At 44.1% G+C, this 54,463-nt stretch overlaps 1 protein-coding gene across 1 annotated transcript; it reads left to right on the top strand.

Annotated features, from left to right (window-relative positions):
- Nucleotides 1-16,236: 16,236 nt before the first annotated feature.
- setbp1 (SET binding protein 1) lies at nucleotides 16,237-39,354 on the top strand. Its single transcript, XM_070904939.1, has 6 exons — nucleotides 16,237-16,671; nucleotides 30,636-31,039; nucleotides 31,459-33,396; nucleotides 33,535-33,742; nucleotides 33,835-34,900; nucleotides 38,849-39,354. The coding sequence occupies exons 1-6, from the start codon at nucleotides 16,237-16,239 to the stop codon at nucleotides 39,352-39,354; spliced, it is 4,557 nt and encodes a 1,518-aa protein (XP_070761040.1).
- The last annotated feature ends 15,109 nt before the right edge of the window (nucleotides 39,355-54,463 follow it).

The raw sequence follows: 54,463 nt of genomic DNA, 5'->3' as shown, positions 1-54,463 counted from the left end.
TCTTCTGTCAGTTAGGAAGGTTTTGTGATCCATGCACCGCTGAACACATCTCTACATCCCATCTCCATACACAGTAGATACCCTCACATCCCACAGGATTAGGCATGGCTCCTCTCCTTTGACCTGCCCTGCCTCACACACACACACACACACACACACTCTCTCCACTGACTTTCATTTTCATGTTAAGTTTGACAAGAGAAGTGTGAAGGATCAGCAGGCCTAATACACCCCTCATTCTCACCCCAGATGCATGCACATTCATATCCTGACAGGTCACAGATGTGACTGACAGGACTGTATGTGCCCATGAAACCATGCAGAGAAGAGAAGAGAAGAGAAGAGAAGAGAAGCGAAGAGAAGAGAAGAGAAGAGAGGAGACAAGCAGCAGTCTACTTTACTGGCATTGTATCATCAACCTTTAGGGACACACAGGCGGGCTTAATGCGGAACATAACTGTCCAGTGGTGGACATAACTCAGACCCACTTACATCACTTGCTCTAAAACAAATGTGACATATTGATGTCCTCCTCTAATTCTGATATGATTTGAGGGCATTCTTGTGCTCATTCCCCTCAGTCTCTCTCTGAGGCGGTGGATGAGGAGAGCGGCAGCTGAGTTATGGATACATAAATGATTCTGGTGGCGTTTATACAGTTTGTCACAGTAAATCTCATGATAGCATGGGTAACATTATGCACAATAACTCACTCTGGTTATATGTCACATTAGCAGATGGTGATGCTGTTGAGCTTGTGCGTGTGTATGTACCTCTGTTTGACGGGCAGGAGGAGAGTGAAACCGCAGGGCTGTTTATCAAACTCATAGGAAGTGGGTGTTGTTGAGCGAGGACGTGTCGCACCACCACATCCTGCTGCTGGGAAGCAGCATCAGACGGGGCAGTGTTCTCACGATGTACAGTAAACAACAAATGCAGGCCAGGTGTCTTTTTTGTGTGCCTAAGTATGTCTATGCATGTGGTATGTGGCCACTTCATTCTTCCTCTGAGACACTGTATATATACAGCTATGATAATCTGGCCAGTTGTCTTTAAAAAAGAGAGTGAAGACGAGGCCATTCAGAAGTTTCCCTGAAGATGTTTTTTTTTTTCAAAATTTTTATGGTTAATTTCCTCTTTGCATCAACCTGCCTAACACACATTCTGTTACACACGCTAACAACTGGCAATCAGATTTGTTTTAGGCCACCACCACCACCTGCATGCCATGCATATCACACCCAAATGCAGAAAACAAGATCTAAAAGTCTCATGAAAGTGCGAAATCATAAGAGGAAGGGTCATTTCTGAGAGAAAATAACACTGTCAAAATCTTCAGTTTGCCTGAATCATATCAAAAATAATGTCCCTGAATTTTGGCTATTGTACATTAGACCTCTTTCTGTTTTAGTTGGTCAACTCCACTTGATATTTCAGTCATTTATTGCTCCATTTGACATTTTAGTCATATCATATGCACTCTATTAGGTCAATACACTGGAAAAATGAGGTTTAAAAGGAACTTTGATATACTAACTGAATGTGTAAGAGAAGAATGATTCAGCGCAATCGCAGTCAGTGCTGTATCATACACCTGCTGTAGGTTTTTGTCTTTGTTTTACTCACAGAGTCTCAGGGGAAGTGGCAGCGCTCTGTCATCTAGGGAGTTTTCCTCTTTGTCTCTGACTCTCTCACATGGGCCCACACACACACACACACACACATACGCACACACAAATGCAGCTGTATCTGACCACATGCACAGTAATAACACAACAGGATGTTGTAGGGTGGATGTTTGAGGTGTGAAGGTTCACACAAGCCGTGACAAACAATATCTGTTTCTGAGAACTAATTATCTATTATTCATGTGTCTAATAGATGCTGCCACTCTTAATCTGTTTGTCTCTTTCCTTAGTATATTATAGCACGTAAACCAGGATTTGAACGCAAATTTCTAACAGTTACCGCGAGACATCAACCACTCACAGTCCACAACATGATTCACTTTGCTCATTTCACGTTTATTCTTTGCAGATGTCTGTGGTGAAAAGACAATAAGAAAGCAGAAGGACAAACAGAAGGACAATCATTATCTTCCTTGCTGCCGTTTGTTTACAACCAACGCAGAGATTCATCAAATTGGGGCTGTCAGTCCTCGGCTGCATTGTTAGATGCCAGAACTGTCAGTTTGAATAAATATTAGGGCAGACATTTTTTTTTCACCACTGTCTTCCTCCAGCATCTGAGGCATCAGCATACAACGGGGCTTGTGAAGGACTTCAAGATGAGCCCACTTGATAGCTCAGCTCATACAGAGACAACATTATGATAATGTCCCTATAAGTAGCAGGGGGATGGGCGCAGTGTCATCTCTTCACATAGACAGAGCCAGCAGGGAGTCCACAGTCAACTGCATTTAGGGTTGTCCTCGTTGTTGTCTTGGCTCCCATCTGTGTTGTTGTTTTGTTCTGGTCTGCATCTCCTCTCAGACATCGTTATCGCTCTCATTAGAAGAATCTCTATCTCAGCCCCAAGTGGAGAACAAGGTCTTGCAATAACGCTTTCTCTCCCTTTGTTTGTGTGTGTGTGTGTGTGTCTAGCATTGTATATGCAAGTATGGCTGCGTGTGTAAATGGCAGGTGGCCACTTTAGTCCTTCAGAATCACTGTACACTGTGTGTTGAGCAGCTCAGTTTTAATAAATCGCTCTATGTAACCGATATGTTAAGGTTTTGTCATTGTCCACGGCAGGGAAATAAAAAATAATTTGGAGATTACAAGTAGAGGATGTGAGAAAAGTGTCCCAGGATGGATTCAAGCCCACGATGCCACAGGTGCACTGGATGTGTCTTGTGCAACTAAGAGCAGCAGGGTGTTCAAGACAGTCATCTTTGGAAGGTAAATGAGGGAGAAGAGAAGGCCATTACCTGACGAACTTACATTGACCCCCCCCCCCCCCCCCCCCGAACACAAACACTACTTATACGTTATATTAACGTACATCACCCCAGTCCCCCCTGCGTTACATTAACGCACCCCCTACTGGACACTTTACCTGGACACTTTACTTTATTCTGGTCACTGCACTGTTGTTATTTATCTTATCTTATTATATTATCTTATTTTTCTTATTTTAGCTTTTATATTCTACTTGTTTGTTATCAAAACAATAGCACCTTCAGACCACAGCAAATTCCTTGTAATGTATGTTACTTGGCAATAAACAGTTTCTGATTCTGATTCTGATTCTGATTCTGATTCTGGTTTGTCTGAGTGTATTGGGAGCAGGAGATAGCCCCAGTGGTGTGTTATCCAAGAAGTCATTTACTTCATTAACCCAGCCAGATCACTGAGGCCTCAGTAATCAACCATGTCACACGTCCCATTAACTTCTCACTCTATCAGCATGGCCCTCGTTCCTTCTGACACGCACGCATGTGCACAGGTGCACTTTTGTTACTCACATCTGTATCTGCAACACACAAGTGCACATTATCACACACACACAATTGCATGTTCCTTGCATGCTTTCACTGTCTTACTCACAGCAAAGACCTCTTCTCCTGCACACTCCCTCTCCCTCTCTCTCTGCTAACCCCATTACCTCTGTCAGTCCCAGGGGTCTCTCAGCTCTGATGAACCCTCCACTGCCCTGTGAGATTAGTGGACTCCCTGAGAAAAGCCCTTCATTGATTGAACGTGAGTCTCTCCTGCTTGCAATGTCAGCTCAAGGTTGGCACATTGGCTCTCACTGCTCTCTTTCCCAGTGCAGTCAAGTGCTGTAGCTTTGTTATGAATATCAGTGTGCTATTATTATACTAGCTCTGCTGACTCTGCTTGTGTTATTCATAAAGACAACAAACCAATTATTGACATTCACCTTCAGAGTCGCTCTTTTCTTCCTCTCTCAGTCTTTCTCTCCAGTGACCCCACTTAAAACATTTGCCAAAGCATTTATTAATTGTTAAATCATTTTCTCTCCTTCTTCACCTCTTCATCTCAATCTCTCATTCTCCTTTCTCCCCATCGATGAAACCACAGAGGAACTGTTGCCACATAAAAGCTTTAGCATTTGGTAAAGTGGTTTGAATGAGATTCACTTTTATGTATTGCAAATCAGGCACGGGGAAGCATTTACTTTGTGTCCCACTTGAGGGAATGAAAATCTTCCAGACAAAAAGGCAGGGAGAGATGAAGGAATGGGGGCAGCTCTCAGTCTGTAATAGAGAGTCAGATAAATGGCTGGATCGGGAAGACAGATTGATCTTTTTGTGTTGAACTTGATGAACATGAATGATGCACCAGATTTCCTGTAGCGGTGAATAGAGATGAAAGGATTATCTAGATATTTAGATCATTCAGGCAGGAACATTGCCCTGCACTGCTGTCTCTTTCCTCCCCATCATAATTCAATATTTACAGTTTAAGCTGGAAAACTGCTCCCTCTTGGCTGCCTGTATCTGGTATCCATGGCAACAGATTCGAGAACAGAGTGCCGTCTGTATGTGTCCGTGTGTGTGTGTGTGTGTGTGTGCGTGTGAGTGTGCATGTGTCTGTGTGTAATGTTTACTGATACACTGCAATTGATTGGTTGTTGGGGAGCAGCTGTTGACCCCTCTCTCTCAGGGGTCTCTTTGTATTCTTGCACACATCCCAAATCAATAGACACATACACACACACACACACACACACACACACACACACACACACACACACACACACAATTTTACAATTTTGTTATTCTATATTTGTGAGATTAAAATTTATTTTAGAGTCAAATTATATTTCTCTATTTCTAAGTCAACCCCGAAATAAAATGTGGCCTTAATTTAAACCCTTAAATTTGAGTCTAATTTAAATTTAAATTTAATCTAAATCCAGTTGTAACTCTAGTCTCTTCTTGAACCTCAATGAAATAATCCAGAATTAACATAAAAGCAAGGTCAGTTTTTTCTCAATTTACTATCATTGTCCTGACTGATGACTGATATCATTGTCTTCCAGTGACTAACATTTGGCCCTCATAAAGATAGAAGTTAAATTCACACAAACACACACATGCAGTAATACAATACTGGCCCCATGCCCATAGGTGGAGAAATGAGCAAATGGGTAATAAAAAGTTTCTGTGACAATGTTATGAAAACACTCCCAATAAATAGAGACTCTAAACACAATATACACACACTTATACCGGCGTGCACAAACACGCACACACACACACACACACATGTTTGAGAATCTAGTCAATGTGTCATGGATGTTCTTGGATAGCAGAGGAAGTAAAAACCAACAACACCCAAACCACGGACGGCATTGCGGATTTTAAAGTACAAGTTTGAGACTGTGCTGAGTGCTTACATGCTACTGAGCACATAATCACAAATACCGCCCCAGCTAATGAAATACCTCCCAGTGGGTGCTCTACACATGCACACACACATCCACACGCGCGCCAGTGATGAGTAACAGCTAGTAACTATGGGGCACCACAAGAGAAAGGTCATCTGACATCATTTGCATTGCTTGTTCATGTTAAAGGATGTTTTCGGTACAAGGAAGGTCAAGGTTTGCATGGAGACACGATATAAACATAACTTCTGACAATGATAAATGAATGGAACAACTGTGGCTTGTTCAAGGTTGGGTTATGTGGGTTTTCCACCGTGCTGTAATTTGACATATTAAGGGGAAAGCACCTGCACACACGCAAGCATATCCACTCTTTAATCTACCTTTATTCATCCACTCAACTCCACTCACACACCCACCTTGTCTTCCTTGGAAGCTAATGTGTCCGCAGAGTGTGTTGTGGCAACTTTTGTCTCATTGAACACACATGTTAAATTGGACTTAATTATACTGTTCCTGTTAAATAACATCATCTCAAGTCATCCCAGTAGTTTTGGTCTATGGGCAAACCATTTCCTATTAAGACAAAGGTGATAACGTTTATTTATAGGTTAGCCCACGGGTTTGCAAAATGTTTCATGTCACAACTCCCCCGAGGATGTGCAAAAGCAACAACATTTGATAAGATTGATGTATTTAGTTATGACTCAGCAGAGGTTTACATGGCTGTCTATTGTAGATGACAAGAGTGAAACCGCTGATCACGTTCTTTCTTTATTTTAAATCCATTATCTTTGAATTGGAGGAAAGCTGATCTTGCTGGCTGATTGTTTCTAAACTATTGTATATAAGAATAATCTGGAATATCATCGGCTGTGTTAGGATTTTTAATCTACTCTGTATCTGTTCAATTCATTGTTGTGTTATATTAATATTTTAGCAATCTTACTATTTTATCTAATTCATTGGAAGTCTGTGTTAAATGTTTGCAAGCTCTATGTTGTATGTAGTTCTGCTATCTGGGTCAGGACACTCCTGGATACAGAAATTTGTCAAGTCAAGTTAAATTTATTTATAAAGCACATTTAAAAACAACCCACGTTGACCAAAGTGCTGTACAGACCAGAGCAGGTAGCAAAAATCACAAGTAAAAGAAACACAGACGTAAACATCAATGCACACACACACAGCTCATAGGCACAAATAAAGAACTCATAAGAAAAGGCAAAGGACTGCAACAGCACAGCCAGGAGCCCCAAGTCAGCCGACCTGAGGGACCCGGAGGTTGAATAAGGGGTTAGGTGGTCTGCAATATAGGAGGGGGGCAGCCCATTTAGGGCTTTATAGACAAAAAGGAGAACCCTGAAATCAACTCTAAACCGTACTGGCAGCCAGTGGAGAGGGGCCAGAATAGGGGTAATATGGTCGCTCTTCCAAGTACCTGTCAGGAGCCTGGCTGCGGCTTTCTGGACCAGTTCCAGACGGGACAGGGACGAACCAATATAATCCCAGTATACAGGGAGTTGCAGTAATCCAAGCGGGAAGATATAAAGGCACGGAAGACTTTCTCAAGATCATTGAATGAGAGAAGTGGCTTGATTTTGGAAATAGAAAGAAGCTGGAAAAAATGGCTTTTACAACTGCATCGACCTGCTTGTCAAACTAAAAGGCAGAATCAAATATCACACCAAAGGTTTTGACATGGGGTTGCCAAGACTGTTGTTAATCACTATGATGGAAATAGGACAACTTCAGACTTTAGGAAGTTTTATGCCTTCCAACACTGCCATATTTATGGCAGTTCATGAGACTGATTAGATTGGACCGGTCATTTGGTTTCAGGGGGAGATAAAGCTGAGTGTGATTGTCAACCCAGTGAAAGGAAATGTTGTATTTCTGAGTGCTTTGGCTGAGGGGAAGCATGTACATAGAGACCAGAATGGGACCTAGGATGTAACCTAGTGGGACCCCACAGGAGAGACTAGCTGGGGGAGAAGAGAAAATGCCTATGTTGACAGAGAAGCTTCTATTTTTGAGGTAGAGGTAGAGAGATATTAACCAGTTCAAGGCAGTGGCATCAACACCAGCCCTGTACTGGAGACGGTCTATTAAAATGTCATGATCAACTGTATCGAACGCTGAGCTGAGGTAAAGAAGAATGAGGATTGCACAGTAGCTGGAGTCGATAGAGAGGAGCAGGTCATTGTACACTTTCAACAAGGCAGACTCTGTGGTATGGTAAGCCTTAAAACCTGATTGAAATCTTTAGAAGATGTTATTTTGCTGCAGGTTGGGCAGCAATTTACTGAGAACCTTTTCAAGAACCTTGGAATGGAAGTTTAGAAATTGGTCTGTAATTACAAGGCAATGTGGGGTCTAAGATGTTTTTTTTCAGGAGGGGCTGGACCACTGTGTGCTTGAAGCAGGTTGGAAAGGTGCCAGTGGCCAGAGAGCTGTTGATAATAGAGAGTATGCTGGGACCAGCTATGTCAAAGACATCCATCAGGAGGGCAGTGGGGACAATGTCAAGGGGGCATGTTGCTGGTTTCATGGTGGTAACAATCTTTGTAAGGGAAGGCGTGATGGGTAGGAAACAGTCCAATTCAGATGAACAGACCAGTGAGACAGCTAGGTCACAGGTCTCCTAAACTTGGCCAATGACATTCTGAATAAGACCTTGGGATTATGAGTGGTGTTGGAAATTAGGTCAGAAATGTATTTTGCTCTCACAGCCTTAACTACTTCCTGATATTTGTGAAGATTGTTTGTCAATATTTTAAAGGAAATTTGAAGCTTATCACCCACTGATTTTCAGCACTCCCTCCTTAGGGCTCTGGTGGTGTCATTAAGCCAAGGCAAACTTTTAGGCTTAGGCTTTTTCAATTTAAGGGGAGCAACAGAATTCATAATAGAAGAGCAGGTGATGTTAAATAAGGAAGTAAGTTCCTCAGTGCTGAGATGGAGAGGAGAAGCCTCAATAGCTGTAATCGGAGTTAACTGAGGCCCTTGCCTTGTTAAATCAGAATCAGAATCAGAAATACTTTATTGATCCCTGGGGGGAAATTATACAGTACCGGTGCTCCCATTCAAGAGTAGAAAGTAGCATAAATTTAGAAATAAATATTACAAAAATAAGATATAAAAAATAAGAAATAGAAAATAAAAATATACACATTTACAATATTTAAGTGAAAAATTTAAGTAAAAGAATATACAATAACAATGTATATGTCTGTATATATATGTATTGCACTGGTATATATAGAGAATAAATAATGAGGTAGTAGTTGCTGACAAAGGTGAAATAGGTCCAGAATCAAATACAACTGTAAAAACACCTGCCTTAAAGTTTACCAAGAAGGACCATGAATGTTCAATTGGAGTCTTGTACTTTGTGGTATTGGACTATTATCTTGTTAATTTGGCAGTAAAGTGGCTTAGATACTGACCTGGCTGAAGCCTCTGAGTAGACAAGCCCAACATCTGTTGAACTGTCCTTAACAAAGTCTAATATAATGTCTTTAAGGCAATCACATATTTCATTTTCGTTACTTCAGGCCTTTTTTAAAACCAAGATTCAATAATTATGATACTTTTATCCAATAAATATTTAGGTTAAACTATTTCAGTGTCACATTCTACAAAAGTTCTATCTTAACCTGTTGAAAAGAAGAGCAAAACAGAACTCTGTCCTTACAGCACTGACTCAGTCAAAACAACTAGCCTTTTGCCAGATGTTGCTTTCCCCCTTTGCATTACAGTCCCACGGGAGAAGGCCATGGGAATTAGGGGAAGGTTGCAGAAGGAGACACGCTCAGCGCTTGTGCTGCCAGGTGGAGGCGGTGTCGCTCCTCCTCTCCTCTCTCCTCTGCTCTGCCAGAGCTTTCAGTCTGCTGGGTGAGATCATTACCAGACACCAGGCTCCGGGACCTGACATTCACCGATCGGAAAAGCAGGGAGAGAGACAGAGAGAGAAACCCCTGATCCGATGCAAACGGCGAGGGAGAGCGACCTAAACCACCGTCTCCTGCCTCGGCTCCCCAGTCTCCCGTACTGACGGCTGAAAGCGCGGTCTTGCCGCTGACATTTTCCCGCTGGATTTGGGCTTGTAGTCGGATGCGGGCTTGTTTTGACTGCAGTAATAGTCCTGCTCCCCCCTCCTCCCCTACCAACCGAGTAGCGGATTTGCGAGGGATCTCAGCGCTGTGCAGCTCCCCGAGTGACCAGCGATCCTGCAAGGCATCGGAGACGCACTCAGCAGCGCCGCGGCTCTCCACCGCACGAGTCAATCCGCAAGAGCCTCTGAAGATCTTATTTCTGTGAGGAATTGGACAGAAGCGCCAAGTTTCCGATTGGATTTTTTTCCCTGCGCGGCTACCTTGCTTCTGTCATCAGATCGGCTGCAAATCCTATTTTCGCTTTTTTCTTCTTTCCAAAGCACCGTTGACGCCATTTTCCTCGGGGCTTTCTGTCAAAAATATATACATATATTCTGGCACCGCTTGACAGCTCCCCAGGAGGCTGTCATCCCATCCGTCGCTTGTGTAAAATGTGTCTAAATGGATTGTAAATGATCTTGATAAAATATTTACACGTTAGAGCCGAGTGTGTGACAACATTAGACATGGGTAAGTAGCCCCGGTTGACTGGCCACATTCCACACCTGAATACACCTCTGCTGCAAATGTTAATGTTTTTATTAATGTTATTAACCGCTGTGTGTGACTGCTTTTTACATGCCACATTAACCTATGTAGTCTTTTATATCAAGTCTGGGACGTTTTTATTCTTTAATTGACATAAAATATGTGAAATTGCTTGTAGTCACATGCCAACAAATTCGACAAAACACACGCACGCGTGCACATACTCACACCACCACGCACACATTTTCGCACGTACACACAGACCACCGCAAACAATACTGTGACACTCAGTCTCCATCCATTCTTACTGTGTAATTCCTTGGTAATTAGGTAGCAATAAGATAAACCAGCTAATTAGGTCATTGGGATGAAGTGTCCACTACACATTGATCAAGGACCAGCTCAACCACTGCAGTTCACGCTCTTAGTTGAAATTTGTTTCTATTGGGGTGGACCTCCTGCATCTTCATTGACATTGATAGTCCATCACATAGCATCACAGTCTGTGACATGCAGCAAGCAGATGCTTGTTAGTCCTTAAGTCTGTTATGAGTTATGTCACATTTAACTGTATCTTATGGAAGGAGTTTTGGTTGGATGTGGTTTTTCTACTTGTTCTGGTTGAGTTACAGAGGACAAATGTCACATGAATGATGCCAAGTGCTGTGGACGTTGGAAGTTGAAGCACACTCAGTATGCGAGGAGTGTGTTTAATTTCTCACTTTGCCTTCATTCTGGTTTATTTTTCATTTGTAGCATACAATACACACATGCTGCTGAAGCATCAGTACAGAGATGCCAGCATACATACAAATGTGGCTTCCACATTGCATGTAGTGCAATCTCCACTCTGGTTGCATTTATCAATAGCTGATCAGTTTCACATGAGTGTCAGCAACAGTGTGGCCAAAAGTGATGGCCATTCTTTGGCCGTGGTGGAAGGTAAGGGCTGAAAATGAATGGCAGTACGCCACTGTTATCAGCAGCTCCCAGAAACCTCAGTGACAGCCACAGCACCAGAAGATAAATAGACAAGCCTGAATGAGTCAGGGAAAGTGTGGAAAATGGTCAGGTCTCTAGGATACATGGGAATGAAGTTGTGGAAATGAGCACTAGATCAAAAAGGAGAACAAGGGCATGAGAAGAGAAGCAATTGTAAGAGAAGTGCGTGACTTGGTAGAAATAAATGGAGTTGAGGGATGGGTAATAGAGGTGATTCAGACTCGGATGGAACCATCGATCTTGTCTTGGTAACAGGTTTGTTGAAACTCCCCCAAACCTGCATTTTTGTGGCGTAAAAATATGAAGCAGGCTATTAAAACCTCTATTAAGTAATGAGATGCCCATGCCACCTTTAAATTAAAGCATGAGAAATCGATTAGGTGTATTCCCTTCTGAGCTGGATACCTCGGGTCGAAATAGGATCACAGAGAGGGGGAGGAGGGAATGTGAACGGGATCCAAGGACAAATCTAACTGTTGGCAGGCTCTCTTAACAGAATATCAGCACTGGAGCACCTTTTGGCAGAGCACACAGAAAGAGGGAGGGAGGGAGAGGTAGGAGGTGGAGGGTAAGGGAAGAGGTAGCAGAGAGAAGTGGGGAGAGAACAGAGGTGGGGGGGGTGAGGTGAGGGGAAGGAGGAAGACAGTTGGGGAGAAGGGGAGGTGTTTTTGCTGACAGCCATTTTGTGGCTTCTGCTGCAGTTAAAATGGTTTAACATTCATCTGCTTCTGCGGGGTAGTTAGGTGAGGATGGTTTTAGTGCTACCTGGCATATGGCTCATCCAGAGGAGTGTGTGCATGTGGAACTGCACACAGCGGCTGCAAGGCCATCATTTTCTATTATGGCTGTCCCACACATGGCACTTAAAGATTGTCCTTCTAGCTGCCCTATAGCTGAACACATGCTTGTGCCACCCGCGCTGAACTGGGGAGAGAACTAGTTTTATTCTGTATTTCATATCCAAATAGAAGTTCATAATGTTACAGAATACGCTCTTTGGTGTGGACAGGGTAAAAAGATGGCTTCCTTCACCTTGCTCTGCTCTGAGGCAGAGGACTAATAGACTTCCAGTTTGAAAACCCATGCTCGTGCCCGCTGGATTTGGAAGTACTAGAAGGCTGGGGCCATTGCTTTTGATTTGTCTCCAACCAATGATTGGATCCTTCTAGAAACATTGGTTTACGTGATTGCCCCTTCACTAGAGGGCTGGAATAAAAGAGAAAAAGAGATAAATGAAAAATGAAAATGGCAGACAGACAGTGTTCATCATCCCTCTGAGATACTCATCTACAGCCAGGGATGGCCGAGCCTCTACTACACTCTCACATCAAAGAATAGGAGAAAAAAAAAAGACTCTTCACCTTGTGCAATCACACGGGCGTTTGGTGTGCTTGTGGATGTGTGAGCCTGTGTGTGTGTGTTCGCATCTGTCTGCATGTGTGTATGAGCTATTTGTGAGTCCACCTCAGGCACTGGGCTGCTGGGTATGCAGCCTTAAAAGGTTGTGTTTCGGCTGCCATCTCTCTCTCCCTCTCTCTGTGTTTCTCACTCACACTCAGACTTTGTCTACCTCTGTTTTGTCTGTGTGTCTGTATCATTCACCATCTCTTTTCTGTCCATCTGTATTCCATTATCGATGCTTTATCATAGTTGTTTTCAAAGGATAGGCCGAAATGTTGGAGGAGTGTCTCATTCACAGCCTTTCTCATCCAGCACAGGGAATGACCTTATGCTATTTGAGAGGGAAGCTGGTTAGCGCTGGTAGTTTTGAGAACATAATAAAGCTATTTATGCAGTGAGCCTGGCCTCTCACAATCACCCTGCTGTCTGAGGCTAGTTGAGGTGTGTATGTATGTGTGTGTGTCAGTGTGTGTAAGAGAGAGAGAGAGGAGGCAGTGAGGCTCAGGCTAGGCGAGGGAGGCCCGAGGAGGGGTCAGTCTTACATAAACTCTCAGCCTGTCTGCCAGTAACAGAGAACTAACACAGCTTAGGGCACCGAACAGGGAGGGAGGAGGAATAGTCATGACCCAGCTAAGTAGTTTACACAGTAATGGTCCAGAATGAAGATTGTACTAATGTATGACACCATTTTGTTGTCATGCTGGCGTATAGTTGTGAGGGGGTACTGAGTCTTGAGAGCACCACCCAAAGTGGTTTCTTTTTCATGTGTGTATGTGTGTGTGATGTTGTGGTTGGCAGCTGTCTCTTTTTCCTGTCATTGTCCTCAGTCACATGACAGACAGGGTGGCTTTCACACATGCCACGAGGGCGAGTCACCAGGCTGACATTAGGGACTGGGAGGACCAAACATGGTCATGTGGGCATTGTACGATCAGGTTGGGACTGAGTCTGGACTCACTTTCATTTGGTTATTCATGTAAAACTTAGAACTTTGAATAATTTGAATACTTTAAAGTTGTTTAGGGGCCACAGTGGTGGTTTTGCAGGTGTTAGCCCATTAAATGCAAATCACCAATACTGTACATACGGATGACCATTTTCCAAAGCATACCAAAAGATTTTGCACACATTTCCAGGCAGCCAGTGGTTTCCATTGATCATAATGAGATATCATCATATTGCAGAGACTGTTCTGAGATAGGTAATCCATCAAGCTGAACATTTAGCCTCCTTTATTTATGTGTCAGTGTTACTGATTGATGTAACCCTTGTCGTTGTGTGGTTATGCAGTGAGCTGGGTCTGTTATGAGGACGCTTTTTAGTGGAAAAGTCAAATTAAGGAGGCTCTGACTGCCAAAAAGACGTCAAACTCAAAAGACAAACAATAACAGTGTAAAAGAATAATGGGAATTTGGTAGTTTCTTGCATTAAATAGGCCAGTGTTGGGATAACTTTAAAATCTCACCTTTGGAAGATTTCCTGAAGGCAACTGCAAGGAATCATTTTCAGAAATGTATCACCATGTGAAAATAATGTGACTGCGACATAAAAGCATAGCCCACTAACCCTAAAGCAGACTAAAGACTCCAGTAAGTTTTGCAAGTTCCTTTTCATACTGCACTTAATGAATGGAAATCAATGACTTCCAGGAAGGTAGGAAATCAATGTGAAAACTTATTAGTGTGCTTTGGAAAAATGGTTGGCAGTATAAAGTCAGCCGTGTAGAGTATAAGCGATTTGGAGTTCATAAGCTTAAACATGCAAAACCACTGTTATGATCCTGTAAGTCATTTTCATAGTTAACCACCATGGGGCTACCAGAACCTACATCAATAACCCTTATGAGTCAGCTTTGAAAGACTGTGGTTTCAGATTGGCAAACTTTACGGCCAAAGAGGGGGTTCGTAGAAACAGGACTTTTCATTTTTATTTAATCTTGCAAATGCAGAAGAAAAATGTCTAACCATTAACTTTCACCTCAGGGTGGGACACTGCGTGTGCTGTCTTACACTGACAAGTTTGTTGGAATACCACTGTGGATTATGATTATTCAATCATACTGTAAGGCCCTGTGGTGTAATGGTTAGCACTGTCGCCTCACAGCAAAAAGGTTCTGGGTGCAAGGGGTTTCTCAAGGTGCTCCGGTTTCCTCCCACACTCCAAAGACATGCAGGTTTGGTTAAATGGTGACTCTAAACTACCCGTAGGTGTGTAGTGTGAGTTGTTGTCTATATCTATGTGTCCTGTGATTGACTGGCAACCTGTCCAGGGTGTACCCAGCACAGTGTATCCAACCCCCCGCATCCCTCTAAAGGGATAAGTGGGAATAGCTGTAAGCATGTGCTGTGAGGCATTATGATGGGGATCAGCTGTTAGTACAGTAGCGTGGGCTGGTACAGGAGTGCACAGAGAAAACACACATATACACATACAGATAGTGTAAAATGCCTACAGTAACCATGTAATTCTATATTATCCTCCTCAAATACCATACACAGGTTTATATGCTGTAAACTTTTTGTCCTCTCAGGTCATTGTAAATCTGCAACAAGTAGTAAGCTCTTACTTGAGTCATGTCCGCAGGTAGTGGTCTGGTCTGGGTTCACATCAGTGTAAATGGTGTCAGTTTAAGCTCAGTGTGTGAGGCAGCATTCCCCACTTCCAGCTCAGTCATGCCTCATGTCATATTGACTGATGGGATTCCCTGGAGCTGTAGTGAGAAGTGTAGTCCAGTGTTTGTTTTGGTTGCTTTCTGTTTATATGCCTATGTGTAAGTAAGCTTGTGTAAGTGCATGTGTGTGTGTATGTGTATTGATGTAAGTATGTAATATGTAACTGTGCCTGCATATGCAATGATCCAAAAAGGAGAACCTGAATTCTCTGACAAATGGCTACCACAACCTTTTCTCTAGAGAGCAGAAATAGCAGCAGGGGTGAAGAAGTGTACTCAGTGACAGCAACACTGTCATTTGTATGTGTATTTATGTGCATAAGTGTATGGAGTTTTTCATGCATGTGTGTATCAATGCCACTGCAAGCGTGTGTAAAACAGTTCAGACGCTGGTTTTTCCAGACCAGCTCGTAAACCACATCTGGGGAAAGAATTTAGATTCCTTCCCTCCGTCTTTCTCTGCTGCCTTCCCTTTTCCCCATGTGTGATTCCCTCCCTCTTTCCCTGCTCTGGTGAAGAGAAAAAAAAAAACAGAAGTCAGCTTCTTTCATTTTTTCTGTCTTGTGTCCTCAGGCTAACTTCAGCCTGGTTTTAGAGCAGAGAAGAGGAATGTCTTATTTTGCACTGATCACTCTAGTGTCTGCATGGCTCTGCTTCAGATCTGTCGTGGGGATAGAATGAGGGATGAAGGGAGGGAGAGAAGATTAGCAGAGTGAGTAAAGAGGAGAGTAGGGAGAGAGGAATGCAAGTGGTAGTGGGTGTCAAAAATTAGTTTGTTTATGCGAGGTACAAAATGCAAATGAGAGCGTGGCAGCATGCCTCCACAGCTCTGTGATGAGCTTGTGTGTTTGTCTTCATACATAACAGGCAGCTAATGATGTTGATGACAGCTGACAGGCCTGTGCTGAGAGGTAGCACTGGAATGGAAGCTATGGGGATGACAGGACTCTGTTTTAGTTGCCCTTCTTTTCCTAATCATATCATTCACCTGCTCTCTCCGCAGACTGTCCCTGGCTTCGATGTGTTCCTGTGGGACAACCAACCCAACCCCAGTAGCTGATTGACAACAATCAACCAGCCCGACAGACCACTGTTCTCTATCTTCCTATTGGCTGGCTGCCACAGCTTCCCCCATCCTGACTGGCTGTGGCGGGAGCGTGGATGGATCCAAGGGATCTGGTTGGCTCGGCCCGACCCAAAGAGGCGGAGTTACAGGGAGGCAGGGTGGGGCCAAATGAAGAGCACCAGCAAGGAGCAGTGGGCAATGGTTTGGCGCGTGGTGATGATGTGATTAACGGTGCCATCAGCGAAGGGGAGGGGCTAGAGGAGCAGGGGGAGGGGCTTCTGGAGGAGCAGGAGTTCTCCATCAAGGAAGCAAGTTTCCAGGAAGGAAGTCTAAAGCTGAAGATCCAGACCACTAAGCGCACCAAGAAGCCCCCCAAGAACCTAGAGAACTACATTTGCCCACCGGAGATCAGGATGACCATCAGACCTCCAGTTGGAGAAGGCAAAGGGGGGCGACAGGGACGAACAGGAGGCGTGGCAGGAGCAGGGCGGGGCCAGAAAGATGAAGAACGAGGACCCCCCAGAAAAAGGGTAAGTCACCATCCCTTGAAATGCTGCCGCATATGTGTGCTTTTAGTAGGTGTACAGTATGTCATGTACAGGATGTTTGAGTTTTCCCAGAGTGAAAAACTCCCGTGGCTTCTTTCTATCTCAACATCTCTGAATGGACCGCTCCTTCTCTCATATGCTCCACCTCTTTCTGTACCTCTCTCTCTCAGTAGCTCGTTTCCCTGCTTGGTTACACAGGGTCAAAGTTTGCTGCGTAATTGAAACCAGTCACGGCTAGCTGAGATCACACAGTGGCACACACACTTAGAAGCACACAACACACACACTCACATAGAAGCTGAGAATAGGGCTGACATAAGCAAGTGACAGCTGGTGTCTGCTCTCTCCATTTGTGGTCATATATACAGAGACCTTTCCTGTCTCCTCTCCTCTCCTGTCCTCTCCTCTCCTTTAATGAAATCAGCTCTTGTGGGTCACGCCCCTTAAACCCCCTCCTCCATCACACCCTTTACACACTACACTGGTGTTTGGTGTGTGTGACACTGTGTATGTACAGGTCCTTTGGGGAATCTAGTGTTTGCAGTGTGTGTTGACCTACACAGTGGTGTGTGTGTCCAAACCTGACAGCCATCTCGATGTCACGGAGCTCGACAGGCCCAGCTGGAGCGAAGGCGTCATGTTGTCAACATGAGGCTGGGCCGTGTTTAGTTGTTCTGTTGTGCTTCAGTCTTCTGGTTTTAGCTTAAATTCAAGGGGCTCATGAGGTCATAGTGCTGTATGATTGTTACTCTTACCGATAACCTAGTTTTGCATGGTCAGATATATTTCCACTCTATGTCTGTGTTGGGTCAATGTTGAAGAGGGGTCGAATGCAACCTAAAAAAAAATCTAATTTCAAAAACCAATCAGCATCATCACAGATCTGTTAGTGACTGGGAAATCTTTGCTCGGCTTATCATATAAAAGCACCATTTTTATACAGAAAATTAATTTTCTCAAAGAGATGGGGTCTCTAAAGTCAGGTAATGACAGGAAATACAGCCAATTAGAGCCTGTATGCATCTCATCCTCTCAGTTAGGCTACCTTCAGTCTCATGAAGCCAGCCTGTATACAGATGTATTGTACATACCTTACAGTTTCTTGACTTGGGGGTTGGAATCCACAAAAGGGGATGAAAGATAAATCTTAAGGGGTCACAAGATGAATAATGACAGAGGAAAGCAGAAAATTTCTGCTACTGAAAGTTTTACATTTTTTTCTAATGAACTACTGGATCATTTTTATTCTCCAGGACTCAAATAAGACAAGGGAAAACAACTGGTGATAAGGGGTTGCAAGTAGACATCACTACTCTACATCTTTGTATGCTGGGTTTTTTCAAACAACTGGAACATTGGTTGAAATCACCAACCCAATCTGACACCTTTTGCTCAAAGTCTGAGTAGTGATTCAAATACAAAATTACAACCACATTGGAAAGAAAACTTGTGGGTGTTGCTTTGTCATTGGTAGATTTCGACGTCATCCACAGGCACAATTTCAGCTAGTTGTCTGAAGGATGTGTATTCTCACCACAAAGTAGACTATGAGTATGCCTGACATGCTGTCACCTTTCTGAAAATAAAGTATGAAAAGGCATTTTTACCACTAAAAATGTTCAGTGTTTATAACCATGAGTAAGCTGAGTGAGCTGAACCCTGCACTCTGATGTTTGGGCCTCCATTCCTAATCCAGCAACGTCGGTCCCCATTTGGAAGCCCGCTGCTACAGTATGATTGACAGAGGTTGTCATAGTGACAGGGGTAGCAAGCTGGTCTCTATTGAGATTTGAGGTTTGGGGAGGGGAGGGGAGGGGAGGGGAGAGGAGTGGAGAGGAGGATGTGTTGGTGTTGATTCAGATCAGTTTCAACCCATCATCCCCTATGCTCTGTCCCTCAATCACACCCCCTCCCCATCCCCCTTCCCTCTACTGCCTGCCTCCCCCCTACATCCTTTCCCTCCATCCACCCATCACCTGCCACCCCAAGGGTGTAATACAGGCAGGCTCACTGGAGAGGAACGGGTTAAAGAGAGAGGCTGGGCTGCTTTCTGTCTCTCTGTCTCTCTGTCTCCCTCTCGTGCTTGTGTGTGTGTGTGTGTGTGTGTGTGTGTGTGTGTGTTGAGGTTAAATACTCTCTTTGTGGTGTGTGTGAGGCTGTGTGTCAGAAGGGGAGGGGAGGCAAGAGGGGGGAGCAGATGGACAGCCTCTTTGCTCTCTGCTGCATTGTGTCCACATCTACTCTTTCCCTCTTTCTCTCTTTCTCTTTTATCTGTCCCTCTTTCTCCGCTTTTCCATCTTTTCTTCCCTCATGTCTTCCTCTTTTCACTCACTCTTTTTCACCACTCTTTTCTTCCTCTTCCTCCCTCTTTCTCCCTCTGTTGTCTTGTAGCAGATGGCAGCGTGGGGCAGCAGCAGCAGCAGCAGCAACAGAGCAGAAGCCAGAGTGCGAGCAGGAGATGGGGAGAAGAGAAGGGGGTTGTGGAAAGAGGAGGAGGAGAAAGGAGGTGGGGGTTAGGCATATGGAGAGCCTGGTTAAGGGGCCCCCTCAGAGGGAGTGTGTATGTGCGTGTGGTAGTGTGATGAATAGAGGAGGGGGAGATGCAGGATACAATAGATGCCCATTAAGACAGAGATTTGACTCTAATAGACAGAGAAGGGGAGAGACAGACAGATAAGTAGGCAAACATGTAGAATGGTGCAAAGAAAGACGTGGAAAAGGTGGTTTTTTAGCCGTTCTTTCTTTTGTAGCGGCGTAAGAATCTGTTGTCAAAACTTCTCTTTTCTTCTCTTCTCTTCTCCAACTTCAAATGAGATTAAACTTTCAGTTATTCATGTGGGGAAACTGGCATGTTCCCGCATGAAGTAGTGTATGTAATGTAAATGTTCGCAACTGACTAATTCAACAGCAGAGGCCAGGCAGAATCAGTCACGTGATACATACAGCAGTGATGACACAAAATGACAATGATTCATAAGTGTCCAAAATCTCAATTTACTGCTCACTATAGAGTAAACTACTGAGTGTCTATTATGTAGGGAGTAGTGTGATTTCAGACACAGCCATACTGAAGAGAAGAGAAGGGATGAGGAAAAGATGTAATTTCTTCTTAAGCGATTCTGACCCTCCTATCATCTTCATAGCGGGCATCTGTAACCAGGGGGGTCAATGAGCAGGCGCCTTGTGTCAGGGGACAGACCCACGCACACACATAAACGGGATATGATGGGCTCCCCTTCTCTGTCTCCAGCTGACATCACACACATGCTGAACGTCCCCTCACACACAGCTCTTTGTCTGGGCACGCTGTGTGTGTTTGGAAGATGAATGTGTGTGTTCTAACGGATTGGGTCCTGGGTCAACCACTGCATCACTCCTCCAGACACACATGCACACACACACAGACACACAGTTATCGCTCCAATGCCTACACATTGGGGAGCATACGCAAGCTAAAATGCATCCACTCTCTTTCTCTCTCTCTCACTCACACACACAAATCATGTTGAGCAGTGATTGCAGTTAGAGAGAGTGTTTTCCTGGTTATCTGTCCAGTTCTCTGGACGTGCCAAATGTGGCTCTTAATCCATTTCACTATCTGTGGGGAGAGATAAGCCAGAGCTTTTCCAGGAGTCCAGGCCAGGCTGTGTGTTGTTGTTGTTGTATGTGTATGTGTGTGTGTACATTTGTGTGTATTAGTGGGTGCATGCGAAACCCTGACGCTAGACACACACTTATCTTGTCTTGACAGCCCCTCTGCTTGGTGGTCCCCCTGGCTGTGTGTATGTGTGTGTGTTGCTGCTTGGTGGTCTCCCAGTAGTGTTTGGGATTATTATGTGTTAGTCAAGTGCATTCACAAGGAAATTAATGCTGCCACAGTTGCCACGCCAAGTGTGTGCGCATGCTATGCGTGCACATGCGTGTGTGAAATGGTTAGCCTTTTGATGTGAGCTTTTTTATCCCTGGCTGAGATGGCGGTTGGTGACCTGGGGGACTTGATGAGCTCATAAAATAGGAGTGTGTATGTGTGTGTATGTGTGTGAAGCATAGCAGAGCGCAATCCTTGACTGATTTACGAATGCGTACGAACATGAAATGATCACCTCTAATAGGGCCTGACCAAACTGCCGTATTGGACTTTTTTTGGTGTCTGTCATTGTGGTGAAAATAACCAGGCTTTTATTTTGGTGTGTGTGTGCATGAGTCCGCAGTGTGTAGTCTTTGAGAGTAAGAGCTGGGAATGCTTTAAGGGGCGTTTCCCTGTGGTTGATGGGGGATGGGACATGTGTGTGTGTTTGTGTGTGTGTGTGTGTGTGTGTGTGTGTGTGTGTGTGTGTGCTTGCATGCTGGGGAGGGGTGAGTGATTTAGCACCGCTGAAACACCAGCTGTCCATCTGTGTCTGACCCCCATACACACCCTGTACACACTTGAAACCCACACTGACACTCACACACACACACACACACACACCCAAACAGCTCCTAGCATCTAACCTCTGATCTGCTCTTGAGTATCTCTCAAACCTGAAGAAAGTCCAGACAAAACACAATCTGTTCATCTGTCTTTCTCCCACCAAACACACTCACACTTACACACACTCTACATTACACTAAGCAAGATTGCTCCCTAATCAGCTCTGCTGTAGTGCTGGTGCTGCAGTGTATCCACAATGAATGACTCTGCAAGGTCACTCCTAGTGAGCACACGTACATGCACACACATACACACGCACACACCCAGACACACAGCCACACAAAGGAACGCTGGAGGCTGGCAGAAGAAGAGATGAACTTTGACCCTGCCGGACTTTCAAAAGTCGAGGTGATAGCTGGACTCCGTGTCTATATGTGTGTGTGTCTGTGTGTGTGTGTGCTGAATTGTTTGTTTGTGCGAGTGGGTCAGGGTTGAGACAACTGGAGTCTGGCCTTTGCTTTCTTACCCCCAGGGCTGGATTTGGTGTCTATGTGTGTGTGTTTGTGCTGACCATTTGGTTGGAACTGTAGCTAATTTCTCAATCAGACACACACATACCATCTTCTCAATCTGTCCCAAAGGTCAAGCCCTATTCATTCACTATTGTGTCCAGTCCCAGTGGGTTGCTGTTCCTCTTCAGGCAGATGCAGGCAGACTATAATAGCTGGTCTAGCTCAAGTTACATTTTAATGAAGACCTGAGGCAGCTACTTGCTCTTAAAGAAATGCCAATGGCTCAGTCGGGGAGCAGCTACCAATGAACATGAAGGCATTTTGCATTGACAATGAATATTTTGCCAAAAAGTCAAGTTTTTGCTCTTAAGAATAAGCAATAAGATTTTCAGGATGCTTTACAGCTGATAGTGTTTTTCATTCTTCATTCATTCAAAATGTTACAGAACAGACTTTGTGTAGTAAAAAGAACACCAAGTCACCCTTCAGCTATAAAGAAAACACCAAAAAGGAAAGCCTAAATCAAAGTGGTTGGTTTTGATATGGCAACATCAATATAACTGAAGACTAGAAAAAAAAAATATACAGGCCTGAATTTGGTTTTTGGACAGCGGTTGACTGTGACTCACATAACTGTGGGATTATCTGGAGGGCGGCCATGTTTGATGTCCTCTGCGGTCACAGATGATGTTGAGTCACAGCATCATGTGTTCCTGGTGGCCGCTTTGTTAGTGTGGCTCCATCATGCCTCTGCCTCTGTGGTTAGTCAGTGTGCATGGGTGTGTGTGTGTGCGTGCGTGCATGTGTGTGTGTGTGTGTGTATGTGAGGAGGAGTGTATTCTGTGGTTTTGAGAGGAGGTCCAGCAGGGATAGAGGGTTATGTTGGGTGCAGGGAGGGGAGAAAAAGGGATGATGGGAGTCAAAGGAAAGGAGAAGCAGGCGCAGAGTATTGGCTTTCACTGTGTCTCACTTGAAGCGTAAGTGTGTTTGTCAGTGAAATCTGATGGCCCCATCAGCTGCCTGGAACGCGCCTGTCAGAAGGGGGGGTTGTGTGTGTGTGTCTGTGTGTGTGTCTGAAAGCAAAAGAGATGACAGTGGTGAGGTGGCGTCCAACACTCCTCTTACAAAATGTTTTTTTTTTTCACCAGCTTTATTAGCGTGACTGATCATTATAATGTTTTTAAACCATGTTATATAGTGACATCTGCTGATTAATCGGCTATCGACTTTTTCCTGCTCCAAACTTTCGTTATTATATTGGCCTTTAAAAATCCACTATTGGTTGACCTCCATAAAAAACCTCTAAGCCAGAGATATTCAGACATTGTGTGTTTGTGTGTGTCATTCTGCCCAGTTCTCTGCTGCTTTTCATATCTTTGTACCAGGCTTTGTAAAATAATCCGTCTGTACTTCTGCTGTTTATTTATGCTCGTTGTCTCTTAAGTATGGATACGGACATGAATAAATGATATAAATGTGTCTGTCTGTCCTTCTGTCTGTGTGTCTGTCCCTTGGGATGGCTCAGACTAAACAAACAGCTGTGTTTATGAAGCAGGGGAGAGCCACAAGGGTCTTCTGTTTAGTGGTCCATTTCAACACACATACACACACACACACACAAACATACGCTCACATGCACACACATACACTCTCCCTAATGCCCTGCGCTCCTCATCTTTTACCTGCCCTGCTCTGTTGCGCATTTGCCCCCTTGTGCTTTCTGCCCTGCTCAGGCTCTCTCTCTCTCTCTCTCTTTCTCTCTCTCTCTCTCGGCCCCCTCTGCTCAGTGTAATGCTCGCTCGCTCGCTCGCTCTCAGACCGAGAGGAATGCCACTCCGTGTGACCTCTCACCTACAACAAGGAGGGGTGCCGGTTTAGACAAGGGAGCGAGGGGGCAGCTGCAGTCATGTGCCCAGGCCTGGAAGGAAACACACAGAGCCAGGTTGTTAGCTAAAATACACACTCTATAATTCTAGCATAGTTTTGTTTGCACTGATGCAATTCTAGATGTGGTGCACTGCTTCTCCTGCCTTTCTTTGTGACTGTCTGAGAAACTATAGGATGCTATGCTTTGGTCTGTGTGTGTGTGAGTGAACGCGCGAGTGGAGTGCAGCCTCATACAAAGGCGTTATTGTTGGTGAAAGGGGGCCTGAGGGGAGGCGGGCAGTCTGATTGGTTAAGACTATTGTGTCTCACTTTGCCCATTCTCCCTGTCACTGAGGATGTCATTACAGTGGCTCTCTAACTCTCTGTCTCTCTTGCAAGCCGGGATCATCTGAGGACTTGAGACATTCACAGAAATATGTAGACTAAGCTATGAAAGTGTTACTTTACAAGCTTTGAACTTGAAGTGCAGACTCTAGAGCAGGGGTGCACACACTTTTTCAGCATGCGAGCTACTTATAAAATGACCAAGTCAAAATGATCTACCTACTATAAAAATGTAAAACATATATTTATTTATAAATATATTGAGTATTCTTTATATGTACAATATATGTTGGTGTACCTTGCATAACTGCATGAACCCATATTGCACAATATAACTCTGTACATTTTTTGTCATTACCTTACTCTGATGACTTGCACTGAATGGAATCAGCCAGGGATGCGTTTTGCCGCACTTGGCGCGCTTGTACGCGCATGCGTGGTGACCCATGTGTCAGAAAAGATCAGATGTCAGACTGGCTGCCCTGTATGTCAATCAAGTGACAAATTTCATAGTGAGGATGGATGATAGGCTGACGTCTATTTTTTTAATGCCATTTGATCTACCCACACTACCTTTGTGATCGACCGGTAGATCGACGTATTGGGCACCCCTGCTGTAAAACAATTTACTCTCAAGTAGTGTTGCAAATAATGGTTATTTTCATTATTGAAAAGTATTGTGATTTATGTGATTAATTGTTCAGTCTATAAAATGTCAGAGAACAGTGAAAGATGCCCATCACAATTTCCTAAAGCTTCAAATTACTTTTTCTTGTCCAACTAACAGTCCAAAGATATTCAGTTTTAATTAATAAAATTGAGAAAAGCACAAATCCCCAAATTTGTAAAGCTGAAAACAGAGCAATTATTATTTGTATAACAGAGCATCATATGGTAATGGCGACACCATTACTTTAGTTTTCATCTCCCAAATGTGTACAGAAACATTCAGGTAATTTCTTGTTGCGTATTGCCTCAGTAACGAGTCAATGATGCATTAGAGTGCATTATTTTTGAATAACTGTAAACTGGGTACTGAGTGAACTAATCAGTGCGTGAGACTTTGCTGTTACACACCACTGTTTTGCCAGAGAGGAAGTGTTTAATCTCAGCACAGCTTCTGTCTTGAATTACCCATCATTCCACACAGGAAGTCATCCCTTAGGATTTAGAGCAGCTCATTGGCTGTTAATTGTTTCCTGTTGTACTGAAGTGGTATGATTGGGTCATATGGTGCACAGAGTACGGTAACACGCTCCTTTGGTTTTGTACTGTGTGTTGTGCACGTGTATGCATGGGTGTGTAATGTTCTTCCCCCAATAGATGCATTGATTAAACAGCATTCTGTCTATTCATGAAGCTCTCCAACCTGTATTAGACTTGTTCTTATGCTTTCACTAGAAAGAGAGAGAGAGGATGTGTGTGTGTGTGTGTGTGTGTGTGTGTGTGTGTGTGTGTGTGTGTGTGTGTGTGTTTGTGGCCAGTCTCTATGCTTCTCCATGAAAGGAACAATCGGTACATAATTGCTGTAATAATCACTATGAAAAAACTCTTCTTATGCGGTTCTTAGCACACTATTCACAAGCTGGACACACATATGCCTGCACACACACCATTAATGCAAATAGCATGGATTAGATGTATACTTTGTGTAGCATGTAAATGTGTCTGTCATTACCGAGCGGGTGAAAACCTCCAATTGCACCGTAATAACATGCTTCGGTTCAGCCAATCACGGGCTTTTGTTCAGATTGAGTCATCTACGTCTGAGCGTGTCTGAAGAGAGTGTGACAAGGAGACTCTTGGGTGTTTCCCTGCTATCTTTAGGAGCACTTCAATCTGAAGGATTACTGCTGTGGACGTAGGAGGGAACATTTTACTTGAGACCTACTGCTGTGCATTTAATCTGGCTTGTGCTTTACAGTTAGTTAAAGGACAAATGTACTGTAGATCAAATGCTTGATCTTGCCCAGCAGGGAGGGTACATAACAGCATGTAGAAAAGAATTTTTTGGCCCAAATAATCATGCCCTTTTTTGCTAAACTGTGGCTGTAGGCTGAACACATAGTTTTGGAATTGCAGCATTAGTCCAAGAGTGGAAGTTTTGAGTGGAGCCCAGTTTCCAAACTTTCCCACCCAACTTTCCCAGAAGATGCTTTGGCTGGCACAGATGTCACCAGATCTGAGATAGTGAAGCATTGGCTGAGGCAGTGCACGCTGAGTGAAAATAGACATACAGACACACACATACACACAATTTTAGGCAGCGGGCCTGATCCCAGTTATCCACAAACTGTCCCACCTTGACACCCCTTCCTCTTCCTCCCCCTTCTCCTCCCTCTTTTCTCTCCCCTGCTGTGGGTCTCCTCAGGCGCATGAATGGAAGTCTTTATTCCCGGGAGAACTGGTGGGAAGAACGAGAGAACGAGAAACAGGGATGAGGGGGGAAGGCAGGGAGGGAGGAGGGAGGTCTGTGAGAGTGGCCACAAGATCAACACAGTGCCTCTTTTCTCCTCCATCGCTTTTCCCTCCTTTTCTCTGCACTCCTCCCTCCCTCTCCTTCTACCCCGTTTTAAGTGCTGTGGACACAAAGCCGTGTTAGTATTCATGGTGTTTGTTTGCAGAGGAGCCGTGTGTGTGTGTGTGTGTGTGTGTGTGTGTGTGTGTGTGTGTGTGTGTGTGTGTGTGTGTGCAGAGCTGTCAGAAACACAGATCACAGCGAAGCAGCGCTCTGAATGGAGCTGGAGGGGGGAGGGAGGGTGTGAGGGTAGTTCCCACAGGGGGAGAATGGTCAGCTCCAGAGAAGAGAAAAGAAGAAGAAAAGGAGGGATGAGATGAGGGGGGGCAGTGCACAGGGCCACAGGGGCAGAGGGAGACAGCATGGTGTCAAAGCCAAGGAGAGTGTGTGTGACAAGGAGAAAGAGAGGGAAAAAGAGAGGATCATATCAATCATTGGTTTTGGAGGGAACTAGTTGTTAACGGGTCTAGGCAACTCTCTTGTTTTTCTGCTGGTCCTCTTCTTTCCTCTCTCTCTGCCGCTCTCATTCTTTCAGTAACCCCCTCCCTCCCTCCCCATTTCTCGCTCTCTCCCTCTCTCTCTCCCTCTGTCTCTCTGTGCCTCTCTCGCTCTCTTTCTCTTTGTGTGTCTGTCTGGACAGCTGCCCAGTTCCATACACAGGGAAAAATGAAACACTCTAACCACCGGGCGTGCAGCCAAATAAAAGGCTGCGAAAAACTATTTGAAGGGCAGCGTCTTTGTGTGTGTCTGTGTTTGCGTGCATGGAGTTTGTGTATGTTTGCTGGTGTATATATGTGTGTATATGCTTGCTGGGTTGTGACATTTGGGTGTGCCTGTTTAGGGTGTTCTTTCCCAGTATAATGGTGCAGCCAGGGTGCTCTGTGTGTGTCTATGTGTGTGTGAGGGAGAAGTTCCACTGAGTTTATTCAACAGTGGAAAACGAGAGGCTGCAGGAGAGGAAAGGACAGGAGGGGCCGTCACATACCTCCCCTCACGTCAAACTGGAGGAGAGAGGAGTACAACGTCTTACATTCAGATCTCCTTTTAAGCAGCCTGTTGAGTGTGAATGTTACATTCAGATGCACACATGTGTTCGTCAGTAAATATATGCTGACTCATTTGCAAAGTGCCTTTCAGTTGGGTGATTGCAGCACTTAGTCACATATTATCCATGACCTCCTCCACTGCGCTCTGACCTTATCTGATGGTTACATCACCAGTGGAAAGGAATGTGCAGCTCCATATCTGCCTGCATTCGGGTGTTGGAGAGCCTTTGTGCGACTGGCTGAGACCAATCCATGTTGTTACAGTGCTCACCCAGAGGAAGACATCCTAGAAATGGTTGTTGACCTAGCTGTGGAGTACGACCCTGAGCACAGCCCTGAGAGCCTCGAGGGAGGGAGAGTGCATCAAATGGGTTGAGGTCTAAACATGCTTTGGGTTTGTTTTGTGTTGGCCTTTCTCCTTATCTAAATTTGATCAGAGGGGACTAGTAGAAGAAGGGCAGTGTGGAAAAGGTTGAAGCCTCACAGCTCTTGTGCTTGTTGGTTGCTCCAGAGGGTCAGAGTCCATGCTAGTGCTGATTTCCTGACAGCTGCCCCCTGCTGCAGGCCAGCAGTAGCACAGGGAGATGAAAGTCTGTTCCCACAGCACAATGACAAGAGCAGGGCAGTGTATGTAGGCTACAACAGAGAAATATCAGATTCAATTTACCAAGTACAGCAATATTTTTCTGTGGCATTGGTGCAGCCAGGCAGAGACTTATGAGTATAGAGCTTTACAGTACACAATGAGGACAACAGGACCTCCAATACAGTGATAATAGGACAATGCAAAACATGCAATAGAAACGGATACACGGTATATATCAAAATGTTGAGTAATTATCATATGAATACCTGTCAAGTTGTATGATTGATCAAAGTTTGTCTGGAAAAGACTAGGAGAATAAGAAGTTCTTTTCACACTGTGTTGACTACCATGGGAGTACCTCGATCCATATGACCGCTATTTATATTTGCTTGTGTGAATATCAGACAGTGAGTGTATTTTCACTGGAAATGCTTCATGGAGTGTAAGAGGTGGAGAGGAGGGGAGAGGGAGGAGAGGGTGGTAGAAGGGCGGAAACTAAGAACAAAAAGCTGAACTGGTGCCAATAACCCAACCATAACCAGAAAGGGGGGGTGAGCTCCCTTTTTCTATTTTTTTATTTTTCTCGTCTTTTGCTCTCCTATCTCTAGTAGGAAAGGTGTCCATGGCTCCTCCCTTTATTATCTCTCTGTGGTTGCTATGTGGTTAGTGGTGAGGATACGTGTGTGTGTGTGTATGTCTGTCCATCTCACTCTAACCACCTCCATCTCCCAGTCTGTCTTTTTTTCTGTGCCCTCCTTTAACCTGAAACAGCAGGTATTCTAGGACAGGTTAAATGAGAAAGCATGTGTGTATCAAGTGTCTGTCATCTTATCCCTCTGTGGACTCAACAGTGTCGCTTCTCCAGTGTCGCCATGCACACACACACATTCACACTTATATACACCCACATACATCTCAGAGCTGAAACAATGAGATGAGAGAAATGAGTGTGAATGTGTGTATATAAGCACATACATTTTCTGGCATTGTCAATCATTTACTCCACTCAGTGTTTGCTTGTGTGTGCTTTCATGTATGTGCTGAGTGTTGTGTTACTCAGCATTCGTGTGTTTTTGCGCTTGTGAGTGTGTGCAGCTTGCATCTGGCCGATAAACAGCTTCTGCAGCCAGTGTGCAAGTACAAAATGAGTGTAACTGCCTGAAAACTGATGGGGCAGCAGAAAGAGACAGAGGAAGAAAAAGGTTGGATAGTGATAGAGAAGGAATAGAGGAGATCGAAAGTGGCTGATGAAATGAAGGCAGAACGGGACATTGGCAGATTAAAAGATAGATGAGATGAAGCGCTTCTTCTTACAAATATGTGCACTGTGATAAGAACTACATACATCATATGTTTCATTATTGTGTGTGTATAAGTGTATGTGTATCTGCAAAGAGAAGGAGCTAATCGTCTGGCAAGGTGCTGATCAATCTAGACTAAAATTGGTTGCCTGCCAGTGTCCATACATTAGCTTTTTGTGCTACTATATGTGAAGGCAGGATTTCATAAAGCATTTGAAATGTGTACATCTACTGTATGCATCTATGAGTGTGTGTGCGTGTGCGCTTGCACGCCTGTGTGTATAAGCCGAGAGGCAGGCCTGTGGTTAGGTTACATCTCCCTGCAGCGCAGCAGAACAGTGTCTTGTTGCGTCATACTGAGTCTGTTAATAACAGGCTAAACCACAAAGGCCATCCGCTGCTCTATTTCTCATCTTCCAGCAGTACGCTGATTGTGCTGCAGTGATATGTTAAGCAGGGCTATGTTGTCTAATACAGTATATGAAGCTTTTGCATTTCAGTTCTACATGGACAAATGTAAATTGGGTACTGAGTGAAGGTTGACCTCAGATTTGTGACCCTTCATTGGAAAATGTAGATAAATGGTGCCGTAGTTTCAGGACATATATTGTATAAGCAGTTTGAGGGCTTGACAGTATGACAGTGTAAGTTACAGTTGTGAACAGTACGGGAGAGTTACAAAATAAAGATAATATATAATAAATAATTCTGGGTCGAGGGTAGTCAGAGGCCCTGTTTACACCTGGCTTTAACAAACTGGTAAAAGAATGTGGCCACATGCGGCCCAAACCACCTCTGAATGTGGTCTGAGTCAATGCGTCTTGGGTGCATTCACACCTGCGCTTTGAACTGTCCACTTGTGATCGGATCACCCAAGACATATGTTAATGCCAGGTGTAAACAGGGCCAGGGCTGAGCTAGGCTACTGTGTTTAATACTGTGTGCAGTCAGACACCCCCAACTCCATCCCCCCAGCTCTCACAGCGTGCAACATCCTTGCCACAGGAATTTAATTGCTCTGTAAACAAGCTTTTTGTTTTGTGGCACACTGTTTGTTCATGCACACAAGATGTATTAAAAGCCTCTGTCCTGCTGTGAAAAGACAAGAATGACATATAAGAGCACAACAAATCACTGATTTGATATGTGCTGACCAAAAGATACTGCATGCAGAACTGGATGCTGTGCTACATATGTTAGGCTGATGTTATGAAGACAGGAAATAGAGTAGTCATAGTTTTATGATCACATTATCATTATCATATCATTTGTCTATCCCTGCAGCTATATAAAGCTGCCTTATGACTACAATTTGTATGTAGTAACCAGACTTTGTTTCTCTTTTCTGTCGTCCCCAGACATACGAGCGCCAGTTCAGAATACCTGAGCAGAGAGAGGGAGGCCTGCTGCAACTACTGGGAGATCACGCTCTGCCCAAACACCAGCTTCGCAGCTCCCTCCTTCCTGCACACACACTCTCACACACACAGCAAACACAGCACACCCTTACGCAACAATTCCAGCACACGCATGCACACCAAATCAGTCCAGACTGGATCACATCTACAGCACCTTCTGCATCCCCAGCCAATCCCGCAGATTCTGAGCCAGCAGGAGCCAGTAGGAGTTCTTTGCTCGATCCTACCCAACCTTTCTCACGAACAGCAACACGAAGCCCCTCACCTCAGAGATCCCTGACTCCAGACCTGCAGTTGCCAGTGGTTACCGATGCCAGTATTCTCAACCTGACCTCTCTAAGCAGGTATGGTTCATTTTCCTGTTTGGTGGATCTTATCATGAAATCCCTAGAACAAAAATGCTGTACACTATGCACTGGGAATGGGAGAACATCGAGACAATGTTGTATTGTGATATTTTTTGTATATTTTTATCTGCTACAATAATGAAAAGGGAAATTACGTGAAAACTTCAAAACAATTATGATTCAACTTAAGTCATATAACAAATTGTCATATATCGCAGGATATCATATTGTATAACATTTTTTAAAAATTGAATCAGAGCAACTGTCCTCTGGTGACACCCACCCCTATGTATGGTGACACACAAAAATAGTAAATGGTCATACTGGTACTGATTGTATTGGTGAAATACAAAACATTCTTTCTTTCTCCTTCCATTGCACTTGTCATCATTTTTTCTCTGTATATATCTCTCCAGAGGGAGGGGTTTGCAAGAGGTCAGTGAACAGCTCTTTGGGAACATCAAGAGGAAGTACGGCAGGAAGGACTCCCAGAGGATGCTCTGTAATCCCCACAGTGCTGATACACCTTGGGGAAGACAGCCAGAGAAAGGATCGGAGAGCCCAACTAATTCAGAGGAGAGGCAGAAGTACAGGCAAGAGGAGACAGCTGAGCGGTTCCATGAAGAAAGAGAGGAAAGGAGAAAAGAGGAAAGAGAGCGAGCAATTGCTGGGAGGAGAGGAGATGAAGAAGACAGAGGGATGCCCATGCTGACAGAGGAAGGGAAAGGAAGAAAGAGGCGGAGGAGGCCTTCTTTTGACGAGTCATTTCCTGTAGAGGAGCAATCACAGCAACGGCCGGACTCTGACACTACAGAGAAGCACCAGCCTGGGCCCCCAGAACCCAAAGTAGCACATAAGATGGACACTCACAAAAATGATTCTCGACTCACAAGTCAGGCTGATGTCAGTAGAGAGAGGATAGAAATAGTAGAGAGAGCAGATAAAGGCAGTAAAAGAGAAAAAGGAGAGAGGGTAGAAAGAGGAGAGACAGTTACAAGCGGGTCTGACCCAGAGTCAGCTTTGAGTGCAAATAGAATTAAAAAGAACCCTGTGGGTCGTCCTAGGATCAGCATAGACACCCTTAAACAAAGAGAGCCTACTCACAATCACATCAACAAACCCAATCTTAACATAAACCCCAGACTCCCTAGCCCAAACCCCAGTCCCAGCCCCAGGAGTAGCATCAGTCCTAGCCCTAGCCCTAAACCCAGGGCTAACATTAGCCCTGGTCCCAGCCCTAGACCCAGGGTGGCCCTGAGTCCTAGCCCCAGCCAATGCACCAGCTCCGCAGCCAGTTCCAGACCAACCAAGGCCAAGGACAGATGGTCCTACCTGAAAGCTAAAAGCCATGCCAGTCTCATGTCAACCCAGAGAGACAACCGGGGTAGCCCCTCGACCTTAGCTGACCCACCCTCAGCCTTCCCCATCACCCCCTCTAGTCCCCTCTACACCAACACTGACAGCCTGACCGTCCACACACCCATTAAGAGGAAACGAGGACGCCCCAAGAAACAGCCACTCCTAACAGTGGAGACCATCCATGAGGGCACTTCCACCTCACCTCCAAGCCCACTGGCACAGGAAACCTCTGCAGGGCTAAACCGTAGGAGGAAGACACACACACTAAACACATTAGTGCAAATGGCCTCCATGACCACCAGCGCCAATTCTAATAATCTGAAACTAAAGCGTGGCAGGGGCCATTCCAGGCCAGTGAATAAGATGAAGCTTGGGAAAATGCAGAGCATCCTGAATGAGATCCTCTCAGGTTCCAGTCAGAACGGTGCTCTTGCTCTAAAGTCATCCTCTGCCCCTGTTACCTCAGCTATGAGTGCCATGGCGTCCACCATTGAAGCTCGGCTGGGAAAACAGATAAATGTTAGCAAGAGAGGAACCATCTACATTGGTAAGAAGAGAGGGCGTAAACCCAGGGCAGAAACCCAAGGCTCCAACGCTCCCAAAACCACTAGGGACAAGCCCCTCCTGTCCGTCTCCACATCCAGTCTCTATGAGAGCCCTGCAGTGCCTTCCACCACCTCATCTCCCAGCTCCAGTGCTCTATCCATAAGAGCCAGCCACTCCGATGCCACTATGCCCAGTTTGCAGCCCATCTCAGCCCTGCCCTCTAAGCCACCAGGCAGGGGGTTCCTCTCTGGGGGATGGAAACTGTCTCCTCCACGCCTTCTGGCTAATTCACCTTCCCACCTGTCAGAGGGGGCATCGGTAAAGGAGGTGACTCTGTCCCCCATCAGTGAGTCCCACAGTGAGGAGACTATTCCCAGTGACAGCGGGATTGGGACAGACAACAACAGCACCTCAGATCAAACTGAGAAAGGCCCCGCCTCTCGACGCAGGTGCAGTACACTGCTACTTCACTTCTTTATCTTTCTTGAACCTTGATTTATAGGCTTTTGTTGTTTTATATTTCAGACATATATTCATAAAGGTGCTGGTTTTAATGTGATTTTATATTTTATTTTGTATTCATATAGGTACTCATTTGATCTGTGTGGGTTTGAGGCTGCGGAGGCAGCAGCTCTGGAAGCATCCAACAGGGGCAGCAGAACACGCTGTGAACGGCAAGTAACTGCTGTTGACAACTTCCTGTCACAGCAGGAAAAGAAGCAAAAACATCATCGGCGGAAGAGGAAGTGCCTACAGACCCGGGATCATCTTCACTTTCTCTCCGAACTGGAGGAGGTTAGAAACTCTATAATACATTGTAATGTGCAAGTGCTTAGTATATATATAGTGTTTTCCTAATTTTGTCCCTATTTTCTACATTCCTGTAGGTTGTGTTAAAGCTCCAGCAGCTACGAGTGTCTCACAGACGATACACCTGCTACCCCCAGCAACCATATCCCTCCATTTTCCGCCTCAATTTCCATCATTACTACCCTGTTACCTACGACTCCTACCCCTGTGACTCCAGCTCGTACCTCCACAGGAGCACTGATCTGAAGGCTAAGAGGAGACGTGGCCGTCCAGCCAAAGCCAGCGAGCCAATCACATCGAAGCTGCCTTTTGTTCAAGGATATGGCTATCCGCTGGCTGGGGGAAATTACTATGCAGCACCGTATGCGATGCCTTACGCACCTCCTCTGAGTCTGGGCTACTTTCCCCCTGCTCCCCCATTTTACCTGCCCCATCACTCGTTAGGACCTGCACCTCCATCTCCCTTCATGAGGCCTGCTGTCCCCCCTCCCAAGGCTTTCCACTCCAGTGGACACTCAAAGCTCCAGCCAGGGGCCAAGCTTCGCAGCGCCAGTGGCCCACTCCAGGGGCCCTCTGTAAGAGGAGAGGGTCTGGGATCCTTGGGCAGTGGCAGTGCAGGTGGTCTTGCAGGGGTTCGTCTCCATAAGAGGAAGCACAAGCACAAACATAAGCACAAGGATGAACCCCTCCTTTCACTCCGAGACCGGCAGGAGTTAGGTGGGCTCTTCAGTGGAGCTAAGACCAATGCACGTCTCAGCATGCTGAGTGACAGGAGGGACTTGGCCAGTCAGGGCTCTTCAAAGCATCTGGAGAAGCAGAGGGGCAGTGGTAGAGGCTCAAGCCTGGGATCCAGCTTAGGGATGTTTGAGTCGGACCAGCTGTCCACACACTCTCTTGCTGACAGCCAGTTCCACTCCCGTCAGACTCGACAGCCAATAAACAGCTTCATGAGCAGCTACAGTAGCCAATCGCAGCGGTCGGAGTCAGCGTCTGACCTCTTTTTGGGGTCACGGGAGGACGAGTGTGGTGGGAGGGGCAGGAAGACGAGGCTCACTGTGTTTGGAGATCAGGGCTTAATGTCATTCCAAACTGCCAGGCAGGAGCCAGGACAGATGAGCAAGTGCTCGAGCCCCCCCCTCACTGGTAAGAACCACTTACATTAGGATTACCTGTTCATTTTTAAACTACACTGTGTATTTACAAGGAAGTGCACTGCCCTTTTCAGAAACCATGACAGCAGGAATGTTTTTTCTTTTGACAGGGGCGGCATGGTAAAAATGCATTGCTTACTTTGATGATGTGTTGGAGGTTTGAGGTTAGCCCAAATAACCGCCTGTTGCTTGCTTGTCCTTATCTAACCAGTTCACTTATGGCTAAACTTCCTATAGCTACCTCACAATAAGAGCCATCCATGGTTAACCTGTGCAAAGCTTCTGATATAAAGCATCAGTAGGAAGTGTTTAGCTGACATTAACAGTAGCTTAAAACAGTAATGGACTTCATTAAAGATCAGATCACAAGGCAATGGAGAGCAGATCATAACTATCTGTTAGAGAAAAGTAGGAACAGAAATGTATTAGTGAAACAAAACTATGATGGACTGTGACTTCTGTTGCACACAGGAGATTAAAAAAAACAATTGGCTTTCTTCTTAATCACCTGTGTGACCACAGCTTTAACCAATGAGTTTTCCATGATGTTGACATAGCTTGGACAAGGGTTGCTGCGTGCATATCCAGCTTTCCTTCACATCAGGGAGCACTGGATGTGCATACTGTACAGTAAAGCTCAAGATACTACAGTTACTAAACTATGTAGCATTTTGGTGTTACAAGACAGTTATGTATAATCTTAACCTGCCAAGAATGCAGAACTGTTAACATTGCTAAATCAGGAGAATGTTTGCAAAAATAATTGGTGCCCAATATATTATTCTGTTCCCTAGTGATAACTAGGTGTTATTTGCTGGTGTAGAGACTTACATATGTTAACTCACATATTTAGTTAGAGTTAACAGGGTTTTCCCCATTTTAAATGTAGATGGCAGCATACTCGTCAAGGTGATTCCTATTAATAAATATGCTATGTACAGCATTATCAGGACTTAAAGCAGACAAAGAGGCAGGGTAGCCCCAAATTCTCACAACCAAACTAATGTGTATTTTGGTACATTCTGTATTCTGCTGTCTTTGAGCACATCTGGCTGGGGATAGAGAGAACGTAATGCATGGATGGAGACGACTATAATTCACCAATCTCTCCTTCCTCCCCTCCCTTCCTCCTCTCCTGCCAATGCCTTTGCCAGAGATATATTATTCACACAGTGTGATTTATTTTCTACAGACACGCCGTAAAAGGCCCTTGCCTGTGTTAAAAGAGCTGGCTGGCAGCCAGGGGTTTAATGACTGGGGCCTAGTCCAGTGGCGGGGAGGAGAAGCCAGGGGCTCAGTTAGAATACACCCCCCCACCCCAGGGGATCCAGGACGGATGACTCATATACACACACACACACACACACACACACACACACACACACACTCCCCACACACTCCCCACCCCCACCCTACACACAACCCCCGTCCATGTTATCCCTCCAGTGTTGTTATGCCTCTTCTACCTTCCATGTCCTTTCCTTTTCCCCTTGTGCTGCTTCTGCAGTTCTTGCCCTTGCTTTCCTTTTTTGCATCTCTCCAACAATCCCCACATCCATACCCAGACTTCCCCTTGTTTCTCCGCCTCTTCCTCCCCCTCCCCTTCTATCTCTCTTTCCTTTTTCCCTTTCTCTTTCTGCTTTTTCCCTAGTCTCCCCTCCCCCTTGTTCTCCCGTTACCCTCTCTTTTCCCCATTCCCCCTACCCCTCCTCTAGCATGACTTACTGCCTCACTTCACAGCTTTAGCCCAATTAAAACACAGGCGCGTGCACACACGCATGCCGCACAACCATACATGAACACATGCACATACAGGCATAGACCCACTCTGATACACACATTTATACACACAGATAGATAGATCCCCATCCACAAACTGATATAGATGCAGAATTACTATCTGAGCATACAACTGTAAATTTGTAAATAGTGATTTTTTTTTTTGTGCTTGTATGTGTGTTTCTTCACTAATCAGCAGGTCTCACTGCAGCTGACAATAATCTCTCACATGCATATTTGCATAAAAGCAGGTCATCTTCTACTGAATTACTTGGAATAATTGTCTTTGTGTCACATGACTTGTTCAAACACATGCATGCACTTTCATGCAGAGAAACACTCTCACTAAATAATATACATCAAGGATCACTTTGTCCTGTCTGAAACCTGCTCTCAGCCACTGCAGGGGCAGTAGATAAGTGAGCATGTATCTCTGTGTAGTAGTGACTTCCTATTCCACAGAGAAACAGGTCCTCAGTGCTATACGGCCCCTCACACTGCTGAAGGTCACCAGTTTTATGTTCCGTGTATGCAGCTCATAAATTTCTGCTACTTTGTAGCGTGTGTGTGTGTGTGTGTGTGTGTGTGTGTGTGTGTGTGTGTGTGTGTGTGTGACAGAGAGAGAGAGAGCTGAGCGTGTGCACGCTTTTGTGTAGCTCATAAACTACTGCTGCTTAGTGCTTTCTGCATTAGACTAATTTCACTGTCTGCCCTGAATTCTTGAGCAACAATAGAGTGAGATGTTCCGCTGAGTTTTAAATGGAGGGCGGTCAGGCCACTCTTTATCTTCCCTTACTCTTAGTTCATTAGCAAACACCTTGGAGCTCTACACTCTTAAACTCTTAATTTTCCCTTTAACATTCCCATTTGCTTTCTTTAAACATTAAACGAATACATATGTGACAGTATCACACACACATATATATTCTGTATCTGCTTATTGCTTTAAAACACAAAAGTGAATAAGCCTAACCCAAGATGCAAGATGTTTTATGAAATATATAGAAATATTCTCATTGTGTTGGGCATCACTTTTAAAACAAACATCACCCTGCAATCAGCAATCAGCCCACCATATTTGAGTATAAAATTCAGATCTGTTTTGGTTTAATGCAGTCATCGTGTGTTAGAGTACTGCAGAAACCAGCTACATTGTATCAACAGGATTCTGGAGTAAAAGCTCAAGAAAAAGAGACCAAACATGTTGTATGCACACTGCTTGGGGACTGGTGGCTGATTGTGCTTTTCCTCCATTTTGGCTGTGGCTCAGTCTGAGCCTCGGGAACAGTGCCCAGGCAAGGGGGGGGGGGGGGGGGGGGGTGGCTAAGAAATGGGACAGAGATGGGAAACAAAAAGAATGACAGAGACGGACCAAGACCAGGAAGCAGTTTCTGAAATAGAGACGGAAATGAAATGGTGCAGTGTTACCAGTTTAATTGAAAATTAGAGAGTAGCATATTGCTGCCCATGACGAGTAGAGTGGAAAAGAGAATGAGAATGATGGGGAAAAGGGGAAAGAGAAAGGATAGAACAGCGTGTAAAGGGCATACTGCCCAGTTCACCAGTGTGAAGGAAACAATATGGCTCCAGTTTCTTCTGCTCAGCCATTCTGAACTGCTGAATTCATTATTTGTGCATGTCGGGCATGTGCGTGTATGCATATATGTGTTTGTATTTGTGTCTGTGTGAGTATGTGCATGTGGGTAAATGTGTCGATATGTGTGTTTGTATTTGTGTGTGTGTGTTTGGCTTTTTGGCAGCCTGTGCTCCAGATGCACAGGGTTGTTATTGTGTAGCGACATATTAAATGGTTGAAGGAGACATTTCTGTGGGTTTCCTGCTAGCAGAATGGGATCTCCTCCTCTCCCCTCTCCTCTCTGCTCTCTAGTAGACAATTACAGGATAGGATCTGCTCTCCTGGCTCAGCTGGGCTTTGAAAGGCTTACATGAATATGTCAAAATTAGCAGGAAGCTCTTGAAGCAAAAAAAGACATTCTCACCATGAGCGAAATTGGCATGATGTCTTTCCTGGCCTTTCCAAGGCTGCTCATTTTGACTGACATGCTAGCATGAAAACTCCTTTGCCTTCATAGATCTTGCTCTGCTATTTATTTACCCTGCGATGTCTCACCTCACTCATGCTCACTCTCTCCTCTCCCAGGTGTTCCCAGTAAACGGAGGTATAAGCGACGCGAGGTGGAACAGATCCAGAAGGACGTGAGGAGGATGCATTCTTTGAACTTTGAGCATGTGCAGAAGATCCTCCGTGCCAAGCGCCTGCAGCGACAAGCCAAAACAGGAAACAATGTCATCAAAAGACGGCCTGGACGGCCCCGAAAACAACCCATAGAGGAATCAGAGCCGACCAACAGGAGGGAGGAAGATCGGGCTGATGGTCGGGGTTTGGACATGTTGGCCAGTAGGAGAGGTGATGGGAGGACTCTGGGGATGCCTGTCCTGGAGAGGTGTGATGACCTGCCAGGAAGGCAGAGCCTCAGGCCAAGCTTGACCCCCGATCCTCTGGAGTTCTCAAATCACGATTCCATCTCAGCAACAATTGAGACTGTGGTGCATCAAGCGCGATCTGTGCCTCCGCTGGCCAAAGGGGGGAAACGCAGAGGCAGGGGCCACAGCAGGGACGAGTTATGGGCCCCATCCAGTCAATAGACCTACAGGAGACAGTAACTCCGTAACCGAACGGAGAGCAGTTATTGGAGTCAGTGCTGTTTCAAGCCTATCAGATGCAGTGCCCTTAATTCTGGGACTCCTTGGTGCACTTTGACTTGTTTCTCCTCTCTGATTTGTGAGGACTAGATTGGGTCAGTGGAGGAGCAAGAAGAGGGAACACTTCCGGTGCCATCCCTCTCTTTGCTAAACCCAACCAGAAATGAGCCTTTCGAGGATTCATTGGACCTTCATTTACAATGGCACTATATGGTACTATTTGATACTGAATCTGATGCTATAAAAGTGTGTGGTACTTATGATAGTATAGGATATTATGTGATTCTTTATGTATCTGATACAGTGATGTGTATGGTACTTGATGATACTGTATCTGAATGTGGCTTTAGCCATATATTTACCAGCAAGGGGAGGGGGAATGGTTAATATTAAACTGTGCAGCTCTGCTTATTTTTGCCTTTCTGAGGAAGCTTGTCAAAGACATGTGGGATGATAGCAGTAATTAAGCCACCTTACCCTATTACTTATCCCTGTTCTTTGCTCCCACCCCCATCTGTATCTGTTTTCTTGCTTTCTCCGAGGCGTAACTGATACTTGCTGGCAGCTCCTCACCCCTGGTCAACCTCCCTGCTCAACACTCACCCCAATTCTTTAGCCCTCCCTGGTGCCTGCCACTCAACTTCATCTCCCTTTGTCCACTCATCTACTCCCAATCATGTTTTACATCTCCCATTGCTTGTGCTCGCTCAACCTACCCCCTGTGTCATTTATTTCTCCCTCCCTGCTCAGGCATGTCCTGAGCAGTGACATAAAGGCAATATGGTGGATGAGAGTGTCCCAGACTGTACATAGAAACAAAGTCCACTGTTGTCTGCCTTGTACAATGAGAAACCAGCTCATAGACATGTACTGGCATACAGTATATCAAATAGAATTGTTGTACCATAGACAATGAAAGTTGTGTATTGTTTTATAACCAAAAACAGACATGGGTGCGACTCAAGACAAGTTTGTTTTCAGACAGGAAGAACCACATATATTCATTCATACACTCATTATTGTGTTTATATCCAGGGGGCATTGCATACAGGAGGAATATCAGGTGTGTTTTAAGTAAACCTTAAAATTGGTTTAATGCACTATGAAAAACCATACACTTGCATCAATCAAATGCAGCACTTACATGCTTTTTCCAGCCTTATGTTTTGGCCTTCGATGGTGTGGATATCCATTCAAGAGAGCATGCATTATTTTAATCAATTTGTATATGCAGGCTGCGCAGCCAAAAGCGTCAAACCGAAGCCCAAGTCTGAATCTTGATTGGTCAGCTGAAGAGGGCTCACAGTCAATGTTTTGAAAAGCTAATCCCAGTCTTTCTACTTACCATGATTTTTTTAAAAGTAAATCCAGTATTTAGATTTAGAAACCAAAGTCTCAGTATTCAGTGTAAGGATGTATTATTTAAAAGAATCTAAATCAGAGTTTGACAAACTCTCCACCATGTTGGCACCAATGTAAAGCATTCCTATGTGCACTCTAGAATGTAGCCATCTTGGATTTTGTTGTGTCAATATGTTAAGCCTTTGTTAAACTCTATCTACAGTATATGTGGCTTTGGGTAGTGGTTGGTATTTTCTCTAATAAGTATTTCAGAATATAAGCAATGGATCAGTGTTTCTTTGGCAACTTTGTTAAAGTTTTGTTTCAGGGGATTCTGTCTTCTTTGGGTTGGGTGGGATTCTCAGTTGCAGCAGTTCAACTTGTGCCTTATGTTTCTTTCTCTCACCAATTACATTTGACCTGAGAAATATCAAGTGGCAAAGAGTGCCCCAAAAATTGACCCAAAATATTCATGATTGTCCGTTTGACGCATGTGTCTTAGTCATCAGAACCCTGACACTGCCTGTGTCCCTTCACAGCTTCCATAGTCAGCATCCTCTGTCACCGGGCACTGAGTCTGTCTCCTGGCTTCCTCCTAGGTTTCTGACCCGTATCATCATAACAGAACTAGAAGGGCTGGACTGATGGATATAATATGATATTACTGTATTAAATACACATCATGTACTGGCCTACGTACTGCTTTACAGCAGTGGTGCGAACAGAAAGGTCCACTGTATCAGATGTGTTTCTATCCAGAGATATTGATTGTTCTCAGTGTCCTAGATAGAACTGAAGAACATTTACTTTGCCAAGTATATTAACCAGTTATTTACAACATATAATAGGTTATGTACTTGGCAAAGGGGGAACAGAGGAGGTTGTCATGGAAACCACGCTCTCCTACATTGTTGTTTGCTATGCATCAGGCCATGCCTGGCAATGACCTTAAAAGGAATTTCTGTTCTGGGTCCACCCTTCGACAAAGAGAAATAAGTGGTCTTATTTACTGAATAAAATGAATTCATGTAACAAGAATTGTGAATAATACCAGTAATAATTTGTAATAAGTTGTGCAGAAAGTGACTATCATTTCATGAAAACTATAGTTACTGCAGCTCTATGCAGTACAGCCTTAACCAGATGTAAAACTACAGTATTGAAGTGTTTCTTGTAAATAGTGTTAGTATGTCCATCCTGCATGGATACCGGTTGGGCTCGGCTATGCTGGGACTGTCTCCTAAAACCACAGTAGACCTTCTCTCTCTATTAAGACTGCTCAAGACCCAAGAAAACATACAGAAATTAATACTACTCCAATTTGTTTTCTTATTCGACAAATTCTGCTGTACATTGACAGTCATCGTTCCAGTCCGTTAAATTACACAGAATGCTAAAATAATTTGCCTTACCACACCTTTAAAAGTTCTTGGAGGATACCAGCCCCACTGTAGTGTACTCGACCAAAAATAGGAATCCCCGCTGACTTGCAGCTATTTTGCCTGCAGCCAGTTGGGGCAGTGCAGTAGCATGAAGAATAAGCAAGAGGGATGTGTGTGGGGGAGCTCTCAGAGGAAATAGCCAAAAATACACTCGTCCTAACGTCAGTGTGCTTAACCTTGCTTTGCTAGATGACTTTCGATGGGTCTGCAGTCTGTTGTGGTGAAGATGAGGTCTAGATATGTGGTCCGTGAGGTGTAGCGACTACACGCTTGGCAGCTTACTCTTCCATACTGTGGTCAGTCAGCGGTCTCTGATGTAAGAGTTAAAGACCCCAGGTGTTGTCTGTCCTGTCTGTCTCTCCTACCAGCCAATGCTCCGGTGCCTTCTAACACTGACAAGTATTGTCCTAATCCAGAGCTTTCACTCTATACAGAGACTGCAGAGGGGATGTGGCTGTGAATAGGGTTCAAGGTCACTGTTGTTGTATTGTACTTAGCAGCCAATCTGGACCAGTGGCTACAGAAGGCCCCTAGCCACTAATGTAAGGATCTTTTACCTTGTCTTTGGTCCTAGCATCCTGGGCAGCACAGCAGTGTTTGACCTTAAATCAGTGGTTGGGGTGTATTTACTGTACTCCACACTTACCAGTTCACTACAGCAACTAGGATGGATATAATGGCACCTAAATTTTGATCACCCCCCATTCCCTTTGTAGCATGCTGTGATGAGTGTCCTACACATGGAGTGAGGGGTCATGTGAGACAGAGCCTCATAAATGTACATGTAATCATCCTCACAGCATACGTTACAGTTCTAAGCTATAATGTTGTTCAAAACTGAAAGTGCAGATGATGCATTGAGAAAACCAATAAATGTACTTCTTTAGAGCACAAAGCGAGCTCTTCTAACAGTGTGGGCATATTTTAGTTTGTATACATAGTGTATTTGAACCTTTTTCTAGAGTGGGTTTCCTTTATCTGCATGCTCAACTTGATTGTATGCATAAATATTTTAGACAAGCCGAAAGTTGAATTTCAATTGAATTTGGAGCAAGACTTGTACATTGTTTGATATGTTTCTTTTTGTAATGAATTTTTTAATTCATGAAGCATTTTTGTACATTGTATGAATATTAAAAACTGCAAATATTTGACATATAGAGTAAATACTAGATGCGCATGCATATGCATATATCCTTCACAGTATGTATGTGTAAATGTACACATATATTTTGTATTTGCATTTGCTGGCATACAGATATATGTCTTAAGCACATATATACATGCAATATATATGTATATCCATGTCCGCTGGCATGCTTTTGGTCATGTTTATCTTTCATGATCTTGTAGGTTCATTTTTTGTTTTTTGTTTTTTAATTTCTCTTTCCTCAGAAAGAAACGCTCATTCTTTTGCTACCCTTCTGTTGGCTGGCAGCGTTGAGCACTTATTAAGAAGAACTACAGTTGAAGTTGTTCATGTTATCCATTGTGTGAAATAATAAATGACTTTATTGACATCTGATGATGGCATGTATTTTCTTCTTTCTGCTTAAGATTTAATATTCTGATCTCCTAAAAACTGCTTTTTCACATGCCGAGATAAGGCTAATAAGTTATTTTGTGACAAGAGCCAGTTGAGACTGTGTGTGTGAGTGTGTGCAGTATGCATGTGAATACGTGTGGGAGCAAGATGACAGGAGGGTGTGCTACACTGTTGGTGCTGAATGTCAGATGGTCTCAATGAATGAGTACTACCCCACAATGTGTTCACTTGGTGCAGTTAAAAGAGAGGGAATCCTCTCATCAGATTATGCTACAGCCTCACTCAGTCACACTCACACATGCTCTCACGCACACATACCTACACACTCTTACTCTTGTACTTGTTCATTAGCCAAGCCTACATCTCTAAATCCTGCCTGCACTAGCCCATCAGTGTCAGTTCTAGGTGGGCTGGGCTGCAGGCTGCTGTGTTATTGGTCGGAGCTGAGTGGGAAGTGCCCCACTATTGGCTGCTGCCAACTAGTAAAATTCTTCTGTTACCATGGTTGCAGGGTGAGCTGCCCAAATGTGTCTCAGTGTATCTAGTGGTGCTGATGGAACCATTGGCACCACCGGTGTTATGCTGAAAAAAATCCCCTCTCTGATGGAAGTCAGGGCTGCAGTGGGGCTGCACCCAAATCACTCTCTACTGATGGCTGTAAATGAGCCCACATGGCACCACTCCACCTCCAGCACAAGAGAGAGGATGAGATAGATCACCAGGGCTGTGATCTCGATGAAACAGCACAGCAAAACACATCCTGCATGAAGGATGTACTGTTGAGCCAGAGCTACACTTAAAAGGGAACAACAGGATCATCAATCTGATGTGCAATGTGTGGATTTTCTCACCAGGTTTAGAGTTATATCTAGTTTCCTCGGGGATAGTGTTGTTCACTGCACAAGCTCCAGGTGCAAAGACTGCATAGAAACATATACAACGCCATCACTAATGAGATGAAAGGTGGTGATGATTGAATGATACACAGCTGGAGTGAGCACTCTATAAATACAGTGACATTTTTTTTTTGCCCATATGAAAAGAAATATGAAACATTAACAGCACACGTACTTTTGAACATTTTCACTAAAACTATTACTGTGACACTGTTCATGGCAATGTAAAAGTACAATATATTCCACCTGGTCAGTAGGTGGAGCCCCCTGGCTGGACAAAAGAAAGGAAAGCCATGGAAAATGGACAGAATTCAAACTGTCCCAGGTAATGTTTTGTCTTCCTTTCTTGTTACTCCACAAGTGTGCAACACCTTTCCAAAACCTCTCAGCTTTATATAACAATATTATGAAATCGTATAAATCTTACCTTCTGTGACATCTGCGCTTGGCATAAATATTTCAGTACAATTATAGAAGAGCATAGTAAAAGAAAAAATAATATTTGCAGAATTGGATCAGTGTTATGATATGGCATTTTTAGATACAGACTGTAATGGAAATTTGTAGTGGTGGAGGTGTGTACTCAGATAGTGTAGGAGGAGGACAGGGATTATAAATTGTGGTTCTCAGCTGGGGACTGTAGGTTTACTGTTCCCACACTTGCTTTTTAAGGAAAATGTTCCAAAAATTTGGGAGGGTCTTCCTCCCAATCCTCTGTGGACCAGCCTCCTTTGGCATGTAGGATTTAGTGTTGAGGGAACCTGACAGTATGTGCATCTAAAAAATATGCATGGTCCAAGTTGACCAGTCACAATTCTTGTGCTCTATGCAGCCCATGTGACACATGATGACATAGAAGTACATGTGAGCAACAGGACCAAAAGGTATAACTCTCACCGCTTGTATATTTCCCATTGAACTCTTTTGAATTTATTATGGAAAGGTTTGGTGGGCGGCATGGTGGCGCAGTGGTTAGCACTGTCGCACGGGAGGTAAAGCTGGTTAGAGCGGGTTGGGGGTTCAGCTGCCCCTGTCATGTCGAAGTGTCCTTGAGCAAGACGCTGAACCAATGGAGACCAGCACCTTGCATGGCAGCTCGATCGCCATCAGTGTGTGAATGTGTGAGTGACTTAGCTGTAAAGCGCTTTGGGAACCGTGAAGGTTGAAAGGTTATATAAGAGTTGGCTAGTGTGCTGAGTTCTACTGACTTGGATTGGTTGTTTGGAGACTATGATGTGTACCTAACCTTATAAAGGTTAAGAACCTCTACACACACTAAAGTACCCAGATGGCATCTTTGCCATATTGACAAAATGTTGATTTGTTTACAGGTTTTATAGGTGGCTTGTCTCCCGTTACAATTTCTTGATTGGTATGTACCACTGAGTCACTGGGGAAAAAAGTCACTAGAATGTGATAAAACTGTGATAGAAGTTTCTCTCTCTGTTGATCGGTTATTTTGTGGCGGTACCAGCAGGTGTTTGAGACATTCACTTGTGTGATCTTCTGCTGACCCCTTACAGGCTCTGCTGCTTTGCAAGCTATGCCAGAATTCCTCTGTGAAGTGAAGATGAATAAAATGAGCCAGAGTTCAATATCCTGCTGTCAAATCTCCTGTTAAAAGTTGCACTTTAACACATCGCAAAGACTATAGTTGTTGTTGACATAGCTGACATGCATATAGTCTATGTCTGCATGAGAAAAATATATCTCAATCATCCCAAAATTTGTGGAAAGACAAGCCACACAAACTTGATAATCATAATAATTTTCCTGACACTGTGAATGTGTTCTCGCATTATGCATAAAAAGTGAACTGAGAATAGATGTATGACTGATAAAAAGCTATAATCAACACAGTAAAGTTTTGCTTTGCTTTACTGGTGTTGTCAGTCTTTGTATGAGAGAATTGGTCAAACAGCCCTATATAAGAGCCAACATGAGGCAGCAGTACTGGACACGCTGCAAAAACTACGGGCAATGGTCGGACACAGACATTCAACCACAGTGCAACAATGGCCCAACAACGGCCAACTGCATCCCTAACATACAGTAGCTGCCAGCCACAAGTATGGTGAGATGGACTTTGATGTTGTTTTTGTTGATTTTTGTTGATTCTTCCTCCCAAATTCTGACCACTTCATCTAACCTGCATAAATCAGCATTTCACCATATCATATGTCCTGGTAGCACATTCTGGAAGACAAAAGGAAGTTTGTGGAAAAAAACATCTGAGCCTGCTTTGCTGTTGGTCTCTGCTCGGTTTTACTGGCAAAATACTTTAACTCTTGTCATACCAACATCTGCAGTATAATGTTGAAGTAGCTGTAAACTATCTCAATAGTTTGTGTTGACCCTTAGCAATTCATCTCTCTCTATGCTAACAAACTCACATATGAATTATTAGTCTACAATAGTGTCTATGCAGCACCATGGCAAGTTTGCCTTCTCTGTTATCAGTGAGTATGACCAGGAACCTATGGGTGCAGAATGTCATCCCAATGTCACCTTTTATAAGAAATATTAATTTAGCTCTTTACAGTCCTCGCTGTGACTGCTTGATTCCTACATGTACAAAAATAAGACTCTCAAAAGTGACACTACTTATTTTTTCCTCCAAGTCTTAATAATTAAAATTTGAGTGTTATGAATGTCAGTGAGTGTTTGAGGCACGTCCAAAGCCACACAGACCACCAACAACAGACAGAGCCATAAATTTACGGACAATCCTGCAGTCCAGGCCAACTAACCAGGATGCCTGCCATGTAACCAAGCATCCCCTCAATTTATCTCTGTTGGTGCTTTCAGAGGATGACTATTGCTTGTGTTTATGAAGATCGATAGAGCAGGCAACAGCTAAGCGCTCCCCCCCCCCCCCTCTTTTTCTCCACTGCTCAATGATGGCAGTGATGGGAGACACCATCTGGTGGTGAAATGTATCAGTGCGTCTCAAACCGCTCCAGATCCTCATGTCACATCCACAGGACAGACAGCATCATCACTCACTGTGGTCAAAGCAGTAAATATGAAAGGTACACAAATTCAGTTTTCCAGTTTAGGAAGGAAGATGAAATGTTTTTTATGGAATTGAATGACAAAAAATCTGAACTATGACCCCAAGCAGTCAAAGCTACACACCCCAGTGCTTTATTCATTGATCCACTTGAGAGATCAGTGCAGGAATTACTGTAGCTGAAAGTTGCTCATGTCTGTGTGTGTGGCGCAAAGAGAAAAAAAACACCAGAGATATAACAGAATGTGTTCTGCATGGAGCCGGCCACTGTTGCCACGGTGACAGTGTGACTCATGGCAGTTTGATTTGGATTTAGAGCGGTGCCCTGTTTTGTGTGTGATTTGTGTGTGTGTATGTGCATAAGCATGTGTGAATATGTGCCTACCTGTATATATGTAAATACGTGCAAATACTATAGGCTTATATTTGTGTGCTGGCGGGATGCGGAAAAAAAAAACTGAAAGGGAGACTTTCCTCTGCGCAGTAGTAGAGAGTAATTGTCCACCTCTCTCATGTCTCCTCGGTCACATTTAGAGCCTTTGTTAGCAGATTGGCTCTGCCTTAGTCTAATTAATGATGCCAACACTTAGGTAATGTGCCTTTTTGATGAGAGTAGGCCACTTAATCTCTCTATTCAGGCTCCATCTCGCACACACACACACACACACACACACACACACACACTCGCTCTCTCTCTCTTTCTCTCTCTCACACACACACACCTCCCCCTCAATCCTCCTAATAAGCTGTCTCTCTGTCTCCTGTAATTTGGCAGACGAGTCTATTATATGATACAGTCATATTTTATTAATGGACCCCCGTAGCGAACACACATACCCCTTAGTGGATGAGATTATGTGACGCACAGGGAGCGGGTCTCTGTGTTAAAAATGATTTCAACTCCTCGGTTAGTTTTCATCTGCACCGTTTGTCTGCTGTGTTGTTAGTATTGGGCTGGAAGGCAGAACCACAGGCATTTCTGCTGAAGTTGGCACTGTTCCTCCACACTTCATTACACTTCCATTGGCTCTGTGATAGCATGGAACAGTGCATCTTCAAAAGGCCGAAAACGGCAAAATAAAAGGCAACGTTCAATTATTGAGTTGAACATTTCGTGGAAATATTCTTCTTGTCTCTGTCTCTCTCTGCCTCTCTGTCTTCCTCGGTGTTGTGCAGATAATTCATCCCATATGTTTCAGCAGTGCCAGGCATTTCAAGCTCTGTGGTGAAGTATACTCCTCCAAAACTAATTTGCTCTAATACTATATTGTTTCAATGATATATTACCCAACAAATTCAGTATTATTTTTTCATATCTGCAGTCATATTATAAAAATGTATTTACTTTTCTATGTGTCTAATTTCATCTGTAGATGATCTTATTGAGTACAAGAGTCTGGAGCCATGCTAGCAGCTCTGGGAGACTGTACAGTGGAGCTTTGAGCTAAATGCTGATGTTAAGTAGGTATGATGTTTAACACGTTCACCATCTTAGTTTAGCATGTTAGTATTCTAACATCTGCTAATTAGCACTAAACACAAAGTACAGCTGAGCCTGATGGGAACGTCATTAGTTTTACAGGTATTTGGTCATAAACCAAAGTATTGGATGAATTAAGATTTTGACCTGATGATGGCACTACATGAAAACTTAATCAGTGATTACAATTCATCCTGAGGGGAACGTGAATGTCTGTACCAAATTTCATGGCACTCCATCCAATAGTTGTCAAATGTGAACCTCATGTTGGCGCTAGAGAAAACGTCGGGACCACCAAAGTTTTTAGGATTTATCCTCTGGGCCCCAGGAATGCCTGTACAAATTTGAGAGGCATATAGTTGTTGTGATACTTCAATCTGGACCAAAGTGGTGGACCAACCAACAGATACTGCCATCCCCAGAGCCATGCCGCTAGTGTGGCTAAAAAACAAGAAATTAGAAAGATACCGTACCTTGATTTTATGTTTCTCTAGATTTTCTTTGTGCAGGATGTTGTCGATTTCTCACTGAGTCATTTGATTAAATCAATAATTTCCATTTTATGCAGAGTTATTAGCATTCATAGTAATCTGTGGGTTTTGCTTTAATGCCAGGAATTTTCATTTTATGTTCAACATGGTGAATCTCCTTTTCAAATCAGCTCTTGATATGTTTGATATAACAATACCCAGTGTCTCTCTCTCTCTCTCTCTCTCTCTCTCTCTCTCACACACACACACACACACACACACACACTTTGGCCAGCCTAGAAGATTCTGTATGCTGCTCGAAGGATGAAAGAGGAATTCCCCAACAGCAAATACACTCAGTAGTTTTTTCAAATTTGCATATTCATTGCATCTTTCTTCTCAGTGAGGGCAGATATGTATGCCAGTACGCCATTTTCCACTTGTTTATTAAACACTTTTGCCTGAAATTCTGCATTACAGTAAACAAATCGTGATTCAATATTAATATAACATCACATGTACTGTGTAGGACTTAAAATATATGTGGAGGGGTGCTTTAAAGGATTGACTGTGAGTGTCTCTGCAACACCCCATACCACTATAATCTGAATAAAAACTTCCTCTTAATGAGCTGAGGCTACAGTCAGCACAGTGGACCACTTTTCTTTTACTGTCTGATCTTGTCGGAACAGATGAATGGATTAAGTTCTTTATCAGATGTAATTTTTTTCTTTCCCTTCTTTTATGCCTGCAGTGGCTTGTCTTCATCAGGCCGACAACAAGGAAGTATTATCTGATTGTTATTGCTCCAGGAAATAGTCAGAAGAGAACAGCATCAAAGATAATAGGATATTTATTGCAACACCTGTATGTTTGATCATCTAATGTTATCCAAACAAATCTTCACATTTCCGAACATATGCGCCTACATGCACATACCTGCATGTGTGTATTTGGCATGTGTGTGTCCACATAATGAAGAAGAGTGAAGCGTGGAGCTGTCAGGTACATTTGAAGGTTTGTCACTGTGTGACAGTCAAGAGTAACATGCTGAGAACAAACAACTGATTAGAGTCAGCAGACTGAAACTGAGTGGCTGCTCATTAGACACATTTTGACAATGCTTGGTTATGTGCCAACATATAGGAATGTTCTCAGGCAGTCATTAGATAGAAACACCTGTGCAGATACTTTAGTGTGTCAACAGAAGTGTGTGTGTGAGAAAGAAAAAAGAGAATCAGCTCTCAACTCGGGGCTCAGGACCCCCCACGCAGCTTTGAGAGGAAAAAGGTTTTCCAAATGATTTATGTTTTGAGAAAAATACTTGCATTGCATAAATTTATGATTATGTTTTTAATCTTTTTGATAAATGCCGAATGTTTCAGAGAATGTTTGAGAGTATTTACAGCCCTTAGGCTCGCACCAATAATTAATCAAATGAAATGGCCTGATAAATGTAAAAAAAGGTTCAGTATCAGAGTTCAACGTTTCAGCCCTGCGAAAGTGGGTTGTGTAGCTTTTTAGGGGTCCAGAGGTAGAAAATGCTTGAGTGCCGCCACTATAGAGAACAGTAGGTACAGTGTGACCTCTGCTGCACCTCTGTGTGGAACCAGTGGGGGGGTTTTTCTCTGTCTGTTTCAGTTCCAGCCCTCCGAGGCACATTACATAACTACACTATTATTTTTCCATCTCCTCTGTCTGACTGACATAGCAGGGGAAATACAGATCCAAACAAGGCAATGATAATGACTCGCTCCTCTCTTTTGATCAGTCTATTTGTCACACCCTGTCTCTCTATTATGTGCTTTTTCTTCTGCTTTCTGCCTTCCCAAACTCTCTCTCTCTCTCTCTCTCTCTCTGTTTCTCTCTCTGTTTTTCCCTCTCTCTCTTTTTCTGCCCCACCACAAGTTGGTTCGTTTTTGCACCCAATGTGGTACGCTGGCTTTCCATTAGTTCATTTCCCCTGCTTTGAGAATGCTCTTGCATGTTGTGTGTATGTGTGTGTGCACTGTATGAATGTGTGTGTCTCTATGTACACACATGTGCACATGTGCGTGTGTCTCCTGAGTCTCAGAACAGTATTATTGTAAACATATCATTTGATGGGGAGAGTGGTTCAGGTTGTTGGCCGGCTGCCCTGCTTTCATTTGGAACAGAGCTGCCAACATCTGGACTGTGTCAACACTCACTGACAGTGTTTGTGTGTGTGTGTGTGTGTGTGTGTGTGTATTGGGGTCCCTGCCTCGGCCCCAGAGCTGTCAGCCATTGGATGGGGAACAGATTTGCTCAGATTAATCAAAGGTGTAGCATTAATAAAAGGAGCCCTATTCCTCTATGCCTCCAGGCGGCCATTTTAAGAGGCTGGGAGAGCAGCCTTGCATCCTCCAGGACAAGCTGCAGTCACACACAGGCCAAGCGCAGGCACGCAGGTACATACATGTGCATGTTTCAACCGAAACAGTCGCAAGCTAACTAAAAATTAGAACACTTGAACTGAAAACGATCTTTCCCTTGTTTAAGGTTTGCTCGTCGGTTCACACACTATAAGGTGGTGTAACAGTGCAGTGTTCCCTTTGGACAGGATGCTGTATTTGATACTGTACTGAATGTAAGAGAAACCCAGATCAGAATCTGTGGCCACCCTGGATGAAAAACCCACAAATCCAAAGGAGACACATAAAATACATGTTATTCATATGATGTGACGTGCAGCAAACTCCTTCATTAATTTATTTAAACCCTGGTCAGGATGTGCAGCTACCACAGATGGAGGACTCACAAAACCTTCAGAGACTCACAGCACATTTCAGCCCTGAGTGGGACTACAAGAGAAGAAAACACAGAACAGAATTTACCTCATTAATTTATGTAAACTGACAGCAGATGCAGTGGAATTATTGCTGGATAACACACAGCGATGATGTGAATGTTGGAAGAGAGAAATAGATTAAAGTGTGTGTGTGTGTGTGTGTGTGTGTGTGTGTGTGTGTGTGTGTGATTATGTGCAAGAAGGAATTATATGAACTATAGGCTAGTTATTTTAACATTTGCCCCATCATGCCTCTTACAGTAGTTTCAACTGTTATTTGTGCAAAGCCAAGGCTAGAGTTTCCTTCCTTTTGTGGCGGAGTAACTACATCTTAAAACACACACGCATACACACACATCATACAAGAACTTTATAATCTCGTGGTTTTTCAAAACCATGAAACGAACACTTTGCTCTCTGCAAAACATCTCTTCTTTTTTTCCCCCAATGCATCGGTGTGTGCATATGTGCTCAATGCATATAAGTACATCTGTGCGTATAGATACAGACGCTGCTGTGAGAAGGGGCAAATAATCTCCCCTGCAGCTGAAGCAAAAATCTCTGTCCAGCCTGCTCTGAGTCACCCAGCAGTCTGGGCTGTTGGCTCTGGCAGGCCATCTGATCCGGCCTCACTGGGCTAAAGATATTTGGGTGTAGTGAGCACTGATGTTATTGCTGAGCTCTGGGTAGTGCTGGGCTGCGATGTATTTGGGTTGGCTGGCTGAGGGATGAAGCCTGTTTGCCTACCGGGGCCGAAGACTCTGCAGGGGGCCTGCCTAATCTGCTGCACCATCCGACAGCTTAATTAGTGTTTCACTGCTGCACTCACATGCAGTCTGCACACACACACGATTTTTCTCTTTTCCACACATACACACTGGGGCATAGCTTGTTAGTCTAATAAAGAGCCATTAGAAGGTTAAATGTGGGTCTCATTAAAGATTAGTCATTTACAAGCATGCATAATAAGACTCTCTTGTGTGATTCTGATAACTGCTCATATTGCTGCAAAAGTGAAGTCCACAGTCAACTTGTGCAATGTTAATTTACCATGCCATAGCCTGGGATTTGGCCTGTCTCCTGCTGAGGGCATAAACACCAAAAGAAATGGATACAGTCACTTCCACTCAGTGTCTGAGGGCTTAAATGTCATTACACGATGGTGTCTTTATGTTGTGGGTGTGCTCTACACACTGTAAATTGTTTGAGATGATTTTGACGAGCAGTGATCCAAGGAGCTTAAAGAGGAAGAGCCTTGAGGAGGATAAGCTGTGTGAAGAGGGGTCTAGATTAGCTTGAATGAATTTGGAAGCCCTGGTGGAAGCTTGGACTAAAGGCTGTATTGAAATGTCAGAGATAATAATTTTACTTCTCTCGTTTCTGAAGATCCCCGTCCTAATGCCTCTACCATCTGCTCGAGAGCAGAGCAGTGGACGTCCATCAATGCAAGAGAGGGAGAAAGAGAAATTTGGCATGCCACAAAATACGTTTACTTGCTCTTTCCAGCCCTCATCAAGCTCCATCTGATCCAAACAGTGTTCTTGTCTTTACTTGGACTCTAATAACATTATTCTCCTCGTCACGGCCACATAAAAAACAGATGAGCATGAGCCATAAAGGGGAAAATCAGTTTTCAAAAAGGAATTAAAATATTGGAGCTGCCAATGTTTTGACTTAGTGGATAAAGCCTCCAGGCAACTAGGGTTGGAGGGAGAGAGAGAGAGAGCAAGAAGCTGTGAGAATGTCAAACAGCAGACGGCTTTACTAACTCAAGACATGGATTAGCCATCTGAAGCCTTGTTTTAGGAGTTACAGTATTACTGAACAGCCCATGACTAACCTACAGTGTAAAACAAAGTGTTAGCTGCATATCAATTAGAGAGATTCTCTTCAGAGATAGACATCAGAGCTGAAAATGGGCTGTTAAACTGGCCGGAAAATTCACTTCCCCATCTCTGTGTTGATAAATATTTCAGCCAAGCTCAGCTACATCATAAAAAAAGAAAAGTCATATTTAACGACTTCTGTTCTTGTATGTTTGTCAAGTTTTAGTTT

This window comes from Enoplosus armatus, chromosome 4 (assembly GCF_043641665.1).
Source record: "Enoplosus armatus isolate fEnoArm2 chromosome 4, fEnoArm2.hap1, whole genome shotgun sequence".
Lineage (NCBI taxonomy): Eukaryota > Metazoa > Chordata > Actinopteri > Centrarchiformes > Enoplosidae > Enoplosus > Enoplosus armatus.
Note: the sequence above shows the minus strand (reverse complement) of the source record. Positions and strands in the feature narration are given on the sequence as shown.

Bases quoted from the DNA above. Each gene is read 5' to 3' on its own strand.
- setbp1 (XM_070904939.1), top strand. From the start codon at position 16,237: ATGGATCCAAGGGATCTGGTTGGCTCGGCCCGACCCAAAGAGGCGGAG. The intron at 31,040-31,458 runs GTATGGTTCATT...ATATCTCTCCAG, and splicing joins AACCTGACCTCTCTAAGCAG to AGGGAGGGGTTTGCAAGAGG. The intron at 34,901-38,848 runs GTAAGAACCACT...CTCCTCTCCCAG, and splicing joins CTCGAGCCCCCCCCTCACTG to GTGTTCCCAGTAAACGGAGG.